The sequence below is a fragment of the Antechinus flavipes genome, chromosome 3 (genome assembly GCF_016432865.1).
Source record: "Antechinus flavipes isolate AdamAnt ecotype Samford, QLD, Australia chromosome 3, AdamAnt_v2, whole genome shotgun sequence".
In the NCBI taxonomy this organism is placed as follows: Eukaryota; Metazoa; Chordata; class Mammalia; order Dasyuromorphia; family Dasyuridae; genus Antechinus; species Antechinus flavipes.
In genome coordinates, this window is record NC_067400.1 from 91,756,593 (window position 1) to 91,828,681 (window position 72,089).

At 33.7% G+C, this 72,089-nt stretch overlaps 1 protein-coding gene across 1 annotated transcript; it reads left to right on the forward strand.

Annotated features, from left to right (window-relative positions):
* The first annotated feature begins 24,870 nt into the window (after positions 1-24,870).
* LOC127557803 (mitochondrial import inner membrane translocase subunit Tim8 A-like) lies at positions 24,871-27,293 on the forward strand. Its single transcript, XM_051991107.1, has one exon. The coding sequence runs from the start codon at positions 25,097-25,099 to the stop codon at positions 25,379-25,381; it is 285 nt and encodes a 94-aa protein (XP_051847067.1). The 5' UTR covers positions 24,871-25,096; the 3' UTR covers positions 25,382-27,293.
* Positions 27,294-72,089: the final 44,796 nt, after the last annotated feature.

Genomic DNA, 72,089 nt, shown 5'->3' on the forward strand with positions numbered 1-72,089 from the left:
AAAAGTGTTTAAGAAAGTGGTCATTAAAATAAGTTCTTGTTATATAGTAGGATCCATGAATTTCCACAGGATTCTGATCGGTGGTCCTTTGTATGAATAGATCTGACTTATGTCCCACATATCCATGAGAATATATTAATGATGACCTTGTTGTCATATGGGGGAGAAAAAAAATATTGACTTCATCAGTGTTTAAGGCATTGTCAACTAAGTAGCTGAAACTTTTTGAAGGAACTAGTTATAGGATCTAGAAATAGAGAAAACACAAATGATACCAATAAGTCAGGTTAAGTGGGGGAATTATGGAGTAAAAGAATACAGTGAGTTAAGATCCAAAAATCCAGAGAATAAAAGAACATATTTGCCATTTTATTTGGCCATTATCCTTACTTCTTTTGTGTGGGTGAACACACAGCTGTATGCACTGCTACTAATTTTAATGTTGAAAAAATATTTTGTAAATGAAAAGAATTTTTTTTGTTCTTTAACCATATATCTTTTTAGATGCATACATAGCATAAATTAATGGTGAGGAATGAGATAAACACTGAAACCAATAATTTTCTCTTTGCCATGTAAGTTAAATTCAATTTAGCACTACTATTTACAAGGTATTCTGTTTAGAACAGTGGTTAAAAAAATGAAAAATGGCACAGACCCCTGCCTTCAAGAACCTTATAATCTACGAGAAATTTACAGTTAACTTTTTTTCTTTCTACAAAATGTAGGACCATAGAAGAGGCACTTTAAGGTATTTTTGCAAGACTCCAAATGACACTCTCAGATATGTTTTCCCCTGTTAGGAGGATACCACAGTTTAAATCATATTTCTATAGAATATGGTTGCAGTTAAAGAGATATGCTAAAAAGTTTTAGAAATTTTCCCATTTAATAAAAGTCAGGCACCACATTCAGGAAATAAAGGGTAAACTTTCAAACTTAAAACATATTCTAGCTTTGAAACTGTAAGTGAGAATGTAATGATTATTTTTTTGGCAAGACAAAAAGTGTTGGCAAAGGAAAAAAACTGGTACTTCTCTGAAGGACTCCTGAAGTTTCAGAGGTGTGTACTTGAGGATGCTTTGCATAAAATAGTTTTAATTTCTATCAATGCATATTGGATGCTGTGTTTTATTTCTGATTTTCCTAGCAATTCTATTTTATGTATTGCCCTGTATAAGGATTATTCAAAATAGATGAAGTACTTTCTTTTTCTGAACCTCCATACTACTTTGTCTTCTTTGTCAGTTTTATTTCATTTTCATAGTGTTTTTCATTCTCTAGCCATTTGTATACATTTCAGTTCTCTCCTACTATACCATAGCAATAATAACAATTGCTCACCATTACTCTATGCAGAGATTGAGTTACAGTGAACAGAGTGGTAAAAATTCTGGACTTGGAGTCAAGAGATTTGTGTTTCAGCTCCACCTAAGACATTTAATTAATTATACATTGAGATAAATCACACAATTTTGTAAAATGCTGTTTTTCTAGTGGGTTCTAGGTTCTTGAAATTAATTACACATGAACTATGTATTATTTTGATAATAGTGTTGAGGAATGAGGATGCTCTAACAACAATGGGGGTCCCCAAACCAGTGTCACAGGTTTTGTGAAAGAATTCAGTTCCAATCTCCAAGGAGAAGTCTTTGGCAGAAATAGGTTTATTATGACTGAGAAGTCTCTCAGTGGGCTAGTTCCTGATTAAGAATTAGCAAAGGCTGGGATACAGAACCTTGATTTTTATTTAGCCTTCTATGGCCCAAATCTAGGGAGTGATCTCCAGATGAATTGAGGGACTAATTTCTAGGTCAATAATGGGTAGTAATTATGCCCCAGGCCAAGATCTCCAAATCAATTGTAAGTGAGGATTATATGGGAGTTTCCCCTGGGAATCAAATAAGAGGGTAGGGATGCTTCCAAAGAAAGGGAGGGGTTGAGATTCGGGGTTTTTCCAACCTAGGTCTACCCCCACCAAAGATCAAGGGTACACAGTTCTATTACATTAATATCTTATAGTATTATTGTAAGGAAAGAGCTTTAAAAAACTTAAGATGTTATAAAAGTGTCAGTCATTATCGTTATTGTAATGTAGAAAGAACCTTGATCTGGAAATGAGGGAATTTGGTTTTAATGTTGATTCAGCAACCTTATATGACCTAAGAAGTAACTTAAACTCATGAAAAGTAGACATTTATCCCAACTCATAACCTGATATAATCTCCCTAATAAGTAGACATCTAATTTTGAAGACCACCAAAAAAAGAGGAAGCTATCACCTCTTGAGATAGCCCATTTCACTTTTGGAAAATTCTCCTTGTAAGAGAGATCTACTTTACATCACTTCTAAATTCCCCACTTTGAAACCGCTAACATTGCTCTTCATTCTGGCATTTGGGGAAAACTGAACAAATTGAAGCCTTCTTGAATGAAATAACTCTTCAAATATTTGAACATGACTATCATATGCTTTCTGAATCTTCTTTTCTGCAAGTTAACTACTCCCAGTTCCTTCAATCAGCTCTCATGTGACTTGGAATGAAGGCCATTTGCTATGAGAGTTGACTTTCTTTGGATACTATACAGTTTATCAACATCCTCAAGGGATCAAAAGCATCCAAATCAACTGACTTTCTTTTACACTATGCTGTGTCTTCATCTGTAAAATGAGTTGGTTGGACAAAATGATTAATAAGCTCTCTCATTTGGTTAAGAATGCTGTCATTCTAAATCAGTTTCCATTAGGCTTTTCTTAAGAGCTAGATGAAAGTTTTTGAAATAAGGAAAATATCACTGTATTGCTTAAAGATTCTCAGGCAACATTAAAGTTAAATTATTATTGTTATTCTTATTCTTTTCTCGTTCCTTTTTATATAATCTCCCTTTGAACTAGATCACCTGGAGCAGAGACAATACACAATCTCTGGAAAGGTTAAGGTCATCTGAAATCTTTGTGGGACTTTAAAAGAAGAGATTTTTTCTTTTCTTTTTTGGAGGACTCTGTAAAATAGTCTTTTCCAGGCCTTTTCAGTGTTTATCAAATTTGCTAATGGTCTACTAGTTACTCTCTCTCAATATATGCATGCATCATTTAGCATTCATTTGTGATAGTAGTCTTTCTAAATCTATTACATTTAAGTGCTTCACTTTTTGGTGGCATTCAGGAAAAGGTGGGATAATAAAAAGAAAAACAAAACACAACAAAATTATTTTTTTAGGGTCTAGATCCCAAGAAGAGAATGAAAAAAAAAAAAAAAAGAAGATGCAAAGTGAAACAGATCATGAATACACAAATGTTAAAGCTGTTAAATTACTACCTTTAAGTAGAAGTACACATAGGAGATGCGGTTAATTTAACAGTAAAATGGCTAAGGATGACTGAGGTAATGAAGTTTATTGAGAGTACTTTTAATTCTCATTATGCTCTCCTGAGAAGACTTCTGAGCAAAGAGGACTACTCAGTTTATAAAAGAAACATTTGTTTAGCAAATGTCTGTGTGTCCTTGTTCACTAATAGATTTTCTTTTAAAAGTTTGACAATGTCTGGGGTTGGGGTTGGGTGGGGAATGTCTGAATGCTTCTCTGATTTGGTTTGACTGTGAAAGGAAGTCAGGAGGGATTGATCAGTGTCAAGAAATAACTAAGGAATTATTTAAGCAACTTTTCATGGATGTGTGGGTTGCATAATTTAAGACTGTCCTGGGGCATCTATAAATTATGCATAGGTTTTGTTTTCTTATTTTACATTTTTAGAGGAGAGAAAGACACTTGATTCTGCAAATTCTATAATTCTGGCACATAAGCATTACTGAAGTATCTACTACAGGCTGAGAATCATTTCTATTAGTGCTTTCAGAGTAGCCCAATCTCAACTCAATCAGCACAAGGTAAATGAGAATTTCAACCAGGGTCTTCAGTTTTCTTGGCATTTGAACATTCAATTGTGAATTGGAAATAATTTAAGTATTTCACTGTGGGTTTTTTGGTTTGTTTCATCTACTTCTGCATCTCCCCCCTAATAGTTTGAAACCATAAGAGATTTTAGTAGAAATAAAGCAATTGATAATGCACACTTTTTGAATTATCTATAGCCACAAGAAAAGAAAACGTATACACATTTAAATGACACTGAAACTTTATCTCAAGTCTTCAAATTGGTAAAGACACAAAAATCCACAGAAGTATGATTAAGAGAAGGAGCACCTTTGTTGTAGATATAATTAAGTGGTATAAAACCATTGTGTTGTGCCCCAGTTCCCTTTTATTGCCCTGCCTCGGTTTCCTAAATCCACCTAGTTGCAACCCCTCCCCCTCCTGACCATTAGGACTGATATACTTTAGGGCTAGCTATTTTAAATTATAAACTGTAAATGTGTAATCTCAAGATAAGGGGGAGTTCAGACATTCTGGCTCCTAAGTCCTCCTAAGTTATCAAGAATTTATGGTCCTCACTCCCCACCCTGTCAGAACCAGATTGATAGTATATCCTTGGAACTTCCTGCCATTTACCAGTGTTTGGACTCCACCTCTTTCTCCCTGATCTATAGAAACATATATAATTCATTGGAACCTCACTTCGATGCTGACTGCCTTGAGACATCAGCCCTGGGACCAAAATGGATCCTTTGGTCCCAGAAAAATCTCTCCCTCTCAGAAATCCAAATAAAATATTAAAAAACTCTCTAATCTCTATCTTTTCTCAGTTTCTCTGGCATTACAGTATAAAGCAATTTTAAATTATGTGAATGAGCTACTAAACTGCTTCTAATCTTTAATCCAGGTCTTTACTATTAAGCATATATCCCAAAGGGGTAAATACAAATTAGGGAAAAGGTCCTATATATACCAAAATTTTTATAGTAGCACTTTTTGTTGTTACAAAAACTTAGAAACAAAATGAATACTGGTTGATTGAAGAATAGCTAAACAAATTGTGACTTATGTGGTTTATGATGTAATTGAATACTATAGTATTGTAAGAAATGAAAAAAATCAGACAGCTATAGTAAGACCAAGATACATGGATAGAGAGCAAAAAAGTCAGAATTAGCAAAACAAAATAAAAGATGACTACAGTAATAAAAATGGGAGTAAAGTATTTATAAAATTGATAAATTTAGAACTAATCTAATGACCAATATTCATCCTGTAGAAGAGATAATGGAATATACTTCCAATTTCTTGTGGTGGTTGTTGTTTTTACTTTTTTTTTAAGGTTAGAAACAATAGCTGTAATAGTTCTTGTGTCTTGTGAGTAGAGAAGAGACATAGGGACAATTACCACCTATTTTATCTTGACTAAGTCAATTTCCTCTCCTTTGGTTTCAGTGTCCTCAACTATAAAATGAGCTAGTTGACATGGAAGCCCTCTAAGATACTGTTTTTGCTCTGAATCAATAATTCTATAGGGTTTTTTTTTTTTGACTATGATGTTAAAAAAATAAAAATTTTCAAAAGTGAATATGAGCATGTATACTTACAAAATACATATCCATCATTTAAAATACTGAGTTCATTAATTTGAAACTTCCCCTAGCAATGTGGATCACAATACAGCTCTATTTATCAATTTTATGATGCAGCCAGGTGGTACAACAAATGGAGTAAGGGAGACCTAAGCTCAAATCCAGCCTCAAACACCAGTTGGGTAAATCATTCAACCTTTGTTTGTCATTGTTTTCTCAAATGTAAAAAGTTGATTATAATAGCACCTCCTTCACAGGGTTATGAGGATTAAATGAGATAACATTTAACAATACCAGTGTCTGGTTGGCTGTAGGTAGTTTGTGAATGTTTATTCTTTTCTTCATTCACTCATTTCTCTCTCTCTGGATCTGTCTCTTTCTTTCTGTCTGTCTGTCTCTTTCTCTTTCTGTGTCTCTATCTCTTTCTGTCTCTCTCTGTTTCTATATCTGTCACTCGATCTCTATCTTTTCCCTGTCTGCCTCTGCCCCTGTCTCCCTGTGTGTCTTTCTTTGTCTTCATATATTTGTCTATCATTTATCTATCTATCTATCTATCTATCTATCTATCTATCTATCTATCATCTCTCTCTCTTTCTCTCTCTCATCTATTTCCTTCTATAAATTAACCAATATGAACAGAGTCTGTTTGGTTGAGGAATAAACTAATTTATCATCTGCATGTTGGTCACATGGTAATGAATTGAAGGATAGGAGGGGCAAATCTATATGTAGCACAAAGAAAAACACATTTATGTGTGTGTATACACACATATACATAAACACAGATATTTTAAAAATTTCTATAATTTTTATCCCAATATGGGACTTGCATATTATATAAACCTCAGCACCCATTTTCCTGAGTGTTTTAAAATGAAATAAAAGAGTTGTCTGTGAATATATATTCTGCCATGACATGAGATATGTGTTTTTCAAGGACTAAGAATCTTCCTTCTCAGTAAACTCACCCTCAACCCTTTACCCAGTAAGAATATATGGCTAAACAACAGATGGTATGAGACTGAGAATCTGGAGGAGAAATTCAATGTAATGATTTTATTTGCTTGGGTCACTTAGCTTTATAAATCAGCACATCGGAGCCCATAATTAGTTAGCAACATAGGGCACTCTGTTTAGCCAGTTACCATTTAAAGGACTGGCATCATGAAAACATTACTTTTAGGTTACTTTTAATTACAACATTTTGGGACATGGATACATGTTTTAATTGTCTCATTTTAAATTGAAGCCAAAGTTTAACAAGTTGATATTTATAAGGGATGGGATTTCAGATCCTATAGACAGCTAATACTTTTTTTTTTTTTTTTTTTTGGAGGGTGGGGGGGATTGGTTATAGTTTTTGTGTCACTAGGTGGCAGCACGGCCCCATAATTTTAAACTATGTTTTGGGAAGCTTAAGCATTGCTTGGATGCTGCTACAGCTGCAGCTGATATAAATGTATAAACAAGCATAAAGAAGCTATAAGTGACATACACCATTATTATTAAGGCATTAAACAGAAAGGAAGCCTGAGCCCAGTTCCTGGCATTGTCTGTTTTGTTGGAGTCAGCGTTCTGCTGGACCAGCCAAGGAAGTAGCCTGAACTAAAACAAAAAACAAAAAACAAAACAAAAAACCCTGTCTCCTGAGCAAAGATAGGTATGGGGATCTCGTACCATTGTCCAGGCACATTCATCATTTTGCAAGATGGGTATTGCAGAACTCAATTATGCTTGGTACACCTGCAAGACATTTCTGTCGTCGATAGGTTGTTTGGGTGCTATTTGCCCAGAAATCTACATTCAAAGGAGCAATAGGACAAAGTAAGTCAGAGTATCTAAAATCTAGAATATTTAGGTATGAAAAAATGTTATTGGGTGGGAAAAAAAGAATGTATACATATATATAGCCATGTACAATTATATATGCTAACATATATGTAAAGTGTGTGCATACATAGATATAGGCTAGAAATTATGGAAATGGGTGAGAAAAAATGAATTTTAGGCACCTTCTTTTTTTGCTTGTTTTTGCTTTTTATTAAACATACTAAGTTCATACTTTCTCTGAACAAGTCACAGTTTAAACTTTCCTCACAGATAAAGTCTTAACAGTGAAATTGAGAGACAGATACTTGAAAAGGGGGAATAGACTGTTCTTTGTGTTTGGGGGAATGAATGCTTCTTGTCTTAGTTTTAAATAAATAAGCTCTCTTCTTTAATGGCAGTATTGGGGTGAGAAGAGGAGATATATGGGGTGGAGAAAAGGAACACAAATGCCAGTAGGTAGGGGAAGCAACAACAGCTGTAGTGTTCTTAGAAGGCAATAAGCCGTAGGTAGTATTCTAAGTTGATCCTGTTACATCTGCCATGGCAGCCGACACCTGTGTAGGGTGAATGGCATGCAATATTCCCCAAATGTCACTGTCCAACAGTGTCCACCAATTAAAACTAATAAACATTCCTTCCCACCCAGAAGGAGCACAGCCCACACAGCAAGCAGCAGCACAGACAATGACAGCATAATAAAGCATTAGTCAGAGCACTGGGCAGCAGGTGCACGGGGCTGTGTGGACGAGGGAGGGCACAGTGTGGCACTGGCATTGGGAGTGCCCCCCCACATACAGACACTTTGCGGGCAGAGCCAACTTATTTGCAAGTTTATAGCATTGAGGATTTGGCTGGGGTGAGAGCAGAGTGCATTGCACTTAACCTAGAGGGAGCAGACTGATCCCCTCAATAGACCTTAGCAATGAGCCCTTTCCTCCTGGCTGCCTCACCAAGTAGCCGAAGGGGCCAGCAAGACACTAGCAGAAAGGATGCTGGTAAGAAGCGTCCCAAAGTAATCCAGGCTGGGGGGCAGAAAAAGCATCCAAGGGGCCGTTTCTCAACTTGCTTTTGTTTCCCTGTTCCTGTAGCTATGCCTGTAGGCACTGGCAGTATCCTGGAAAGACCCAGCCTGTCACAGCTTGTGAGCTGAGCTAAAGGGAAGTTACAGAATAAAAGGGACAATAAAAGACATGAAACTGACAGGAGGTGGGAAAAACAACACCCCTAGAAGGACATGACCCTTAAGAAATGTTTAGCTGTTGAATAAGTAACTGGGTCTAGGCTGCAGTCAGAGATACTAATTAACCCTCAGCTTGCTGCACCTGCTTGCTTTGGGGCAGCTTGGGAGGAAGAAGCTGTAGGAGAATTATTTGCCGCTGATGGGGCTGAATCAGGAGGGAGAGCCCTCAACTTTATGGAACAGGGGAGCCCATGGATGAAGTTGTTTTTGTTGAGCTAATCATGTTGTGGGGAGCTCTGCTCCTCAAAGAGGCACTACAGGTCGGTTTTCCTCCTTTTAAATTGTTTTTCTACTAAATGCAGGATGGATGTGTTCTTTTTTCTGTCTTGTCACCGTGTAGTAACCTCTGCCAGTGTCAGCTTTCACCTCGGCTGGTTTCTACCAGGCTGCGATGTTGATGTCAAGGTTGTCAATTTCAAGGCATCCTTCTCTCCCTGACTCCAGCAGTGGAGCCTGTCACCTGAAGTTGTCATTTTTCCTGCTGTTAATTAACCTTGGAGCCAAAGTCATACAACTGGGGCCCCTTGATTGCATGTGTAAATGATCCCGGCAATCCAGGATCATGATGGTTCCCCAATAGTTGCAACTTGCTTTTCACATGACAACTGCCTGCCCTTGCATCTGTGTGGACATTTAGTGCCAATTCCATCTTGGACATGGATCATTTGGCAGTCAGGGTTCATATGTCACGACTCTGAGTGTCTGAGAGTGACCTTTTGGCCGATGCACACGTATATTTGTTGTGGCAAATTTTTTTCAATAAAAAAAAATCAAAACAAACCATCACCTTTTCTGGCTCTGTCACAGTTGCTCAGTCTAAAACTTGAAACACTGACCATAATTGCCACTTCAGTGAGGAGAGGAGAGGCATGATAGCAGGGACTATTTGGGGATTGTTTTCTCTACATTTCTCATAAGAAATTTATATTGATTAGATTAAGGTTGCTGCCTCAGCTTCCCTCATTTTCAGATTAGACATAATCATTTATCAATTCCCCTTCCTATTTCCATCTACCGCTGAAGAGAAAAATCTCCTTGCAAGGTCATTCAGGTGTAGGATAGAATGTCAGATAAGAAATGTAGGAGTTAAGGGTGAGGAAAAGCAGAGGAATATACATACATACAGACATACATAAATGTAGGTAAGCATCCAATTTGGATAAATATAAAAAGATGTGGAGCTGGTGATATATATATATATATATATATATATATATATATATATATATATATATATATATATATATATATTCGTGTGCGTGTGTATATGTATGAAATGTAAGAGTCAAGGGTGAGGAAAAGGCAGAGGAATATACATACATACATATTTAAACACATGCACATATCTAAATAGATATAAAAAGATGTGGAGCTAGTGATGTACATATATTATATAAGGTAGGGCAGTATCATTAGCTAAGGAGTTCAGAAGAGATATTGGGGAAAGAGCACATGTTTGGAACTTTAAAGCATCTTAGACATTCTAAGAGGTAAAGGTAAGGAGACAATTCATTTTCATAAAGAGGATAACCTGTACAAAGGAATAGAGATAGAACAGGGGATGTTGTTATGTAAGGAACAGTAAATCAACTAGTTGGATTAGAGTTTAAAGTGTATGGATGGAAATAATGAGAATAAACCTAAAAGAGTAGAGTAGAAGCAGTTAGGTGGAGCAGTGGCTCTTTCTGGCCTGGAGGCAAGAAGAGCTGAGTTTAAATATGGCCTAAGACACTAACCACATGAACCTGGACATATTTCCCAGAATTATTGTGAGATAAAATGAGTGCTTTACAAAGTCTAAGTTTATTATTATTATTAATTGCTATTTTATTGTGAAGAACTTTAATACCAAACAGTATAGTTTTTATGTTATCCTAGAGGCAATCTGAACTACTTATTGAAGAGGGGGGGATGCCATGGTTAGATATCACTTTAAGAATACCGTTTTGGAAGCAATGTGAGGGAGGGATAATAGAGAAAAAGACTAGAAGCAGGAGACATATTGATAGTAATAGTCCATAGTAGAGGTGGTAAGGACTTGAATGAGAGCTAGAGTATTATGAGTGGGGGCGAGGGGGAGGAGCATATACAAGTCATGTTGTGGAGAGATAATGTTTGGTACCTGGTTACAGATGGGAGGTAAAAAAGAATTAGAGATTACTGTGAAGATATAAACCTAGGTGGCAGAAAGGTGGTGATGCCCTTGACAGGAATTGGGAAGTTGGGAAAAAGTGATTTTGTCAGAAAGAAGGAGTGAGTTCTGTTTTGGACATATATGTTGAGTTAAGGTTAATTACAGCTTGTTAATTGAAAATGTCTAATGGAAAGTTGGTGATAGGGTCTTGAAGGTTAGAATAGGGACTAGAATTGGACAAATAGATCTGGAATCATTTGAATGGATATGAAAGTTGACCCTACAAGAGATGATGAAATGACCAAGAGAAGGTACAGAAAGATTAATAATCTCAGAATAGAGCTTTAGGGTTCATTCCCATTTAAAGCGATAGGAGTAAATGATAATTCAGCAAGGGAAGGGCTGGGCAGGTAAGAGAAAAATTCTGTGAGAAAAGTGTAAGGAAAACCAACATGAAAGAACTTCCAAGAAGAACATAAATATTTGTTCAGTTCTTACATCACACATTTGTTATGAGGAAATGTGTTTGTAAAATATTGTTCAATATAGAAATTAGATGAAAAAATATGATGTCCAGTGACTATTCCCATAAAACTTAAAAAAGAAGAGAAAGTAGGTGATACAAGGACAGTCAGGAAGAAAGACAGGTTCTTAGAGTTAGCTAAGGGAAATATTTGGAATCATATGGAACAGAGGTAAAAGAAATGAATTTGAAATTAAGGGATTTGGGTTTGAATTGCAGCTCTAACTTTTGTGACTTATATTGTGTTTGATTGCTGCCTACAAGGAATTTATGAGTAGGTGCCTGAACTCAGTTTTATAATCAAATGATTGGAAAGGGGGAAATTAAGACCTTCACTTTGATGTATTTTCACTAGAGTACAATCTATGGAGCATGAATATAACTCAGTTCCCTTGGTCACTTAAAAGGGATCCCTGTGAACAAAGTCGATGATGTTTGGGATGATATAACTAGGATGTGATGCAGAGGAAAGGTTTGTTACCAAGCCAGGAAGGGCAAAACTTTGAAGACTTGAACAGAATGAATTCTGTCTCTAGTAATCTCTATTTTCCTGTATGTAAGGATTCTGGAAGTCTCTGAATTTTCTTTAAGAAATTTTCAATCCAATAGCAATGGTAGCTGCTTGCACATGGCAGTAAACACTCCTGTATACGCAATCTTGAGTCTGGACCTCAGACTCCAGGCTGCCTCTTTTGCATTGTGTTTCTCTGCACAGATGACTAAAAAGTAGTCGTTAGATGGATTTCTAGCCTTGGCACCTGATTCCTGTATTTGAAAGGTTGGAAACTCCTAGATTGCTCTGTGAGCACTGGCTGCCATATGGAAGATAAGCTCTGCAGCCATTACAATGCCATTTCTGAGTAGAGAACAACCAATTTGAGGATGAATCTAACCCATATTTTGAGTGAGTTGATCAGATAGTGTTGAGCCAAGGTGGAGGTGAAATAATAGTCCCATACAATGTTTCATGTTTTAATATTTTAAATATCTATTTCTTAGGCGAGTATAATATGAGTTATGGGTTACAATTTTATTTTCCAAGTCTTTGTCAATGCATACTTATAAGTCTGTTGTATTGAAATGTTTTTTATCTTGAGATTATCTAGCTCTAAATGATATACCTTGTACATTCAGTATCTTTCTTGAAGGAATTCTGTTTCCCTCCCCTCTTTTTTTTCCTCTCCTCCCCTCCTTTCCTTTCCTCTCCCTTCTGTCCTTCTCTCCTCTCATTCCCATTCCACTGTTCCCTCTCCTGTGTCCTCCTTCTAAATGACATGATTTTAAAATTATTATTATGCTCTATTCTCTATCTTCCTTCCAGAGAAATCCTGAGAGGGTATATTTTGTAGGACAAGGGGACCAAGACATACAGGGGAGGGAGAGAAAGACTTTTTCAATAAGGAAAATACATTCACTCTTGAAATCTGACAGATCTGGTTTTCTTTGCCTTTCTTTTCTCCTTTTCTGAGCACAGATCAGAAATCAGAGACCAACAAATGAATCTTGCCAGCTCAAGAGAAAGCATAAGCTGAGGCACCAGTGGAACAGTGATAATTCCTACTGAAGTATATTTCTCCCTTTAGCCACAGTGGTAATATTTATAGCTAATAGGAGCTTTGTAAATCATGTAGTTCAACTTCCTGATTTTATGATAAGAAAACTGAAGTTCAAAGGGTGAAGAAATTTTCCCAAGATCAAGGAGGTATTTAGTCACAGAAAAGAATTTGAACACAGGTCCTGACTTCAGATTCAGCATTCTTTCTACTATGCCATGATCAGTCAAACATGTGTTGCATATGCATCCTGAAATATGTGTCTAGAGTCCTGTGGGAAACCCACTAGGGAAGGAAAAGGGAAAAAAAATATTTTGAGTCTCTTAATATGTTTCCTTCATTTATGCCCTTTATATATTTACATTTCATGTAGGATAAAATATAAGTTATATTTTACCTCATAATTTTATCATTAGTTTGGGTGCTTGCAAGGAAGATGGAAGCTCAAAGTACCCAAATCTAAAAATCCTAGATAGAAATTATCTTAGGATTTCCCAGAGCAAACTGTGAGTGGACACATAACAAAGCAAAGAGCGTAATCCACCTCACTATTGGACCCAGTCAGTTTAAGTTCAGAATATTGAGTTCCAAGCCACTGGTAATATTTTTATATAATGCATGTCTTACACAAAGCCATTATTATTTGACTTGAAAATCGACTACTTCTCTGTATCACAAATGGATCATGTACAAATACCCAAGTTAGTTAATTTCAAGAGCATTGGATTTTAAACAGTACATGGTTTATCCCAAGCATATTCAGAAAAAGTCATAAATCACTATGGTGACGGACTATATTGTGGTCCTCAGGGAAAAACGGAAAACCTTTGCTAATGATTTACAAATCTCCCAAATGAATTGGCATATTGACACAACTTGGTCCACAGCAGGGAATAATTGTGGTTCAACATTTATGAGTCCTAGAACAGAGGGAAAATCTAACACTGAAATCATGCCTGAAAGCAAAAAGCCATACTTACTGTCTATTCTACTATTAGTTTGTTTAATAGTTCTAAAAGAGAAATACCATCAGCATCCCCAGGGATCTTGCTAAACAAGCTTTCTTTTTATAATGAGGCTATACCAGTTAGTAACATTTAAAATAATCATGATAATTTGCACTTTCATAACACTTTTAATCTGATAATCTTCAGGCTTTTACAATCATTGAAAATATCATTAATTAAAAAAAAAACCACAAGCAGACAAAATCAATAGCTCCACATTACAGGTGGGCAAAGCAAGGCATAGAAAAATTACTGCTAACAAATACAGAATCAAAATCCAGAAAAAAAAATTGATAAGCTTTCCCCTACCATCTAGTATCACTGTTCTCTCCAGTGACTAAAATGTGGGTAATCATTATAATATCCATTAATTGGAACTCCGGGTACATAAAAAAGTATTAAATTATCATTTTAAAGATGGAAGATCCAGCTACAAAATCAAATTCTGTGTGTCAAGAGTTCCTGAAAGAGTTGAACATTCACTGTGTGCAGTCTTTTATAAGGGAAAGTAGCAAAATCTTCTGCTATGGAAAAGATTACAATCAAGTGGGTAGCATAGTCTTGATGGCATATATATGTATACATAAACATATATATTGTGAATGTACATATGTGTATGTGTGTGATGTGTATGATCCAAATCAGTGGTGTCTAACTCAAATATAAATTAAGGCTACTAAACTATACATAAAGATCGCTGAAAGCCATATATTGATTTACACTGTACCATATGTTTATATATTTCATTTTTATTCAGACATTAAGACATTCAAATCAGCTGGGAACTACATTTTGTTGTTGTAGTTGTTATATTGGATTTCACTCAGGAGTCTTGCGTCAAATGCTTGACATCTATGGACTATATGAAGGTAGGTTTAGAGAAGAAAGTAGACATGAGAAGTATCAGTTACTATATTATCTTCTTCAAACATTGCTTTTGTAATGCATTGAGATGCATGGATTTAGAATTGGATGGTACAGTAGAGATAAATGAGCCCAACCTCCTGATTTTACAAAGAGAGAAATAGATGTAAAAAAGTTTAATTGACTTGCCCCAAATCACATGGATGGCAAGCAACAGAATTAATATTTGAAACTAATTCATCTAATTCCAAATCTAGTATCTTTTCATTATATTCTGCATTTATTAAATGCCCACTGTGTACAAGTTAGTGTGGTTTATGTAAGCAATTTCAATTTTAGTTGATAAATTGCTATTTTGGCACACTCCCTTAGAGTTATACTCTTTATTTAATAATACAATGTACTCTAGGGACCTGATTTCCCTCTCAAATTATTCATAATCCATGCTTCGTATTAAATAAACAATGTTAATGAGAAAACCACATCTAGTTAGCTGGGGAATAGCTATTGATTCAATTTACATGCTATTTTGAATGAAACAGCATTGCATTAACAAGGTTATAAGATATTGTGTTGCCATTAATATCCTAACCTTAATTTTAGGAAAAATGATTATTCAACTTACATTGTAATATGTAAGGGAAGTAATGAGAAACCAAGATAATGGCATTCAATAAGGATAAGTGAAAGGTATTACATGTGGGGTGGAAGAGCAAACCAATCAAATACAAACTCATAAATTTACTTCCTATGAAAGTAAATTACTATGTTGAAAAGCAGCTGAGAAAAAATTTAAAAAATCATTAGGTACCATAATCTGAATATAACAGAATAAACTGCTGTGGGGGATAAAAAAGCAAACTATCCTACAATACATATATAGAAGTGTAAAATAATTTTTAACAAAGGTCAAATCATCATCCTATTGCTTGTGAATCAAAAAAGATTAGTGTGATATATATATATATATAGAAACAAGGTGTATAATATATTGTGTGGCATTAAAGCAACATGAATTTAATCATCTTCTTGCCATCCATCCTATATCTGGAACCTCTTGATCACCAAAACTCAGAAAAAACATGTCATAGGAATTAATTTCACCCTTTTTTGAAACTCCTACTTTGAGGTACATGTTGTTCTATTGGTAAGTTTGCAAATATAAAGTAAAATGTAATACTATATCTAGATTGTGCCAGCCATGCTGGGCATTTAGTCTGTCTTCTCATTTGTCTTGCCACTATTCATTTCTGCTTATCCCAACCTCATCTCTCTCAAGTCCATGCATATTCTGAGAACCATAATCAGAACAATAGTGCCACTGCAATTAAAGAAAAAGTGTTTTTCAATCAATTGCACTATGGTATAGATGAGAGTAGTTTTTGAGAGTTTTTAGAGGAAAACAGATGAAAAATATTTGTTGTCATGTTACCTTCTGCAAATATTGCTTTTGTAACTAATCAAAGTCTTTCATAGAATAAAGAGTTTAGAACTAAAAGAAAACTTAGACTATTGAGTCCAATATCTTCACTTTACAGAAGGAAAAAAAAATTAAGGCAAAAAGGCTAATTGGCTTATTCAAATAAATATCCTACTGGCCATCCCTCTTATTTACCATTTAAAAAAAAAACTGTCCCTTTCTACCTACTGCAACCCTCTATATATAGTCCCCCCACCTTTTAGGTTATAATGAAGGGCAGCTACATAGCACAGTGGGTATGGTGCTGGCCCTGAAGTTTAACCACCAGTATTTACTAGTTATTTGATCCTGGGCAAGTAACTTAACCCTCTTTGCCTCAGTTTCCTCATCAGTTAAAAGTATCTTTGCCAAGAAAAACCCAAATGGGATCAAGAAGTATCAGATATGACTGAAAATAAATGAACATTAAATTATGTTTCTTGAGGGAAGAAATTGTTTTGCTTTCATATGTGTAAACCCACTGCTTTTTCATAGTTTGGTACATAACAAGCTCTAAATATATTATTCATTCAATTCGTATATATATATATATATATATATATAGTATTTTAGATACACACACACACACACACACACACACACACACACACACACACACACACATATATATATAATGTATAACATTAGGTATATATGTATTCACAATATATATGCCACAATAGCAAGCATCCTAATTAAAAGAATGTCCTCCATTATCATAGATCTGAATCTATCTGTAAATATCTGTAAGATACTGAATAAATCTGAAGCATTTTTCTCTGAGAAGTAATTGCCCATAGTGATAGTAAGTATAAGAGAAGATATTTTAATCCAGTTTTTCCTAAATCCAAGGCTTAGCCTACATGCAATAGGTCATTTATACTCTCTTACTTTTTTGCAACATAAGTAAGCAATATTAAGTGGGCAAAACTTTAATGTTTCAATAAAACTCCTGGTTTTTGCTTTATTTTTAGAGTTTTCATATGAAAAAAATTAATAAAATTACTTCTTGATTTTTACCATGAAATGATTTTATTACAAATTAATAGGTAAGACTGTCTGTAAATAAGTATTAGAAAGATCATAGGGGAAAATGTCCTTCCAACTTCAGTTTTCAAAAGATAGAAGGAAATTAAACCACTCTAGAATATTTCTGACAGTAAATGTCTCAGAATTCAGAAACAGTTCTTTTGTCTGTAATATGTTGTTGGAGACACAAAGGGACATTTATGATTGATGATTATCTACATTCACATGAAATATAATTCCCAAACTCACAACTTTAGAGTAAAATGCACTTTCAATGACACATTTCCTTATCTACAATGTAGTCTTACTTAAAAATGTGTGTGTGTGCATGGAGAGTCATGTAAAATCAAAATATACGATATTGCTAAATTGAAATAAAGCTAAATTGTGATTTTAGGATCTTTCACAAACATATTTTTAATTGGGAGAAGTTTTAAAAATGCTTTCTTGGTTCTTGGACTAAGTTAGTAAGTAGACCTAAAGATAGATGAAGATTAGGAAAGAAAATATATTTGCTCCTGAATTTTAAAGAAATTTCTAGATGATGATAGAAGTATCTATTTCACAAGTTACCCCTTTTTAAAAATAGAGAGTGACTCATAGTAGAATCAAACATGTTTTATTAATGATTTTATATTTAGTGAATTTTGAGAAATTGTGCAGTGTTTTCAATTATCTTAAATGGATTGTCATTGTAAAAAACCTGTCTCTTTAAGACCAATTTCCTTCTGGAGGTTTTCTGTTGCTTTTTGAATGCCGTAATAAAATGATTTGGGGGATAATTCAAATTATCAAGTACCTAAAGGGCTAGATAAAGATGCATGTTGGGTTTTTGCAGTTTGTAGCCTATTGCCAAGGCCACTTACTTATCAGAAGAAATGTAAAACATATTTTGAAGGATATTTATGACCAGAAAAGGAGAAGGCTCATTCATATAGCAAGGATGAAGGACCAAAGATTGATAGCATTGAGTGACACATTTTAAGCCCTCAGATATTAAAAGAAGGGGAGGCCTTCAGCACAAAGATATGCTATAGAGACTTTATGATGAAAAAAATAATATAAGATGAAGATGTGGTAGGATTGTTATTTGCAGTGGTTGAGAGAAGAGGCAAAACTAATAAAATGGGCAATTTCTAGATAATACTAGAAATATTTGATTTCATAAATTACCATTTTAAAATAGAGGTTGATTCATGGTAAAATAAAAATGTTTTGATAAACATTTTTCATGATATTGAACCAAAACATACAATACCCTCAAATTAGGTTCCCTGTAAGGATTTAACATAATCACCACACACTCCAAATCTTCATACAATTGAGATGAATGATAGACCTTCTTTGAGCTCAAACTGTCCAAGAATACTATGTTAACACAAAACTCAGTGGCTTCTCTCAAAGGTCAAATTTAACTTAGGTAGAGTCATAATGTAGTGGAGGAAGTATACATAAAAAAAGAAAAATAAAATCAAAAGGCAAAGAAATAATAAAATAAATAAATAAAATTAGAAAAGCTATTTGGATGTTTTAGTGTGTTCCAGAATTGGGCTTTTTATTTGCATATGTATACTCAAAATTACCTGGTTAATATAATCTGTCTTTTGAGGGATATACTTATAGATCTATATACACACATATACATATGCATATACATACATATATGTGCACAATACTCTATATAGTATTAGTATAAAATAGCACTATATTATAGTATATACACATGTATATTTTCACTTATTCAAAATTTGTTTACTTTCAAGCATGAATTTACAACTAATAAAATCCTAATGATTTAGAAACTGTTGTTGATATTACAATTTTGAAAGAACACTTTAAAAGAAATCAAAGTTTCATTACATAAGAAGGATTAAATCATTAATGACCACTGATAATAGATACTGTTTTTGAATTTTTGAAATGTTTGTATTTTATAAATCATGGGCCATGAACTCAAATATCAGGTCACTTTATTTTTCTTCCACAAACAGATTCTTTCCATTATAACTTACTATCTAAATGATCATTTAAAAAGATCTTTGCTTAAGACAACAAACAATTAACTGCATCAAATAGAATTAGCCACTGAAGAACGATTCAGAGATTTTTTTTTTTTTGGTCATTCTTTCTTTTGTGAATCTTAACTTTTGTCAAAAAATTGCAGCATTGATATTAAAGTATCAAGTCATATTAGAAATTGCTTTACCTCTGGATAGAGTTTGCTTAAGAACTTTGTATCAAATATATTTCAATTTTAAATCATTTGTCTATATTGAATACATTACCTGTGACTCTAACACACACACACACACACACACACACACTCATACACACACACACACACACACACACACACACACACAGAATGTTGCACAAATCAATGCAATTTTAAATTATAAAAGCTTACATTTTTTGTTGTTCAGTCATTTTTCAGTTTTATCCAACTTTTTATGAGCACATTTAGAATTTTCTTGGCAATCATACTAGAGTGGTTTGTCATTTCTTTCTCTAGTTCATTTTACAGATAAGGGAACTGAGACAAACAGGATTAAATGACTTGCCCAGTAAATAACTGAGGTTACTGACTTGAACCCAAGTATTCCTGATTTCAGGCTCAGTGTTCTATCCACTGGGGCATTAAATATACACCTCTACAGAATTCATTCTAATATATAGTCACTAATTTTAATCCTGTTGTCTCTACAATGACTTCCCTTTCCCTTCACTTCAAGGAACCAATATTATTTGACAAATACCCTTTGCCTTTCAATATCTGACATCCAAGATCTCTTCCAACTGAAAAAAAAAATTCTATGTCTGGAAACTCTTTCCTATTGTTTCTTTACAATTACAATGTCAATCTTACATTTTTATTTTCTTATTGTTCTTCACTCACTTGAAACTTTTGTCCTCATAAGGAAAATTATAGTTTTACATTTTGATAATTCACATTTGACATAAGAATTCTCTGGTTGAGTATTCTTTCCAGTACTCCACATCATAACCTATTCTCATTGAGACAACTCTTATTCATGTCCTCCCATCAAAAGTATCTATTCAGGGTGTACATAAATTTGAATAGAGAATGGGGGAAAAAAAAACATTTCACTAATCTCTATCTGGGTTTACATTGTCAATTATGAATTTAGGCAACTAATTGCACTAATTAGGCTTTATAAGCCTGCCAAAGGAGTTCTTGATACACAAAAGGGTTAAGAACTTCTGCTCTAGATTACTTTATAGTGTGTTAATGATATAAAACATATAGGCTGTCTATTGGTTTCTGGTCCTATTATATTTTAATGATAGTAATGTCTGGAAGCCTAATTATTTCTCATATTAGAATATTTTCCCACCGATTGGTCATCTCTTCTTGGAAATTTCATTTTAAGGAAAGTTCCCAAGTACCACGTTTGCTTCTCTATTCTTTGGCACTCCTTTTTGGGCTTTTTTCACCACTCTGCCAACCTACCCCACACCCTGCTTTTCAGCTTCCTTTTTTTGTGCTGTCTTTGCCAGTTTGAATGTAAGCTGCTTAACGAGCTTAAGGACCATGTTTTTACATTATTTTGTATCCTCAGTACTTAGCACAGGGTCTAGTACATAGCAAGCAGTTTAAAATGCTTGAAGACATGACTTTACATTCATCATGTAATGATGAATATAAATTTGCCATCTCCTTTGAACCTATGATGATTTCTCTCTGTTGAAGTATTTATCTTTTGTTCATATTTGCTTTACTGATTAGTCATTATTGTGTTCTGTGTTTTTTTAAAGGATATATTTAATGTCTGCCTTTCTACAATAGTTTATGATTTATTTATATCATAATAAATGACAAATTTTTGTGTATGTACTCTGTGATGTTGAGATAACTTTATTGTATATATATTTATACACACATGTGAATGTTATGTGTATATATGTGTATTTCATATAAATGTATGTTTGCATGTATATACATTGCTTTAATTCAAAATGAAATTGTTTCATTGTCTATATGGAGAATTTAAGTATAATATTGTTCCCTTATTCATGATATACATTTTGACTGTGGGATCTCCTAAAAGTATGATTGAAAAATCTGCTTTTTTAAAAAATATTTGAAACACACTAAATTTATATCCTCAGTTTTGCCCAGTGTTGGGAATTTACATCTCAAATATGAAACATATGCAGTGAATTGTTGGGCTTTTTTCTTCTTATATATTCTGTCATTTTGTTTTATTTTGTCAGTTTAATCCTTTGACGTTATAGGCAAACATGATAAATTTTCTGTTCTCTTATGTTAATTTGTGTTGTTTTGTCTAACTTCGGTCAGTTACATATCACAGAATTTTTCTTTTCCTCACAATGTTTTCTACAAAGGTCTCACTTTTCTACCCAATTACCCTGTCTAAATTTCTAGAATATTCTTTTATGTGGATATAAAGAATCTCTATCTTCATCATCCCCTCTTTTTCTATGAAAAAATATTCCTTTATGACATTTTAAAAATGTATTAATTTAGTTTATCCACTTCTCCAACTAAAGTATAAAAAGAATTAATTCTTCATTTATTAGTTTTTTTATTGTTTTGTCTTCCTTATGAACCTTCTGCAACATGGATGTATTACAATTTCATTGTCTTACTCTCTTTTCCTTCTTGTTCAGTACAGTATGTGACTATCAATCATCAATACAATGGACAATGACAATACAAACTAGTTCTCTAGTAAATTTATTTATTTTTAATTCAAGTTGCTTTATGAATCACTTTGAAACAGAAAAATCAGGGCAAAAGGGAAAACCAGGGGAGAGATGAAAAAAAAAAAAAACACAGAAAAAAGAAGGGAACATAGCATGTGTTAATTTATATTCAATCTTTTAAAAAAAAATTTTGTAATTATTTGTAATATTTAACTTCTTCAGAGATTTGTCCATAAATGTCCTTCTTTATCTCTCAAAAGCCCAGAAACAACTTAAAAGTTTCAAACATTCTACTATTCTTTAGAAAAATATAAGCCATTGTGCTGTGTAGTGGAGCACCTTTCATACCTTCTTAAGTCATTTTGAACATCATGAGTATTACTTAGATCTAGTTTCTCTGTAATGAAGGAAATAAATTGCCCTGTTTGTTTGATTTGGAAATCCATCTTTTATCATTCATGATTCAATTCAAATATGGAGCTATATAGTTTTCAGGTGAAAACTGATCTCCTTTTATTTTTGAGTTAACATATTTCTGTTTCCTGGAAACTGATCTCCTTTTATTTTTGGGTTAACATATTCCTGTTTGTGCTTTTATTTTTCATGAAAAAGAATAATCTGGGACAATACAAACTATTTTCCCTTGGTATGTAAAAGGCTTCCTACTTATTCCTGTAATATTTTTATATGATATTGAAATTCTAAACCTTGGTTATAAAATTGTTGGTAAATTAAATTTGGATTTTTTTTTCTTCTTGTTTTCTATAGTTTCTATCTTGTATTGCTAATAGTTTATTTTCTTGTATGATTTTCTCATTTGAAAGGCTTTTTATTTAAAGTGAATTTTGCTACAACTTGTAACTTCAAATTCTAACATCAACGTTGTTTTAATTAGTAGAATGTTATATATTCTTCCAAACTGCTTGTCTTTTGCTTTTATTTCATCAACTTTTCTTTTAACTCAGCACTTTTGAATTTCAAAAGTGCTGATACCCTCTATGGAGAATTGATATATGTTGAGATTTTTTACCCTATATATGCCACTTTTGTTGAAATCCCTACTTTCTTTGCTTGCCAATTTCTATCATTATTTCTTATTTTAAATATTTTTGCTTGCTTCTAAAACATATTGAAAATTCTTGAAGTTGTTCTATACTCATATCAAAGGATCTTTCTTGTGACTCTTTTGTGAAATTTCCATTTTCATTAAGTATTTTGAGTCAATTTATCAAACTTTGTAGCATTCACTATATTTGAATATTTTATTTTTATACCTCATAACTTTGGAAGTGAGAAGTAATTAAGGTTAAGTAACCTACCCAAAATCATATGGTTAGGAAGAGCTAAGTGTCTGAGGCAGATTTTAACTCAGGTCCTCCTGTCTCCAAGGCTGATATTCTAGCCACTGTACCATTTACCTGCCCCAGTGTCATACTTTTAAAAAAAATCAATTTTTCTTCTTGTGTTTCAGTGATGAATTTTCTGTGATACCTAATTTTTTCTCTTATCTTAGCCATTTATTATTCTTTTCTTTATTCTGTTTTATATATTTCCTGCTACTAAAGGATATTGGAGAGGTTCTGGGCTTAGACACATTTCATTTAGTCAATCTTCACTCACTCCTTTCTTGTCATTTGTAGGAAGGGTAGAAGCAAGCCCAGACTGACTGCTCCCTTTTCTCCTTCCATGATCATAAGCAGACTACTGGACCCCAGTGAATTAATTGTCCTTCACTTGAGGGGTTGGGTCAATCAATCTGATTGAATCTACCAAAGTAAAACTTTCTAAGACGAGAAGAGACCATGCTGCAGGTATGAAATATTGAGGCATATCAATGTATCAGGGGGCAAGTCATTGTTTTTTATATTATACACACATGCACTGACATGCATGTGTACATATATATATATACATACACACATACACACACATACACACATATACTTATTCAAATATACAAATATATACATATCATGCATGTACATACACACATACATATGTGGTGTTTAGGGGAACTGGTAAGAGGCAAACATTCACGTGTATATGCACATACATGTATGTGGTGTGTGCATGTGTGCACATATCCATACATGCACATATAAATAAGCATCACAGATATGGGATGCATATATGCATGCAACATATACATGCATGCACACATATACACCAACTACACATACATGCACATACATACCACACCTGTATACATATATCATAATATACACATATACAGCATACATACATACATATGTTTTAGGATACCTGGGAAGGAGCAGACCAGCATATATGGATAGAAGTGTGTATATATGGGTACACATATACATCTACATATAAACATCATGTGTATGTATGTGTGTATGTATACACAGGGTTTATGTATGTATACATAAGGGTTTTAAGGTTCGCTTTCACCGTTAGATGAGGAAAACTGAATCCTAAAAAAAAAAAAGTGACTTGCCCAAAAATCCAATAAATAGAAGTGGAATTCAAACTCAATCCCTGTGACTTCAGGGGGACTATATCCACTATTCTGGACTGTTTCTCATCCCTTCTCTTTCTAGTTTCATCCATATGGAGAAAGGAACCGAACTATGCACTCTTATAAGACTTAGAAATGATCTCTTAAAAGAGAGACGGGGTGGGGGGGAGGAGAGAGAGAGAGAGAGAGAGAGAGAGAGAGAGAGAGAGAGAATGTGTGTGTGTGTTTGTGTTTAGGGGGTGTGGATAATAGGTATGACATTATGATCCTTTCTACCCCCTTCATTCTGGATTTCTGAGATTTTCTGGTACAATATAGACCCTAATGAAATACCTCCCCAATCAAAGCAGATCATCAACTGTTCTATAAAACTTCGAGTTAAAAAAAAAAAATTCCAGCACACAAAAAATGTAAGTATCTTGCCCATTCAGAGAGAACAGAAGAGAGATTTGAACCCCCTGACTCATAAACTGACTCTCCTATCTCCATAACTGTCCCCTCTCTACCTCCCATCCCCCACCCCAACCCCCTACTCTTTGTGAGGTAATGATACTCACAACCTTCCACCAGCCGGTCAGTAAGATTTTCTAAAAGGGGTAGGAGGAGGTCGCAGGAGGAGTGCTCAAGTTGGCAGCAGTTGTGTGAGGATTCCTATGATTTACTGCTTCCAGATTAGATTGGATAGGTCACTGGAAGGTGGTCTCCATATCCCTGTGTAGGTGCTGTCCACAAGCCAGCGGGTCCTGATTCTCTTTCTGGTCAGAGACCTGGAAAGTTTCGCGGGTTGTTGCTTGGCTTAATTGCCAAGATCCTGGCAGGGCATGAATTTATCCTTTTTGGAGGGGTTGGGCTCAGTGGACCCCCAGCTGCAGCATTTCATCGAAGCGGAAACTCAGAGGCAGCGCTTCCAGCAACTAGTCCACCAGATGACTGAGATGTGTTGGGAAAAGTGTATGGACAAGCCGGGACCAAAGTTGGATAGCAGGACTGAATCCTGTTTCGTCAACTGTGTTGAGCGCTTCCTTGACACTAGTCAGTTTATTTTGAACCGACTAGAGCATCAGCAGAAATCCAAGCCAGGCTTTTCAGAGAACTTGCCTGACTGATCAGTTTCCCTCATCTCTACTGTCACTGAACTTTTGGTAAAGAAAACTCTAATTCAAAAAAACTGTGGATGGAATTTAACGATAACAATATTAATAATAATAACCCTATGCGAAAGTTGGCTAACATGTTTAGTCATAACATATCACATTGGATTGTCCTGTCATTTGAATGAGTCAAGATCAATTTTGTGCTTTTGGGGTTTCTGTGTGTGGCTATGTATGTTGTTTTTAGTGTCAAACTTGTGAACACTATGGGCAGATGAATGAAAACCAAGACATTAATAGTGTCTTGTAACAATCACTGCTCAAGGGACTGTCTTTTTAAAAGCACACTAGTTATCTCTGTATCTTCACAATGCGATCATATAGATTGACTTTTCTCTGCACATGTTTATTTAAAGCTTGTTTGAGGGTGGGCTTTAGGGAGGTAGGGTTACAATTCTATATCTAGGAATAGAAAAGAAATCAACTTAGTACTTTGATTTATGATCTCTTTATCCACTATGATTATTGGAGCTGGACAGATACTATATCATGTTTAGTTTACACACCTGTTTTGACCAAAATTCATCTCAAGCCCCTTTACTGTTATTTATTTTGCATAATTATAAACAATGGCCCACTGTAGATAATGTTGAGATCCTAGATGTCTTTGGATAACGAGACATCAAACTTTACTTATTTCCTCCTTCCTCTTGGCAATCTCTGAAAGAAAATCACTTGCTTTGGATATCATTGTACGAGGTAACTGAATATTGTGTCTAAATTAATTTCAAAGCTCCATTCCCAGATAATATAAAACTCATTTTAGTTGAAGGCATATATTGGTGTATTGACTGAGGCATTGTAGTATAGTGATATACTAAATTTCAAGTCAAAGTATAGGATTCAAAACCTTTCTCAGCTATTTCCCCCAGTATGACCTTTAGCAAACAACTTAACCTTTGTGAGACATAGTTTTCTCAATTATAAAATAGACTTGAACCAGAAAATTTAGAAAATTTCTTACAGTTCTAATTCTATGTCCCTATGATTCATTGTCCCATTACTATATTTTTGGAGAATTCAAATCAAAACCTTTTCCTCTGATAGGGATAAAATCCAGTTTCATGTACAACCATCTTTTTTAATTGTACTATATTATGAAAATGTTTCTTTTATCCTACAAACTAAAAAATAAAGGTTTTTAAAAAAATTCTTTTAAATTCTAAGCAGGTGCTTAAGTTCTTTTGACTTTAGTGTTATGATGGCTGATTTTGATTTATTGAACTTCTTTAAGAATTGCTAATGTTCTTTCATTCTTCCTTTTACAGAGCCCAAAGTTTGTTTGAGTAGATCAGGTTGGAATTGCTTCTCAATGACCTAAATCTATATCTTTGACAGTAGATTTGGGGTAGACTACTACAATTTTTGCAATATCCTTCTAATAGGTCTCCCTGCCTCTAGTTTCTGCTGTCTTCCAATATATTCTCCATATACTTGTCAAAATGATACTCCTATAGCAAAAGTCTGATCATGTCACTCCCTTGATCAAGAAGTTCTAATGATTTCCATTTGTTTACTGCATAAAAAAGAAGCTTTTTAAAAAATTCCTTCAATAATATGGTTTCATTTTACTTTCTCATGCTTATGCCAGGTTTTTCTCCTTCAGGCACTCTATATTCCAGTCAAAATGACCTGCTTGCTATTATTCAATTAAGGTATTCCAATTCTTGTTTCCTTAACTTTTCATAGGCCATTTCCTGTGACTGGTATGTACTTCCAGTCTTACTATTCCCCAGTTTCCTATGAAGCTCAGTACGTGTTACCTATCTTGGGCTCTTTCATCCCTAGTGTCCTATCTCTGAAAAATAATTTTGCATGTATTTTGCATTTTCTTTTATATAATACATTTTCAGCCATAGAATCTAAGTTGTTTCTTTCTTTTTTCTTTTTCTTTTCTTTTCTTTTCTTATTTATTTATTTATTTATTTTTTTGGTGGACAGAATTGTTTCTATATCTCCAGTTTGTAATTCCCCAGTGGCTAATGTAGCCTGAGTATTGTGGAAAATTAATAAAGACTTGTTGAAAAAATGAACATATTTTTTCTGTTCTCCTCCAAGAAGATCTTTATAGTGGAGTTATTATATATTCAAGTACATGTTTAATCAGAAAAATATTATGAAGCTCTTCATGGGATTTTTTTTCTAGTTATCATTCCTGTAGCATATATTGCTAGATCTACTGAAATTATCTCTTCAGTGATCTTTTTTTTTTTTTTGCTTATAACAAGTATTGCAAAATAAGATGATGATATGTCATTAAACCATAGTAAAATGATATGACATAGAGGTGGCCCATTGGCTTGGACTCAGGAAGACATGAGTTCAAATATAGTTCTAAGAGACTTGTTTTCTCTTTAATCTCGGGAAGTTAACCTTTGTCTGTCTCAGTTTCTCCATCTGTAACACAGAGATAATAAAAGCATCTACCTGTCATGGTTGTTGTGAGCATAATATAAAATATAATTGGGAAGCTCTTTGCACCTCTTAAAGTATTGAATGTAAATAATAATCATTTCTGCTTTGACCAGAAACCATGAGGGTCTTCCCCTCCCAGATTCATTTATTTAGATTTTTTTTGGATTAGGTGGAAGAAGAAATTATTTGCCACAATTGCTACCTTGTCTTAATCACTGAATTAATGAAGCCTCAGTACTGACACTTGTTGAAGACCTTAGCTTAAAAAGGCTAAGGTCTCTCACTGTAGCCAGGGCTATTTCCAATCATCTTGATCTATATCTAGCCACAGGACCCAGATGGCTCTGGTAGGGAAACTGAGACAGTTGAACTTGCGGCCTCCCTCACTTAAATTCAATTCACTTGCATGTCATGTCATACCTCCCCGATGTCATGGTCCTTTTCAAAACGAAGGGCAAACAATAACAAATACCTACTGTTGTTGTGTCATTGCTGTGGTTGTCTTTGGACACTGAAAAAAAACAAAAAACAAATACACAAAGTCTTTTATTTGCCTCTAGAAGTAAAACCTCTGCATTATACTTCTATTACGATTTAACTACTTTTTTTGTCTTCTGGTTTCATTTATAGTGAACATTTCTAGAATGATATGATTCAGTCCCTCTGGTAGGCTGTCTACTTATTGAACATTGAAAAAATCAGTTAAAATACTAACAGTGGAGTTAATATTTGTCTCCTTTCTGATATCCTACTAGCTGTGGGTTTTAAGGCAAATCACTTAACTTCTCAGTGCTTCCAGTATAAATTTCTGAGCTGGTGGTAATTTGTTTTGTTGAGGGGATCTCTTTCCAGCAGGGACATCACAAATGAAATAAGCAAAAAAGTTAATTTTTGTAAGACCTCTCTAAAAATAATCAGTGCTTCTTAGATCCTTATGTCCCTTCCTACATTTTTACTGTGCTGTCATCACAATAATACAAGTATGTAGCTGTTGAGAATTATACTTATCATTTCAATTCAGCTTGATTTTGAATTTTATTTACCTTATTTGCAAAATGAAGGATTGGGCTTCATAGAGTATAAAATCACTTCCAACTCAAAACCCATGACACATTGCTTGCAAAAGTTAAAGGAGGATCTCAAGGTACCAGTGACCATTTTGTATTTTTCTCTGTTGTGTTTTCCTATTAAAACAAGCTGCTTCTAGACTTGAAACTAATATTTAACTCACTTGAAATTGAAAAGCTTGCCTAGTCTCTTTACCTTAGTGTATATAAGACTATTCAGCTTTATAAAAAAACACTCAAGCTCATATTATAATGACAAAACCTGGAGATTTATTCCATAGCACAATAAGGACCAAGAATAGAACGGTATGGAAGATGACCTTTCTGGAGGCTATAAAACTAGGAATTTATGGAGTGGAGAATCTAAGAATAGTCTTTTGGGATTGACAATGATGCCAGTAGATCCATAACAGAAGACACTTCTGATACCTCCAAATTTTCTTACTATAGTTCTAAAGATTAGTAGACTGCACAATTAAAACAGAAAAAATATCAGAGATATGAGGGAGAAAATGAATCATTTTTTATTCAGATAATTACTGCTTATCCATAAGTGATACTTGGTGTTATTCTTAGAATATGAATTTTATATGGTCTTTTTATTAAGGTCATTGTCTAGTCTTTAGACTTTGGAAAATTATGTCAAAGAAATTAGAATATGAGTTTGCTATTCTGAAAGAACATCACTTATTTTTGTAGGGAAGAAAACCACTTTGAGGAAAAACCCTCTGTTGTTTTGGGGCACTACTACTTGTCAGCAATACTTAAAGATTAACAGGCTGTCAATGACATTATTACACAAGTGTAACCAAAAAAATCTTCAAGACCACTTGATTGTACCACTTACTAGCTTCCCAGTGCCCTTGCTACTTGACTACACTACTTAAAATGTTCCCAAGGACTCTTGACTTTTCTATTTTTAAGACCTCGTTACAGACTATGGGTCACTTTTCAGAGCAAGTCCAGCATTTCAATTTAAATCATCACCCTGAAGTAGACAGAGTTCATCCTATCAGCCTTCACCAGGTATATGCTTAACTAAACTAGACTAAAAGATCTGTAAGATAGGACCCCTACTACCTTTATTATACACTTTCACATTATGGTCTAAGACAAAGGGCACTACAATTTTACAAAGTTAGTACGCAGGTGACTGGGCTGTAATAACTTCATGAATTGTAGTCATAAATCTCAGTGATGTAAGATACCAGCTGATTAAACAAATCTTTTGAATAACTGGCATCTTCAATCCTTAAGACTTAAAGTTGCAATCAACCTTAAAGTTGGTACCATTCGATCATCTGAGCAAGTGGAAGATCTGATATGCTATAGAGATTACATGGAACATTTAATCAAATTTTAGAAGAAACACTTGGGTGGGTAGTCTTAACATCATGTGATGAGACCAAGTTATCTGTAATGACATAGGAAAACCCAACCAATTCGACAGAATCAATGGGAAATTACAGCCTATCTCTGAGGAGCTGATTGTGAGGGAGAAATTGGTAAGTGCAGAGTTCCATGAAAACTGCTGTATTCATCAAAGTGGAACATTCAACTCAGGAAGGCAAAAGAAATGATGTGGGGTCATGCTGAAACCCTGCTAGAAGAAACAAAATGCCATCTCCACCAAGTAGTTTCTGACCGACTGCCCTCTGGGTGCAGGCTCCAGTGTTAGGTTAGAACTACAAAAGAAAGAAAGGATCAGAGGTTTACTTAGATCAGAAACATTTTTCATTCCATGAATTAAAGGGGCAGAGCCAGGAATAAATATATGTTCTTCACAGAGGATGAATAGTTATCATTAGAAACATTTTTAGGATGAAGATATTAAATTTCCACTTGTATAGTACTTAATTTGAGCACTGCAGATCTGTTTTTTGACTTTTTTAAGCTGAGGAATTCTAATGACCCCATTTCTTTTTTTAATTAAAGCTTTTTATTTTCAAAATATATATATGGATAATTTTCAACATTCACCCTTACAAAATCTTACACTCTAATTTTCCCTCCTATCTCCCATCCCCTTTCCTCAACAGCAAGTGATCCAATATATGTTACACATATGCAATTCTTCTATACACATTTCCACAAATATCTTTCTACACAAGAAAAATCAGATCAAAAAAGGGAAAATGTAGTATTCTGGTTGGTTTTCTGGAGGTCTCTGGACCAGCCTTCGTTTCATCAGAGTAATCATCAGAGAATAGCCAGGTGTTAAAGTCCAAATTCTTTATTATCTCCTTCACAGTCTAGTTTCCTTGCCTGGGGCCTGGACCAACTTTCTTGAGGTCCTTCAGTATGTGTCTTGATTTCTGTGGGGGAAGCAGGAGGACCACAAGACATTCGCTATCTTGAAGTCTGTCTCAGTCCTAGAGCCTGTACTCCAGCTTCTAGCCACTGTCTTCCCTCAGTCTGTTCCAGTCCCTTTCTAGTCTCCTCTGAGCCCTTCCAAGTCTGAAACAGTCTCGCAGGAGAGCTACCAGGAGCCTGACCAAAGGTGGAATGTCTCCCTCTCTGTCCTTGTTGGCTTCTTATATATTCTGTTATAATTATATCATTATAGGTGTGAATCTTGTAGAGTAGGTGTTAATCTTATGAAAACTATATTAAGTATTAAGTTCAGAGAACTATCAAGCACCATGCTAAACTAGATAACAATGGTTATTTGTTTCAAATACAGAGTTCTGGTCCATTATAAAAAAAAAAAGAGAAAACAAAATACAAGCAAACAACAACAAAAGAGTGAAAATACTGTGCTGTGGTCCACATTCAGTTCCCACTGTCCTCTCTCTGGGTACAGACCCTATTACTTACTGCTCATTTTCAGCTTTTAATTAATATGCCAATGACTATTCATTAAGCATCCATAGGGTTCCTGCTACCTAATATCTTGTATTAGTGGAATTATTTAGCAGGAAAATAGAAGAATGTGTTAGTATGAGATTCAGCTAATAACACTTAGTATCTGTTATTTTCAGCCATTTATTTACCTTAATGAGTGTGTTTTGGCTGTTAATATTTTTATTTTCATAGAATTCATATCAAGTGACCATGAAGGGGCGTGGTTTCCATATAAATCTTGGAGAAAATTGGCTAATGTTTAATAGATTTTTGTGAATAATTCAGAAAAAGGACAAAGCACATGCAAATAATAAGAGATACATGTCTTAAAAGAGTATAACTAGGGATTTATTATGAAAATAATCAGGGATAAGGCTTAATAAAATTCTCAGCTGTCAAGTGAGAAAACAATATGCATGTTTGTGTGTGTATAGCAGAGGCAATGTGGAATAGTGGATATGGTATTGAATTTAGAGTCAGGCACACTAGGATTCAAGTCAGACTTCTGACATTTATTAGCTATGTGCTAATGGCAAGACAGAACCTCGGGCAACACTAATACTTATCTGCTAAATTATAAGTGGCTTGCTATCTACTTTCATGGAAGGGATACACACTGCAAGGAAATAACAAATTCTAGTTGTATTGTTCTAGCTAACAAAGTCTGACAAATGTTGAATTGTCCTGTCCATCAAATTGCAACATATAATAATGATATCAAGGTATCATCTTGCATCAGTCAGCATTCTGCTAGTAATTTGTAACACTAATGATTATAATAATTAGCATTTACATACATCTTTAATAAGTTTATAGTTTATAAAGCATTTATAGGTGTTATTTTCACAAAAACTCTACGATAGGTGCCATTATTATGCCCGTTTTTTTTTCAACAAATAAGACAACTGAGGCAGATAGATGTGACTTTCCCAAGATCACATAGCTAGACAGTGACTGAAAGAATTTGAATTCAGGGCTTGCTGTCTTTAGGGCCAGTGCTCCACAGTGACACTTAGGTAGCCTAATGTAGCCCTCAGCATGTAGGGTACCTGAGAATAGCAACAAATGTGTGTTGTTTTTCTTTGTAGGGATTAGTCCTCCATTCTGCTATCATATTCACCAAAGATCTCTAAGTATAGTAGAACTTTTTTATAGGGGGGCCAAATATTTTCATGAATAATGAGGAAACATTTAAAAATAACTTGATATGACCAAGACTACAGTAATCCTCCTAAGGCATGAGCTACAAGGTAATACCATATTTCTCTGCAACATTCAGTGCTGTTAATTATCCTTTGTTCAAACTTTCACCACTCGGCTTTTCAAATATTTCTAATTTCTTCTCTTTTTTTTAAATCTTCCTACATAATATTATGTTCTGCAGGACATTTTATTCATTAAAATATTTCATACAAATGACTGAGAATACTGGATTTGGATTTATAAAGACATAAGTTCATGATCCAACCATTTTGGAGACCAATATGGAATTGTACCCAAAGAGCTATAAAAGTGCATACTCTTTGATCTGGCAGTATCACTACTGAGTATGTACCCCATGGAGATCATATAGGATGGGGAAAGATTCACATGTGCAAAAATATGTGTAAGAGCCATAAGTAACTGGAAATTGAATGGATGTCTACTATTTGGGGAATAACTGAATAAGTTATGGTATATGAATGTAGGAATGAATATTTTATAAGAAATGATGAACAGGCTGATTTCAGAAAAGTCTAGAAAGACTTATATGAACTGATCAGAACTAGAATGTTGTACACAGTAACAAAAATACATAATATTCAACTATGATGGGCTTGCTCTTTTCAACAATGCAGTGATTCAAGGTGATTCCAATAGACTTTTGATGGAAATTGCCACACAAAACCAGAGAAAGAGAACTATGTAGACTGAATATTTTCACCTTTTTGCTATTGTTGTTTGTTTCCTTTTTTCTTTCTTGTGTTTTTCCCTTTTGATTTCATCTTTAGCATAATGAATAAATATGTTTAGAAGAATTACAGCTGTTTAACCTATATTGGATTGTTTGCTACCTAGAGAAGGGAACAGAAGGAGAAAAATTTGGAACATGAATGTTTTATTTCCTTGGCCATGACAACCTGTGAATGAAAGGAAATTAAATAAAATTTTTCCTTGGGCTTGCATGGTTTCATTCTTCATTTACAGTGACTGTAATGTCATCTTGGAAAGCAGGAGTGAAAAACAATAATTAGGTGACTTTTCTCATTAGAGTAGAAAACCAAAGTTTGGTGAACTTCATTTTATTCTATACCTAAACAAGAAACTTCAAAGGATTAAACCAATGTTCAGCTCTTCGTGTAGTTTTTTATAAGTTTAAATAAAAAAGATGCCAATGAAAACAATGTTATTTCACTAACATCTGCAGAGGATGAAGAGGTATAGAAGTAATATAAAGGAACTGACAATATCCAAAATGAAATGATTAAAAGTTGGAAATTTCTTTAGATATAGAATATGGAAATGGTCAAAATCTTGTAGGTTATTCAGAGATCTCAGACCTACATACCAAGAATAATTGCTTCTATAAAAGAATTGGGAAGTGCTGGATATATCGTCATCTATACTCACAGATAAATTTGATATCTTAATAGATAAGAATTTGAAGGACATATTGGAATTAGCTGTAGGAATGAAATCTGGTTATCAAATATTTAAAACAAAGGTCCAAATCAACATTGAATTAAAAGCAAGAATAAAGATGGATGTCATGTATTGCAAATAATTACAATAGTTTCAACACATGACCTATTTAAATGAGTTGTCAATGCCCCCCAAATTAGAAATCCAAAAAGGAAAAGATTTTGCCCTTTATTATCACTGTTTTCTATAAAATGTTAACCACTGGAAAGATGTCACTATGATGAACAGTTCAAAAGCTCTTAGGAAATTACCTCAAGCCAGCAAACATTTGATCTGATTATGAAACTGAGAAACATAGAAGTCAAAGACAACATAAACTTAGAAATCAGTCTAATTAAAAAAACACTACAGAGGATGTTTGGACAAAGAATATAAAAAGTATAATCTCATAAAACATGTAAAAATGTAATAGAAGCAAAAAAAAAAGTCTAGAAAATGGTTGGTATGAAACAGAACTGAGTTTTATCATCATTCCAAGAACATTCATTGATGAAAGTAGCAAGAGGATAAATAAAATAGAAAATGGAAGAAATTTTCCTGCATTACTGTAGCAATTTGTTTTAATCATTATTGTAGTAACTACAGATTTATATTATAACACTTCAAGTCCTAATGTGCTACATGAGAAATCTGAAATAATCACTTAAAGAAAGGCTGGACAAGACCATGCGCCCAGTGAAAGTTTGTGTGTGTGTGTGTGTGCATTAAGAGGATTCTTTCAAGAATTGACATTAGAAAGTATGTTTCTGACAACAAATTATATTTTCTTTTCCAAGTCCCACCTAGTTAAATACAGGAAGGTATATTACTAGGAAGTTGACCATGTGTACTGTTCTTAGATCAATGGTGGTATAAGAATGGAAAAGGGTATAATATTTAAACCTCTATAAACATTAGCCTAACTGTTGAGGCTCTAAATGTGAGAACCTTCTACAGGGCTTAACAATTTGTTAAGTTACTGTTGGAAATAAATCAAAATAATATTGCCCTTCTTACTATAAAAAAGAAAATTGCATCTAAATAGAAGGATGATGAAAGATTATTCTAGGATAGTAAAATATAAAAGGTAGATTTGGTTTTATCCTGTGTAGAAAAGTAGTAAGAAATATCATTTCTTAGAATACCTTTATCATTTTGCAGTTCAATGCTCCTGAAAAAGAAAATTTACAAAAAGATTGCTGTGAAGAAAATTCTAGTTTATGCAGAAAATTTTGTAGAGGATAGGTAGGTAATGAAATTAAATTAATGAAAAAGACTATATAAATTGAAGCAACATGTATTTAACACATAATTATTAGTGTAAAGTTGGGCATTGGGAAGCATGATAATATATGTATTAGAAAATATGTTTTAGGACTTGCAAATGATTAGCCAATAAAAATTTCTCACATATATATAATGAATATTGTCTTCAGGAAAAAGGCCCGTAAAATTTAAGACATGGCAAGCACTGAATTGCATATGGGGAAAAAGAAATTGATTATATCTTGATGGACATGTTACTAGTATGGAGGTTATGTCCCTCCATATCAGATGCCTATGTACATCCTGACCTATTTATTTTTTTGCCACAGTGATCCAAATCAATATCAGATTTAAATTAAGAGGATATTGTATATGAATGAAGCAATTCCAACATGACCTAGTTAATATTTAAAGAAGCTGTTTAATGTTAAATAAGCATAAAAAGTTTATGAATTTACCATTTATCTTGCCTGTTTTTATTAGCATGTTCCTTGTTGAAGAATAGGGGGTAAGGATTTGAGGAGTATGCATTGCATGCCAAGTCCCTACTTTCATGAATTTTTAGTTTTTAAGAGAATGGATATATTCAAATGTGGTAAATGTTTCAGAGCAACATACCCAGTTGAATTCTCCAGTTGTAAGAAAAACATCCTCCATTAAAAACCCTATTTGGGTACCTCATCTTCACCTGAAATAGGTGACCATGGTTTACAATGGACATAGCTACAATAGGTGGGCCTAAAGGGAAAAAGCTCTAAATTATAGCCTGATATATATATATATATATATATATATATATATATATATATAATATATATATATATATATATATATATATATATATATCACTGGGACAAGTCACCATTACCAGAACACTGGTTACCAGGTCAAGTTTTAAGACCCTAGTATATCATAAAATATTGTGTCCTAAAGTAGATTGTACTAAACCATCTACTTTCATGGAGGGAAAAAACCACACAGAGGAACTCACAAAGGTCTTAAAAATGTTCTTTAGCTATTTTCAATTATGTATTATTTTTCAGACATTTGGGATTTTCTTAGCAAAGAAACTAGAGTGGTTTTCCATTTCCTTCTCCAGGTGAGGAAACTGAGACAAACAAGTTTAAATGACTTGCCAAAGGTCACACAACTATTAAGTGTCCAAGGTCAGATTTAAATTTATTTCTTCCTCCCTCCATTACCACCTAGCTGCCCTAGCTACTTCATTAAAAAGATAGTAATAATAATATCATTTACATTTACAATGCACTTTAGAAATATCTCATTTGAATCTCACAACCATAATAACTTTGGGAGGTAGATGCTATTATTGTCTACATTTTATAGATGAGAGAACTAATACTGGAAGAGGATAATTGGCTTCCTCAACATCACATACTAAATACCTGAAGCTACATTTAAATTTGGGTCTTCTTGACTCCAAGTGGATTATTCCACAGTAAACCATCTAGCTTTCTCCAGTTTAAAGCATTATGCCATGCCCAAAGGATTCAAAACCAAAAGTTTGGGCAGTTATTTTTTCCTTTGAGGAGCTAACATTCTAAAAGAGAGAGAGAGAGAGAGAGAGAGAGAGAGAGAGAGAGAGAGAGAGAGAGAGAATCAGAGACACAGAGACACAGAGAGACACAGAGACACACACACACAAAGAGAGGGAAAGAGAGAGACAGAGAGAGATAAAGACAGGGAGACAGAGACAAGAGAAAGAAGGAGAGAAGGAGAGTGAGAATGAGGGAGGAGAAGGAAAGAAGGGAGAGAAGGAAGGGGATATGGAGAGAGAGAAGAGAGACAGAAAAAGAGAGACAGAGAAAGATTCATTATATATAAGCTGATAGTTAGATACTTTCACTCAGCTACAAACTCACCAATCATGGTAGCTTAGCTGTAGGGTGCATTCAAGTGAATATTTGTGTGAAAGAATATCATACTAAATGAAAAGATGGAAAAGGGAGAAAGTTTATTCTCAGACTCAGAGACAAAGGTGACTGCTGCTAGGCAGTGAAAGGATGAAAAAAATCTGTCTATACAGAGACAGATAGAGAGAAAGAGAGAAGGGAGAGAGAGGGAGAAAAGGAGGGAGGTGAAGGAAAGAAGGAAAGAGGGAAGAAAATGTTAAGTGAGAGAGAAAGAGAAACAAAGAGAGAGAGAGAGAGAAAGAGAGAGTTTGGGGGTGGGGGGGGATAATAGGGATGAAGATCATGATCCTTTCCATATCTTAGATGTGTCCTTGGGAAAAAGAGATGAAGAATAAAGTAGCTATCTCGTGGCAAGGCAGATAGGGTAGTATCTGAGAGATGCATGAACTGGGTGAAAAGTGTCATCTAAGATTCATTATATATAAGCTGATAGTTAGATACTTTCACTCAGCTACAAACTCACCAATCATGGTAGCTTAGCTGTAGGGTGCATTCAAGTGAATATTTGTGTGAAAGAATATCACACTAAATGAAAAGATGGAAAAGGGGGAAAGTTTATTCTCAGACTCAGAGACAAAGGTGACTGCTGCTAGGCAGTGAAAGGATGAAAAAAATAAACTATACAAACTAATCCAGAAAAGGCATTAAGAATAGAGATTTTCTGTGGTAAAGAAGGAAAAGGTATATCAGAGTCACTCCATGATAGACTCTTTGGGAGCTTCTTAGGTGGAGCTATGAAGCAGGTGAAATAGACCCTGAAAGCTGAGGAATTTTCCTCCATGATTTGAAAAAATTCATGATAAAAAGAACCTTTTCCATAGTTCCAAAGCATAGAGCCTGGGAAGTCTGGTATAAAAAGAACAGAGACAAAAGCAACATAAGGAGTAAAGGAAACAGCTTCATAGACACTTGGGAATACTCTTGGTAGTGTTTTAGTGACTGAAAACTGAATTTTTGAACGGAGCTTTGAGGACAGCCCATAGAGGTAGAGCTAGGCAAGGGAAAACTAGGAGGTGGAATTAGCTGTGATTGACCAGAAACATCCCTGGTGACAGTTGAAATAATCTAGCACTTCCTGAGGAAGAATCCCAGCTGCAACAATTCAAGGCAAACATGCTTTCAGTATTATCAATGTAATTCCCTCTCTCTTTGCTCCTTAAGCTATGTTATACACTGCAGACAATGTTGGACACAGACTCAGGAATTTAGAGAGGTCACTCATCCTCAGTTTTCTAAAGTATTAAAAGGAGATAATAATATCACCTAAAATGCTTAGCATAGTACGTTTATCAATATTGATTTCTATCTGAAAATAATGTGATTAAACTGTCTATAACCCCTAGAATCCACTTAATTTAAGTAGGAAGCCATCAAATGATCAGCTTTGGTAGGGAGAAAAGAGGAATCTGGAAGCTCATACAGCAACAATCTCATATTTTCCCAAGATCCCCATCTTCTCCTAAAGTCCAATGTCCATTCCCCCTTACCCCTTTCCATGTGCCTTTTCCCAGGTATAATTTATGCTGTCTTCCCCAAATACAATCATTTGTTTATGATTCTCATCCCCTTTATAAAGTGACAATGTTGTTTTTTTTGATTCCCTGGTATGGAAAAATAGTTATTTTTAAAAAATGAATAAAAAAGTATTTATTACCATGTTTCAAGTACTGCGCTAACCTAAGCAGGGGTACCACCTAAAAAAGAAAGTAATTCTTACCATCAAGGAGCTTATATTCTTTTTGTTTTTTTGTTTGTTTGTAGTCTTATTTAATATTTTCCCCCATTTTATGTAAAAATAATTTTAACATTCTTTTTCTCTCTCCAAATTTTGAATTCCAAATTCTCTTTGTTCTTCTCCTCTCCTCAATAAGAAGGCAGGCAATGTGACATAAGTTATATATGCAAAACACATTTCCATGTAAGTCATTCTGTAAAAGAAACACACAAAAAAGCAAAAAAAAAAAAAAAAGAATAAAGAAAGTAAAGAAAACATATCTTTGATCTACATTCAGGCTCTATCAATTCTTTCTGAGTGTGTTTTAATCTTCCTTGTCACCATAGTTACTTTATGATTAGAATTTTTCCTGTTCTTTGCTTACTTTCTAACCTATTTCTTGACTTTTAACTCTATGTTACAGTGGGCTTTTGCTTCCCAAGTGGAAGAGGCATTGTTCCAAACTTCATGCTATCTGTATAACGGCTTTCAGAGGTAGTTTTAGGGACCTGTAAGTTTTGGGCTCTTCTAAAATGGTATAATCTACAGAGAGGTGTGTCCATTTCTCTCCTGTCCTGTGGATTATTTTGTGAATGAATACAAATGCTCTTTTTCATTCTGGAACTGTGATCAGAATCCATCCTCTCCTGGGGCTGATTGCAAGCTCCCCTATGCTACTGCTTCTCCTTGAACTGGAACTGAAGGTCCAGTTCAAGGTCTGTGACCCAGATCCAAATATAAGCAATGCAATAGAGTCCTGCCCCTGGAGCCAGCAAAGGGATCCCTATAAATTTCCTTGTGATCTGATGTCTTTACCATCTGTGGGCTGATAGATCTGCAAACTGCCATAGAGTTATACTGATTCAATTCCCCCGTACCTGCTGCTGATTTTCTGGGGCTCAGTCTCTCCCCCTGGTGCAACAGACATTTCCTGCTGACCTTCTAAGTTGTCTTGGGCTGGAAAATTGTTTCACTCTGTATGATCACTTTTGTGGGTTCTGCTGCTCTAGAATTCATGTAGATCATTATTTAAAGGTATTCGGAGAGGTTTGGGAGAGGGCTCTGGCAAATCCCTGCCTTTACTCTGCCATCTTGGTTCCACCCCCCTAGGCAGATGGTTTTAAAATGAGGGAACAATGAAATTGGCAGCAACAATAACATAAATAGTACTGTTTTCAGACCCATTTAAGTGAACCTGAAAAATTGAGAAGGTATAGATTTAAAGTCCGTATTGTAACTAAATTTGCAATGAAAAGAATCCCTATTCATTACATGATCTGTGATTTGTTTTTGTATTTTCAGAAATGACAAAGCCCAAACTCACTAAAAATAGATAGTTACAATTAAAATGCCTGTGAGATGTCAAACTATTGGCACTTATTTTTTATAACTTTTGTACCCTTTCTGTCTAGCTACAGTATTACAAAGCCATGTGGACATTTTAGAACATTGAACTTAAACACAGAAAAGAATAAAGGAATCAGATAATTGAGTTAAATAAAGAGACTTTAAAGCATCAAAAGCTTCTCTCATAGATGAATCACTGTTGTCCAAGCCTTAATATTCCTTTGAAATGTCATTTTTTCTTTATACACACACACACACACACACACACACACACACACACACACACACATCCACTCAACAAAAACAGGGAAATACAGAAAGACAGAAACAAAGATAGAAAGGATGAAAGATAATCTGAAAGGGAAAGACATTGACAGCTGGGGAACCAGGAAAGTTTCAATTAAAATTGGAGGATGTTAGGGGGAAGAAGCTGTCATATGGTCATTTAGTTCCTAATCGGCTGAACCTGGCCCATATACTTGGTTGGGTGCTTCCATATGCTATCAATGAAGTGGAAGCATAGAGGTTACTTATCACTGACGCTTCAAAGCTTTATTCACATGATCTGGTCTCAAACTATAGAGATGCATCTTGCTTATTTTCACTAATAGATACTTCCCTCAGTATCATGAAATACTGAAGACTCTGGAAAATAACACCTGTTCACTGAGTGTCTAAATGGATGCAGAATACTGAAGTGAGAATTATTATGAGAGCAAGGAAAGCAGAAAATATTTTACTGTTAAAAACTTGCTTTGCCAAAGAATTATACATCTTGACTAACCCAAAGTATGTGTGCATGGAGTGATTTATAGATAATTGATTGCAAAATGAGAAAACTAATCATAATAAATACTGAAGTCCTAAGTAGCACAAGTTAAAATGAGTGATTAGAGCATAAAAGTATAATCTAGGAACATTTTTCGAAAAAAAGATGATGACTAAATATGGTCCTGGGAAATGAAAGTCTTAAATTAGCAGACAGGGTAGAAATAAGTATTCTGTTCTATGGAAGGACACAATACTGAATTCATAGACTCCCAAGTTTTTTGACTAAATGCCCCAAATTTGTCCTAACTCACCAAAAATGGGAAAATACAGGAGACAACCCGATTTCATGGTTCCAAAACTGGCAGGATATTGTATCCATTGAAGAAGATGGAGAGAGTGAAGATGAGGTAAACACAATAAGGGATAGACTGAATTAATATTCAGAAAGCATATTCATGTCTTTGCTTCCTATTAGGAAAGTTTGATATTTGTGGATGGGGGGATTTGTTTTATTTTTCAGTTTTAGGTTGTTTTTTTATTATCCTCACTTTGCATTATTATTTCTCAAAGACATTTGCCACCAGGATAGTGAAGGCTGGACCAGAAAACACTAAATCATTATCACTCTTTTTGATGAAGTAGTTTCAGACCAGTGAAAATGAATAGTTGTCAAAAGCTTTACTTCCCAGGAAGACTGTGATAATCGAGACACTTTTATAAGACTTTTAATAAGCTAAATTCTCCAAAGCTCAGTTCTGAATATTGGGCCTTTCCCCTGTAGGTTTCAAGTACTTTAAAATTTTTTGTTGTTGATATTAATAAGGTTAATCTACTATAAACTTCTGTGTCTGCCACCTTGATCTCTAATCATGCTGGTAAATCCAGGCAACCATGATTTAATAATGCTGGCTTATGGGCTTAAGAGCTTGCTTTTTGGGGGGGTTGATGATGATTCATAAAGCAAAATCTGGTATTATTATATTTTATATCATGCACTTTGACATGATCAAAGGGCTTTCCAATCTGGTTTGCTCTTAACTCATTCTAAGTAAGAGAAATCAATTATTTTGTCTCATTTTGTAAATTATTAGGGAACATAGAGAAACTCAAGGAATCTGCTATACAAACCATCTGATTTTCATTTTTAAAAATTCAAAGTTTATGAATGTATAAAGTTGCAGGACAATATCTTTTTATTTTTGCTTAAGGTTCTTAAGCTTTTGTAAAATTTATTGTTCCATATCCAACATATAAAGGACTGCTTGCCATCTATGGGAGAGGGGGGAGGGAGGGAGGGGGAAAAAAATCGGAAAAGAAACGAGTGCAAGGAATAATGTTGTCAATATAAAGTAATCATTAAATAAAAAATAAAAATTAAAAAAAATTATTGTTCCTTTCAGAATGGAAGGCATTAAAGAATTTTCAAATTAGAGTTGTCATAGATCTATCTTCCAGTTTATTGAGGATTAACTGTTTTGAGATATGTTTTCTTTTCCATATGAAGGAAATCAGAGTCAGGGAATATATAAGTATTTATTTAATGCTTAATACATGCCATTTTAATCTTCATTAAAATAAATCATTTTAAGCACCATTTTAAGTTCATAGCCAAATAGAAAACAACTTCTCCCTTTGAGGAACTTTCATTGTAATGGAAAAACATGTAAATAGGTAATAAAATATGTGGTACATGACACACACACACACATATATATATATATATGCATATGTACACACACATACATACACACACACACACACACACACACACACAAAAGCAGAGACAGAGGGAGACAGAGAGAGAGAGAGAGAGAAAGAGAGAGAGAGAGAGAGAGAGGGAGAGAGAGAGAGAGACAATAACACAGACATAGACAAAGACAGAGATGGAGATAGAAACAAGAACACAGAGAGAAAAACAAAGAGACATAAACAGAGACAGAGAATGAAATGTAATCTGAAAGAGAAAAATAATAATAGCTGGGGATTCAGGAAAGTCCCCCAGAAGAAAATTGGACTTGATCTGAGTATTGAAAAAAGTCAGAAAAAAACTAGGTAATGTAGTTAAGGGCATAAGTCATAGGCTGAAATTTAGTTTTTTTCCTTGACTTCGAATTCTGGGAAAATTCTAAAACATTACATTAAAAAGATAGATAGTGAATATCTAGAAAAAGAAGTCTATGACTATGGATGAAAGCATAATATTTTCACAATTTGTTTTCTTATGTTTTTTCCCTTTTGTTCTCATTTTTCTTGAACAAAATGACATATACGGAAATATGCTTAAAAGGATTGCAAATATTTAACCTGTATCAATTTGCTTGCTATCTTGGAGAAGGGGAGATTTAAGAGAGGAAGGGAAAATTTTTAGAACACAAAATTTTACAAAAATGTATGTTGAAAACTATTTTATGTGTATTTGGAAAAATAGAATACTGTTGTAAAAATTTACTTCTTTGTGATTTTTACTGATCTTGTTATTTACATTCACTGAAGTTCTTGGCAACATTACCATATTCATTTTTCTATTTAAACTAGTATTAGAAGCCCAGCAAAAATGGAAAGGAACACATGAAATTAAGAAATTTCACTCTTTCTTTCTTTCCAGAAATGATGTGATTAAAACAAACAAACAAAAAGTTAGAAGCAGAACCTGGAGAGATTCAGAGAGGAGATTCACTTTAGATTGGTGCTTTGGTTTAGTATGATATTATATTTACCTCGAGGAATAGAGAGTAGGAAAATTGAAATTGCTAATATGGTGAGGAAGGCAGAACAATATTTAATACATCTGAATATAAATCTTTATGTTCTCTCTCTATCTCTCTGTGTTTTTCTCTGTTTCCCTGTCTTTTTCTGTCTGTCTCCATCTCTGGCTCTGTGTCTTTTTCTGTCTGTCTGTATCAATGTCTCTGTCTTTCTGTCTCTCTTTCTGTTCGCCTCTTTTCCCCTTTTCTCTTTCTGCCCGTTGTTTTTATAAATATAACTTTTAAATTGGGAATGCTGCTAAAAGACCAAATAAGACGATAAAACCCACTAGTTGAGCAGGATATTATTGTTCAAAACATTGGTTTCCTCACCTCAAAGTCTGATGTTTCTTGGCAGAATACCTTGGGTAATAGGTCATGGTGTGTGTATATGTGTTTGTGTGTGTGTGTTTGTGTATGTATGTGTATGTAAGTAAACAGAGTCTACATGAAATGGTCTAAATAATATTCATAAACAACTCTGGTCTTTGTAAAGAGATATCCACTAAGGAAGAAATAAGGTGAATAGAATGAGCATTTGAATAATTTATAGAGGGATACTGCCACCGAAGTTTTGTATTATTATAGATAAAAGACTATTCTTATCATTAGGATGATTATTAACCTGATAGAAGAAGTCAGATCCTTTTTCTGCCAATTGTGCTTGAGAGGCAAAAATTCTCTTAAGTCTCAGATTTCCTATCCTTTTCTTATGCAAAGAATCCGTGTTTAATTTTTATACAAAATATAATGTAGTTTCAGACCTAGGGGAAAGTATGTGTATATATATGTATGTATGCATATATATATAATTTAAGATTCTACCCCTTTATTAATGACTTACCAAAAATCTAATATTTTTGATGTTATCAAGTCACATAATGATAGTAATGTTTTAATTACGACATACAATGAGACATTTAATTTAAATTCAAGGGTGTATTGTGGCTTTTATCTTTGTATCAAATTAAAGCAATATTTCATAATGAATGACAAAGAACTTATCCAAAACTAATGCCACCTAAAATATTTTGTTTAATATCCATTATGCATAAAACTTAGCATCATATAATCTAGAATTTTATCGCTGGACGGGATTTTGATGGTCACATAGTTCATACTCTTTATTTTAAAAATAAATAAATTGAAGCCGAAAGAGGTTATATAACCTTTCTGACATAAATCACACAATTAGTTGGTGACAAAGTTAGACTAGACTCAAGCCCCCTGACTCTCATTTTGGTGTGTTTTCTACTATGGCCTACTAATCTAATTTGCAGATAAGAGTAGATAATCTTCCCAAGCTAATTAGGACTTGGAATGAGCAAATTTTCAGAACAAGTGAGGATGAAAAAATGTCAATTTTTCTCCTGTATGCAAATCCATTAGACTTCAATTTAGCTTACCACTTTTATCCAGACTTCATCCACTTAATGAGTCTCTCCCTAGTTTTCCCCCACATCTTCCTTTTCTGCAGTTATTTTTTAGTAAAACAGCAAAACTTAACCTATTTGTAAGAAATTGAGGTGGGGTAAGTTAGCATCTGTAGTGTTTGTAATAATAGCAACAATTTTGCATAGTCATAAGATGGAAATGAAAGGTCCCTCTATGTTTTTTAGGAACACTGGAGAAGGTAGAGAACATGAACAAGAGTTGTTCAGTGAACAGCACAAGCTATAAGAGAATAAAAATGGACAATGATCTGTACTGATGGAGTTATCTCCTGGAGACCACAAAGAAAAAGTAGTGTCTAAGAGGTTAAAGAAAGCCTAATTAATTATAGCTAATTATAGACTATATGTATAAGGACCAGACAGATTTTGATGAAAACAAAATGGTATTAAGGATTTGGCTTTCTGGCCTTGCAAATATTTTTTATATGAGAATCAAGTGAGATGGAAAGCTCTTTATAAATCTTTTACTTATTGGTTGGTTTATATTTTAATATGTATTTATTTAAAACTAAATAAAAATAAGAAAAAATGAAATAGAAAAAGAAAGGTAGACATGGAAAACAAAAACAAAATAAAACAAAATGCTGTCAAGTGCACAGCAGAACATCAGAGAGGATTCAAAATCTGTAACAATAAATTTCCATTTCAAAAAAGCATATATAATAAAAAAAGAAATTATATACATGACTGACTTTGCTTCCTTGTAGGTTATTCTTTTGTTCTCTGCTGTGCTCTTTTTATTTTATTCTTTTTCCCCCCTTTAATCCTCTCTACCTCCTCCACGCAGTCTACAGTTAAGAAAGGTTATAGTTATACAAACACACACACACACCCTTACATGCACATAGGCGCACATACACATACACATATATACATATTTATACATATGTAGACATGCATTTAAAACAATATTAGTATGTCTAACAAAAATGTAGGTTTCTATTTTTATTGATTCTTTAAGTTTAAGCTCCTTTAAAATTTGAAAGCATTATATATACATTATCATCATCATTCTTACTGTTATTATTATTATTATTATTTCTGCTTATGTTCTCTATATGTACTTCTGGTATCTCCTACCAGGATTGTGGAGTAGAGAGAAAATGTCTGGGCCCAACTTACAGGCTCACTTCTGGTAAGAATAACTGTGGGGGTCAAATAATCATATTCTTCAAACAAAGGAATTCTGTCCTGTTTCAACTACTAAACACTATTTCCTTGCTAAGATAAGAGAGCATACACATGGCTTTAGTAAAGCTATCAGGCAGGGTTCTGACATGTTCCCAAAATTGATATAATGCATTATTAAGATTATGCATCAGGGACTAAATAATTAAAGTGTTTTGTGACATAAACTTTAAATGTGGAAAATGTTCAATTCTCTGAACTGTGATTTTTATTTGTATTGCTTTGAAAAGGGTGCACAAGGTTTGCGCAAAAGCTGAAAGAGCTCATCTTAATTCTTGAGCATGGTCTGTCTTCCTGTCAGAAAGGTTCCAAGATGCAGGACAGTTTCAGTATGCTGAATGTGAGCTCACTTTTCTGAGCAAGAAAGCATTAGAACTGAGAAATTATCAATGCAGTCAGCTTATCAGTGAAAATAGAGACCACAAAGAGATGAGAAGCAAAACAAAAGAATCTCAAACAAAATTTAATCAAATAAATTCAGCTTGCATTTATGAATCTGTATGCATATCCATATTGCTCCCCTATCCCCATCTAACTATTTTCAAGGAAACTATTAAAATGAAATATATAGTAACTTTATAAGAGGCCATTACAGCTAGATCCTGCTATTTTTTTAAGCCAGGATTTTCAATGTTCAATTTCAATTGGTCTTCTGAGGGTCATTATTAAGTGAAGTGTAAATTTTGAATTGTAGGGATTTTTAAAAATTAAATTCCTCAATTGAATGGAGTGCATATGTATTCAACAACCATATTATCTCCACTAACTGTAACCTATATTTATTGTATGCCAGCCATGAACAATTTCTTTTCATCTTCACAGCAAGGAACTGCTTTTTTAAAGTGTATTATAAATGCCTATATATGATTATACCATTGAATCACTCCTTTTCAAAGTCCTTTATAGTATGCAAATTAACTTGGGATGTAATCTATTCAAATATGATGAAAATACCTTTTCTATTTATTTTATTCCATTGCTCTGAAAACATGTCATCACTGAACTGCACAGCCACATTCATCGACAATTACTCAAACACTTGGCCCAATTCTTCTCCTCTGAAGGGTTATAGGACAATAATTACTGCTAAATGACAAGGCAAAGATTTAGGAAGCATGAGCTTATGAAGATGAACCATGCTCCCACTCACAAGTTGCTCTGAAATCTTTATTGATATCATGAATGTCTAATTATATTGCTGCATAGAAATGGAGATCATTTTGTCTCAGAAGCCATCACTCTTTTACCTCAGCTTAATGTCATTACTCAGTAGTCTAATTTGTCCTTTTGTCATTATTCACCTAGACCCTCCCATGAAGAAACAGTCATAACCCTAGAATCCTGAGGCAAGGAATGGAGGTAGCCATTCACTTCTTCATGAGCACAAAGACTGTCACTTTCTATTTTATTATTTTAGTTTCACTGAAAAGTCTCTTTCTTGTGTTAGAAACATATTATTCCTTGTAAAGAATATAGTCACAATAAACTTCTTTTGCCAAGAGAATCATCATTTGGATGTTTAATCACCCGAAAAAGCCATTTACAATTCTGTATACACCTTGACTCTGAGAATAATCCTTTAATTATTAATTGGCTTCATAATTCTGGACTTGAATGCAGCTTTATGAAGTTTTGCTCAGCATGTTATGGCATATCTATGTTTTCAATCTCAAACTAAAGCACCTGAACTTTTTGATGTTTTTGTGTGGTTTTGTTTGCCCAAAGAACACTTATATTCTGTTCAAGTTTTGCTTCCTTAACAGGCCACTTTTATATTTGAGTAAGAAATTCATTCTTGTGGATGGCCAAGACTTTCTTTTATATGATTTTATTTACCATTTCATTTTTTAAATTCACATATTTCTGTGGGGTTGATATAGACCCTTGCATTTATGTATGTTCAAGTTTTAGAATATTTAAAAATGGTAAACCAATAGTAGAATGTTCAGATGAAATAGAATGGAAAGTCAAGACTAGGGGCAGAGGCAAGATGGCAGAGAGGACACACGCTTCTATCTGATCTTCTCCCTGGACCCTCAACTAATTACCAAATCCAGCCTCCTAATTAGTTCTAGACTGGCAGAATTCATTAATATTGGGAGTGCAGCAAATTACCAGCAGAAGATAATTTTGAAGATCACCAGAAAAGGTCTGTTTTGGTTGAGCACTGAGGGAGACCAGGTGCAGGACACAGGGCACACTGTGCAGATCCAGGGTGGGATGCAGTCTCCTCAGGGCAGTGCAGACTCCCTGCTGTGAAGAATGTACAGGGATGACTCTACCACAATGTTAGCCACTTTGCCCCTGGTGGCAAGCCAGTAGATCAGCACAGAAAAGGTAAAGAGTGAACCCCAAAGTGCCAGAGTCTCACAGGACCTGGCCATGCCCATCCAGCACCAGGAGTGACTCAGCACAATCCCAGAAAAGTTTCTGCCCCTTCCTGATGTGTGTAGGGGAAATTTGGAAAACTTACCTTGCCCTAAAATCAGATCCCAACTTTCTTAAAAAAAAAAAAAAAAAAAAAGTAAAAAGGCAAAGAGAACTCTAAATATAAATAGTTTCTATGGTGAAAGAGAAGAACAGATTTCAAATCATGAGGGGGCTAAAAGCAGATTGTCTCCAGATGAAGTCTCAAAAGGGGATATAACCTGTTCCCCATCACACAAACCTCTGCTAGAAGAAATCAAAAGGGATCTTAAAAGAGAATTAGAAGAAGAATGCAAGAGAGTTTAGAAAAGGCATATAATTCATTAAAAGATAGATTTGATAAAGTAAAAAAAAAGAAGCTCCCTGAAAAACAGAATGTGTAAAATTGAAAAGGAAAATAACTTCTTAAAAAACAGAATTTGTGCAATGGAAACAAAAAATTCCACAGAACAAAACAACTCATTTAAAAACTCAATTGGACAAATACAAAAAGAAATTAAAAAGTAAATGAAAAAAATAATTCACTAAAAAATCAGAATTAAATGGAAATGAATGACTTAATGAGACATCAAGAATCAGTCAAATAAAACCCCAAAAATGAAAAAAATAGAAAAAATGTAAAATACCTAATTGGGAAAACAACAGATCTGGAAAATAGATCTAAGAGAGACAATCAAAAGATTATTGGACTCCATGAAAATCATTATGAAAAAAAGAGCCTAGACACTATTTTTCAGGAAATCATCAAAGAGAACTGCCCTGTTGTCATAGAATTAAAAGATAAAATAGCCATTGAAAGAATTCACCGAACAGCTCCTGAAAGAGACCCCAAAATTAAAACCCCAAGGAATATTGTGGCTAAATTTCAGAACTATCACACCAAGGAAAAAAATATTACAAGCAGACAGAAAAAACTATTCAAATATTGAGGAGTCACAATAAGAATCACCCAGGATCTAGCAGTTTCCACATTAAAGGATCAAAGGGCTTGGAATCTGATATTCCAAAAGGCAAAAGAACTTGTCATGCTGCCAAACCATAAATATATAAACATATCATTTTTTTTCCCCAGGGAAGAAGATGGGCATTGAATGAAACAGGTGAATTCAATGTATTTCTGATAAAAAGACCAGAGCGAAACAAAAAATTTGACCTCTAAATATAGGACTCAAGATAAGTATAAAAAGGTAAAAATAACTCTTGAGAACTGTATTTCTGTTATGGATATACATAGAGAATGCGTGTATAATTGAATTTTATTGTCATAATATAAAAAAGGAACTAGAGGTAGAAAGAGGATTATACCAGAAAAAGGGAAAAGTGGATGTAAAATGGGGGGATTACACCTCACGAAAAGGCAAAGGAAACCTATTACAGTTGAGGAAAAGAAGGGAGGAAAAGAGAAAAGTGTAATCTGGGAATAATAACATAGCAGTAAATTCAGAATTATTAATTTTAACCATAAATGTGAATGGGGTGAAATCTCCTTAAAGAGAAAACAGGTTGCAGATTGGATTAAAAGCCAGAATTCTACAATATGGTGTTTACAAGAAACATATTTAAAGCACAGTGATATACACAGAGTAAAGGGAAAAGACTGGAGCAGAATCTATTATTCTTCAGGTGAAGTAAAAAAAGAAGGAGTAGCTATCCTGATCTCAGAACAAGCAAAAGCAAAAATTGATCTAATTAAAAATGATAAGGAAACTATATCTTACTAATGGGTACCATAGATAATGAAACAATATCAATCCTGAATATATGCACTAAGTGGTATAGCATGGTAATTCTTAAGGGAGAAGTTAAGAGAACTTCAAGAAGAAATAGACAGCAAAACTATAATAGCAGGAGATCTCAACCTTGCTCTCTCAGAACTAGACAAATGAAATCACAAAATAAGTAAGAAAGAAGTTAAAGAGGTAAATAGAATACTAGAAAAATTAGATATGCTAGATCTTTGGGGAAAATTGAATAGAGATAGAAAGGAGTACACATTCTTCTTGGCAGTTCATGGAACCTATACAAAAATTGACCATATATTAAGACATAAAGACCCCAAAATCAAATGCAGAAAGGTAGATAAAGTGAATGCTTTTTTTTTTTTTTCAGATCACAATGCAATAAAAATTACATTCAATAAAAAGCCAGGGGGGAAAGACCAAAAAGTAATTGGAAACTAAACAATCTCATCCTAAAGAATGAATGGGTGAAACAGCAAATCATAGACACAATTAATAATTTCATCCATGAGAATGACAATAATGAGACAACATACCAAAATTTGTGGGATGCAGCCAAAGCGGTACTTAGGGAGAATCTTAATTTTTTTATTTTATTGTTTTAATTTTTTAAATTTTATTTTTTATTATTGCTTTTTATTAGATTAAGAAAGCATATGAATGGGTAATTTTTCAACACTGACCTTTTCAAAAAACTTCTGTTCCAACTTTTCCCCTCCTTCCCTCCACCACCTCCCCTACATGGCAGGTAGTCCCATACATGTTAAGTATATTAAAATGTATGTTAAATACAATATATGTATACATATTTAGACAGTTATCTTTCTGCACAAGAAAAATCAGATTTAGAAAGAAGGTAGAAATAACCTGAGAAGGAAAACAAAAATGCAAGCAAACAATAACAAAGAGAAGAAATGCTATGTTGTAGTCCACACTCATTTCCCAGTGTTCTTTTGCTAGGTGTAGCTGGTTCTGTTAATTACTGATCAATTTGAACTGATTTGGATCCTCTCATTGTTGAAGATAGCCACTTCCATCAGTATTGATCCTTATATAGTATTATTGTTGAAGTGTATAATGATCTCCTGATTCTGCTCATTTCACTTAGTATCAGTTCATATAAGTCCCTCCAAACTTCTATGTATTCATGCTGCTGGTCATTCCTTACAAAACAATAATATTTCATAATAATCATATACCACAATTTACTTAGACATTCTCCAATTGATGGGCATCCATTCAATTTCCAGTTTTTAGCCACTACGAAAAAGGCTGCCACAAACAATTTTGCACTACAGGTCCCTTTTCCTTCTTTAATATCTCTTTAGGGTATACCCAGTAATAACACTACTGAATCAAAGGATATGCACAGTTAGATAACTTTTTGAGCATAATTCCAAATTGCTTTCCAGAATGATTGGATCCATATACAACTCCACCAACAATGCATCAGTGTCCCAGTTTTCCCACGTCCCCTCCAACATCTGTTGTTATCTTTTCCTATCATCTTAGCCCATCTGAGAGGAGTGTAGTGGTATCTCAGAGTTGTCTTAATTTGCATTTCTCTGATCAATAATGATTTGGAACACTTTTTCATATGAGTAGAAATAGTTTCAATTTCTTCATCCAAAAATTATCTGTTCATATCCTTTGACCATTTGACAGTTGGAGAATGGCTTAATTTCTTAGGGGAAATTTTATATCTCTAGATGCTTACTTGCATAAAATAGAGAAAGAGAAGATCAATGAATTGGGCTTGCAACAGAAAAAGCTAGAAAAAGAGCAAATTAAAAACCCCCAATCAAATATTAAACTTGAAATTTTAAAATTAAAAGGAGAGATTAATAAAATTGAAACAAAAAACCTATCAAATTAACATATAAAACTATGAGTTGGTTTTATGAAAAACAATAAAAAAGACAAACGTTTATTTAATTTGATTAGAAAAAGGAAAGAGGAAAATCAAATTGTTAGTCTTAAAAATGAAAAGGGAGAACTTTCCACCACTGAAGTGGAAATTAGAACAGTAATTAAGTGTTATTTTGCCCAATTTTTATGCCAATAAATTTGATAACCTAAGAGAAATGGAAGATTACCTACAAAAATATAAATTGCCCAGATTAACAGAGGAAATAAATTGCTTAAATAGTCCTATTTCAGAAAAAGAAATAGAACAAGTTATTAATCAACTACCTAAGAAAAAATCCCCAGGACCAGATGGATTTACATGTGAATTCTACCAAACAGTTAAAGAACAATTAACTCTAATACTATATAAATTATTTGAACAAATAGGGTATGAAGGACTCCTACCAAATTCTTGTATGACACAGACATGGTACAGATACCTAAACCAGATATGATGAAAACAGAGAAAGAAAGTTATAGAACAATCTCCCTAATGAATATTGATGCAAAAATCTATAAAAATATATTAACAAAAAGATTACAGAAAATCATCCCCAGATAATACACCATTGCCAATTAGGATTTATACCAGGAATGCAGGGCTGGTTCAATAGTAAGAAAACTATTAGCATAATTGACTATATCAATTCCAAAATTAACAAAAAATAAATATGATTATCTCAATAGAAGCAGAAAAAGCTTTTGATAAAATCCAACACCCATTCCTATTAAAAACAATAGATAGTATAGGAATAAATGGACTTTTCCTCAAAATAGTCAGTAGCATCTATTTAAAACCATCAATGACATCATATGTAATGGGTATAAGCTGGAACCATCCCCAGTAAGATGGGGAGTGAAACAAGTTTGTCCACTATCATCATATGTATTCAATATTTTATTAGAAATGCTAACTTTGGCAATAAGAGAAGGAAAAGATATCAAAGGAATTAGAGTAGGTAATGAGAAAACCAAATTATCACTCTTTGCAGACGATATGATGATATACTTAGAGACATCCCAGACAATCAACTAAAACTCTATTAGAAATAATCCACAACTTTAGCAAAGTTGCAGGATACAGAATAAATCCACATAAATCATCAGCATTTTTATACATCACTAACAAAATCCAACAGCAAGAGATACAAAGAGAAATTCCATTTAAAATAACCATTGATAGTATAAAATATTTGGGAATCTATCTGCCAAGGGAAAGTCAGGAACTATGTGAGCAAAACTAAAAAACACTTTCCACACAAATAAAGTCAGATCTAAACAATTGGAAAGATATCAAATGCTCTTGGATAGGGCAAGTGAATATAATAAAGATGACAATACTACCTAAACTAATCTATTTATTTAGTGCTATACCAATCACACTCCCAAGAAACTATTTTACTGATCTAGAAAAAATAATAAAAAAATTCATCTGGAAGAACAAAAGGTCAAGAATTTCAAAGGAACCAATGAAAAAAATCAAATGAAGGTGGCCTAGCTGTACCAGATATAAAACTATACTATAAAGCAGCAGTCATCAAAACCATTTGGTACGGGCTAAGAAATAGACTAGTTTATCAGCAGAATAGATTAGGTTCACAGAACAAAATAGTCAATAACTATAGCAATCTAGTGTTTGACAAATCCAAAAACTCTAGCTTTTGTGATAAAAATTCACTATTTGACAAAAACTGCTGGGAAAATTGGAAACTAATATGGCAGAAACTAAGTATTGACCCATACTTAATGCTGTACACCAAGATAAGATTAAAATGGGTTCATGCTATAGGCTTAAAGAATGATATTATAAATAAATTTGAAGAATATAGGATAGTTTATCTCTAAGACCTGTGAAGGAGGAAGGAATTTGTGAGCAAAGAAGAACTAGAGATCATTATTGGGCTAGAATAGATAATTTTGATTATATTAAGTTAAAAAATTGTATAGACAAAACTGATGCAGACAAGATTCGAAGGAAAGCAATAAACTGGGGAAACATTTTTACATTCAAAGGTTCTGATAAAGACCTCATTTCCAAAATATATATAGAGAATAACTCAAATTTATAAGAAATCAAGTCATTCTCCAATTAATAAATGGTCAAAGGATATGGACAATTTTCAGACAAAGAAATTGAAACTATTTCTAGTCATATGAAAAGGTATTCCAAATAACTATTGATCATAGAAATGCAAATTAAGACAACTCTGAGATACCACTACATACCTCTCAGATTGGCTAAGATGACAGGAAAAAATAATGACAAATATTGGAGGGGGTGTGGGAAAACTGGGACATTGATGCATTGTTGGTGGAGTTGTGAATGAATCCAACCATTCTGTAGAGCAATCTGGAATTATGCCCAAAAAGTTATCAAACTTGTGAATATCCTTTGATCCAGCAGTGCTACTACTGGGCTTTTATATCCCAAAGTGATCTTAAAGGAAGGAAAGGTACCCACATATGCAAAAGTGTTTGTGGCAGCCCTTTTTGTAGTGGCAAGAAACTGGAAACTAAATGGATGCCCATCAATTGGAGAATGGCTGAATAAATTATAGTATATGAATGTTATGGTATACTATTGTTCTATAAGAAACGACCAACAGGATGGTTTCAGAGAGGCCTGGAGAGACTTACATGAACTGATAATAAGTGCAATGATCATTATACACAGCAACAACAATACTATATGAAGATCAATTCTGATGGAAGTGACTCTCTCATTTAAAATGTGAAAAAACTGAAGTTCAGTAAGGGTTGAATTATTTGCCTATGGTCATTTAGATATTAAACAACAGACCAAGATTCACAAAAAAATCTCCTGTCTCCAGAGTTAATGTTCTTTTCATCATAACACTCTGTTTTCCACATATAAATTGATTATAAAATAATACAAACATTTATTGCAAATCTGTTATACATTGCCTTGTGTTCTGTACTAATTCTGCTTTTAATAAATAGGTCTAAACCTATCTAACTTATATGCTCACTAGATTTGTTTATAAGGAACTATTTGCAGTTCTTATAAGAAAAGCTTCTCGCAGTTGATATATTAAATAAGGTAAAAGATCTTTTAGGTTTTAAAGTCTACAAAGTGATTACCACATAATATTGCCTTTGATTCTTACAACAGCCCTGTGAAATAGATCTCTTATAATTCCTCTTTTACAAAAGAGAAAACTAAATCCAAGAGTTTGAGTGTCTTTACCAAGATCAAGCAGAATATGCTTCTGAATTCAAATCCAGATATAGATAAGAATAAATGAGATCAGTAAGGGTCGCAAGAATCATTTGCTGACTTTGATTCTTTCACTATTAAGAAAAGCAAATATTTTTCAAGTATTATATGTGATATGCTTTTCATCGCACTTTCACAGGAATTTATCTTATACTCTTGTACTACTGTTTACAGCACTTTATATTTTTAAGAGTGTTTTCCTTCAAACTATTTCATTGTATCCTCTCATAAAGTCTTCTAGTCATCAATGTTCACAACTTGATAATGATTCCTTTTGTGGGAGGAAAAAAAAGCATCAATGAAATTCTACCTCCTTTTACATTTCCTTAGGCTTTTGGTGCACTAAATGCCATAATGGGGAGAATAACTTCTCAGTATTAGTGCCTGGAAAATGTTCTTACTATTTTCTTTCTTATTAGTAGTCTTAAATGGACATCTTCATTAATCTTATATAGATTAACTCAAAGGAAAAAATCAAATTATGATTGTCCCCAATTTTTCCCTTCACTACCACTTTACTCTGTCTCTTGTCTCTCATTCTCTGTGCATATATATGTATGTATAGGTTTTTAAGTATATCTGTATATATAAAACATAAGGAATACAAATGTGTATTTATGTATGCATACATATTTGTGTTATATATGTACACACAATTATACATAAATCTAGATAGTGAAGATTAGTAGATTAAAAAGGCAATTATAATACACACATTTCATATATGTTATATATACACATGTGTGAACATAAGCATATGTAGAAATATGTATGAATTATATTCAATTTAATAGTTTCTATTCCATATAAAAGTTCCATATAAAGAAAGATAACATAATAGCTAATTCAAGGCTTACATCTATTAAAAACCTATTAGAGTTATTCGTTTCTTATCCATGCATGGGCGCACAGTAACAGTCATCAGAGAATAAGTGTCTTGGCCCACAAATCTCCTACATTTTTTCCCTAAAGCCCATAAAGTGCTTTTGATTTTAAAAATGATTTTAACTTTTTTTTTATTGCAATTCATAAATGTGGCCTTTGGGCCTACTGTTTATGGCAGTTGGAATAGCTCTGTTTGGACCGGCCAGCAAAGGCATAGTCTTTCTGTAGGTATTGCCACAGCAGCCATAAGCGTCCATCTGGATATTATGCTTGTTTCCACATTCTCCTACAGCAGTGGGCTTTGAGATTGATATCTAAAAATGTACATTTTAGTGTAGTGGTACCACAGAAATAAATACTAATTTATTCATTAGCACTTCCAGCTACAACACATTTTAAAGCCACATTTTACGTTTATGGTTTTAAGACTTTCCATAAATTCTTTAATGCCTATCTCATATACATTTGAAGCAATTTGTTTTATGTCTTCTGCTTTAGAGACTACCTTATGGTGATTGTGACATTCAACATTAATTTAAATACACTTTTATTTAAAATAAATTATGGATAAAACACATCAAATATCAATCTTTTTAATAGTTATCTTGTTTATGTTTCTATCCTAAATCTAAGAATATATTTACACACGCAAAATAAAATATACAACTAAAGTAATTATGAAGATAGTATCAAAAAGCATATCAAACAAAGTTGTTATTTTGCTTTCATTAGATGCACTTAAAGAATAGTAGTTCTATGACCAAGGTAAGACTGTGACTAGTGAAAGGCCATGTCAGGAAGTTAGCCAGAAATTATCATTCCAGGAGGCAGAATGTTAGGGAATAGCCAATTACAATTCCCTTTTAAAAATCAGTGGAGCTGGGTACAAGAGGGTATACAGATTTCAGTCTGAACCTTAATATTCAAAATATGGGTGAAGAGAAATAATGACGGCAAACTAATTAGGGAATAAAGATCAATGGATGGGTTAGGAATATCTGAAATATTTTATAAGATTGCTGTGAGGATCAAATAATATAATGTATTGTGCTTTTCCAAACATAATGCACCATGTAAATACATTTTGTAAGCTGACTTGAGAACTATCCAGGCAGGCTGAAAATCAGTTTGGCTGCCTTTAAGTACTCCCAAATAATCATTCACCAAAATTACCACAACCTAGAATGAGGAAGAAAGAGGGGTGATAGAGTTATGATAGTATGTGGCATCTATAGTTAAGAAAAAATGCCTTTTTGGAGAATGGAATGTGATGGCAGAACTATGTTGCGAAGGTCCAGAATGAAGCAAACATTTTTCATCCTTCTTTCTCACTTATTTCATAGTCATATTAAATTAGTTTCCAACTCTCATGAATTCTTTCTCCATAAATCTCCTTATACCCTTCCCTTCTCTTTATTCTCTTAGTTATGACCCAAGCCAGTTCATCAATTCTCAGTGAAACTGATACAATATGTTCCCAGTTGGTTTTCCAGTTTCTAGTTTTTTTTCCTAATCCATTATTTGCTCAACCACCAGAATACTTTTCCTAAATCAAAAATCTAACTATATCTCTGCTCTGGTCCCTAGTCTCAGTGATAATTTTCTGCCAGTAGTAGAAAAAAAAAAGTGTGGCATTGAAGGACTGTAACCAACTGCTTCTTCCTACCTAAAATTCAAATTTTATTTTATATGACTCCCTTTCTCATATCTTTGTTCCAGTTGACCTAAATTGCTATACTACAGAGTAAATGCTATATACAGGTTAAACATGTACACATTAAATACATTTACATATTAGTCATTCTGTAAAAGAAGAATCAGAACAAAAAGGGAAAACCACAAGAAAGAAAGTAAAAAAAAAAAAAAAAGTGAAAATAGTATGCTTCAATTTGCATTTAGATGCCACAATCTAGTCTAGGATATAGTCATCAGTTTTCATCATGAGTCCCTTGGAACTGTCTTGTTACATTGCATTGCTGAGAAGATCTAAGTGTATCATAGTTGATCAATATATAATGTTCCTGTTCCTATGTACTATGAACTGACTCTGCTCACTTCATTCAGCATCAATGAATATAAGTTCAGGTTTTTCTGAATTCTACCTGCTCCTCATTTCTTATAGAATAATAGTATTTCATTACAATTACCTACCACAGCTTGTTCAGTCATTCCCTAATCGATGGGCATCCAAATATTTCCAGTTTTTTGCCACCACAAAAAGATCTGCTAAAATTATTTTGTACATATGTGTTCTTTTTCTTATTTGATGATCTCTTTGGGATATTGACTTAATAGTGATATTGCTGGATCAAAGAGTATGCAAATTTTATAGCTCTTTGGGTATAGTTCTATATTTATGTCATAAAAGAAATTTGGTAGTATTCCAATTTTTCTAAGTAGTTTATATAGTATTTGAATTGATTGTTCTTTAATTGTTTGGGAGAATTCATTTGTAAATCCATCTGATCCTCGATATTTTTTTTAAGTTGGTTCATTGATTGCTTCTTCATTTTCTTTCCTAAAACAGAGTTATTTAAGTATTTTATGACTTCTTGTGTTAGTCCCTGGATGTTTTATATTTTTTTTAATAAAAAATTCACTTGGATTGTCAGATTTATTGGCAAACATTTGAGCAAAAATAGCTTCAAATTATGGTTTAATTTCCTTTTCATTATTGGTGAGTTCACCTTTTTCAGTTTTGATACTGGGAATTTGGCATTCTTTTTAAAAATCAAATTAACCAAAGGTTTATCTATTTTGTTTTTTATAAAAACCAACTTTTAGTTTTATTAGTTAAATAATTTTCTTACTTTTGAGTTTATTAATCTGTTGACTTTCAGAATTTATTACTTGGTATTTAATTGAAGATTTTCAATTTATTCCTTTGCTAGCTTTTTCAGTTGCATGAACAATTTTTTCATATCATTTATTTCACTCATATAAACGTATAGAGTTGGAAAAATTTCTCTAATAACTGCTTCAACTTCACCCCATAAGTTTTGGTATGTTGTCTCATTATTATAGTTCTCTTTGATAAAAGAGTAAGGTTCAATCAGTGCTCACCCCCTCTCTTGCCCTCTAATATAATAGGTCTTTTGTCCCTCTTGTGTTATAATTTATCTTATTCTGTCTTCCCTATTCTTCTTTTTCTAATGCAATTCTTTTTCTCAATCTTTACCTTTTTATATTATTACATGAAATTCAATATAGACAGTTACCAAACGTTATAAATATCTTAAACTGTTGCTGAGCAAAACAAGCAGAAGAAGGAATACATTGTACACAATAACAGCAAGAATATGTGATGATCAATTTTGAAAAACAAGTTCTTTCTTTTTCTAATTTTTTCTCAATGATTAAGTGATCCAAAGCAATCCCAATAGACTATAAATAGAAAATTCCATCTGTATCCAGAAAAAGAGACTGAAAGTAAATGAACATATGCTACATTCACTTCTTTTTCTGTTTTTTTTTCTCCTTTGTTTTTTCCCTTTTGCTCTGATTTTTCTCTCCCAACATGATTCATAAAGCAATGTGTTTTTTAAAATAAATTAATTTATTAAAAGGGGGAAAAGTCATAAGTATCATTTTCTGGTATAGGGATATAAAATTTACTTTTATTGAATAATATTTTTTTCTTTCCTGTTTACCTTTTTATCCTCTTGAACCATATTTGAAGATGAAATTTTCTGTTCAGTTCTGTACAAATTATTTTTATTCACAATTTTCCACTCAAATTAATCTACTTGATATTCCCTGCATTCCTTCTTTCACCTTTGTACCTTTGCATAGTAGACACTCTACATCTGGCTTCCTAATCACAAATGTAAATTCCTGAACAAATGTGCCTTTTATATTTACCTATCTGTATTCATGTTTTTGTTCCCTGAAATATCCTTAAATCTCCTTAAGAGTTTCATTTTTTGCTTTTGTATAATTTACAGTACATTGTATAAGCTACAAAGGGAAAGGTATAGGGAAGCTAGATTTTGAGGGGCTTTTAATAACAAATATGTTTGTATTTGATTCTAGAAGTGATAGTCACTGGAGTGGGTATGTGTGAGACATGGTCACATTTATATTTTAGGAAAATCACTTTGGTGGCTTAATGGAAAATGCAGTAGAACAGGGAGAGACTTGTGGTAGCTATTGTATAATAATAATACCAAATAATAACTTATTGTAATACTCCAAGCCTGGAGAGATGCGGTCTTGTGTCAGGGTGATAGTCATGTCAGCAGAAAGAAAAAGGTACAGTTGAGAGATATTGCAAAAATGAAAATGACAGGCTTTGGCATCAGGTTGAATTTGGAGGTTAGAGAGAAACAAGTTGGGTATGACCTCTTTATGTTTGAGGCAAATGTCAGTTTACTGAAAACATTGTGTAAGAAAACAACAGATTATATTAAAGAATTGGTGCACAGATGGGCTCCTTAAAGAAATGATGGAGAAAACAGCAGACTTTTATTATATACTTTACCCAGTCTAGATCTCCTACTCTGAGATATTTATAGAACTACTGAACTTTCCTAACATTCTTCCCTACAGACTCCCCCTCTCCCAGAACCCCCAGTAGCTTTTTCCCCCCTTGTAGGCATGCTAGAAAGCTATGCATTCCAATTTCTGAAATAGCTCTCCTTTTTCAACTTGCTTAATAATTTATCAGTGATACCAGGAGGTGTGATCAAATTTTTCCAGCTATTGGAAAAAGTTTATTATTTGGAATCATTTCAATTTATATAATGGCCCCTATTTATTCTAAGTTTTTATATTTATTAACTTAATAAAAACCTATTTTGAATCAATCAAGGTGTCAGAACTAAAACAGGGGTGGAGGTAGTTTCAACCATACTCATAAATAGGTAAGTTCCCATCAACCACAGTGATTTGGAGAGAGTTTCACTTCTCCTGCATCATTTGAAAGCAAGATACTTTCAAACAACAACACACCCCCTTCCCCAGACTTTTATGGAAAGATGTTTTTGGAAACAAACCAGATGAAAGAATATCTGCCAAATATATGGTGGGTGGAGCATTTAAGCCTGTTCTAAACTACCTTTCCTTTATATGTATAGTTTCTTTGAGAGAGCAGAATATTTAAGAATTAGGCAACTCTATACCAGGGATGGAATAAGTAAGGTCCAAAGAGGATCAAACTGAACTATGTCCAAATGCAGCTTTTTTAGGTCAGTTTTCCAAATGACTGGATCCCAGAAACAGGTGGAACAGAGAGTATTTCCCTTCCACTATTGACTTTAATTAATCCCAAGCATTATTTCTGGAACATCTCACAACCAATCCCATTAGTCAAGGGCATGATATTGAAGCTGATAGCAGGGGTAAATATCTTGCCTTGAGATAAAAGAAAAGGACAGTTTGCTAGCACCAAGGGTGTTACAGCCCTTGTATACTTGGCTTGCATGATGGATAAGGTTCTGGACTTAGAATCAGGAAGACCTGAGTTTTATTCAAAAACTGTGATCCTGTACAATTTAGCTTATTTAAACCTGTCATCTCTCTGCAGAGCTGGTGTAAGAATCAAATGAAAAAATAAATGTAAAGCGCTTCCCAAACTTTAAAATTCTACCGAAATAATGGGTATTTTTTCATTATTATTTGTAGTAATAGTGATAGAAGGAAGAAAAAAGAGTAGTAGCAGCAATAGCTGCAGCAGTAGCAGTAGCACTCCAATGTTTATAAAATGTCCCTCAAACAACTATGTATTGTGATTCATTGATTCCCTCATTGATCTTAACTCCAGAGGCTACAGACTTAAATTGTTTAGGACTATTGTCTCCATACTTCTAATGATTCAGTCAGTCTTATGACCATAAAGAAGCAATGTTGAAGATCATATGCTACTGGTCCTTCAAGGTTTTCTTAAGCACCAATCATATCAGTTAAAGCTGAAATCACTGAGAGCACATTCTTCAGGCTTTTACAGGGTTGATGGCAAAGTCCAATTCTGCATACCTCTTTTGTAAAGAAGAGTTTTATCAATGAATTATAGGGGTGGCCCATAGCTGAAATCTGTTGCTTCATCTAAAAAGTAAGAACTAGTGCCCATAGGTTGTGGCAGACCTTGGGAGTCTTGTCATAAATCTAGCATCCCAAACACATGTATTCTAGTAATTTTATCCCCTCCTAACTGCAATAGGCACTCATCTTTCTGAAACCAAGGATGATTATTATCCCCATTTTAGGTATCCATACTAAAGAAACAAGTCTCTTCAAAATATTTAATTAATTCATAGATAGTCTATTTTTTTTAGTCCATTTTAATTCATGAAAATTTATTTGGTCTAAAATTAGTTTCAAATATCCCTACTTATTCTATGGTTTCTTTTAATTATATTTCTGACTCCTAGATATTTTTGAGCATGCTAACTTTCATGTCATTCATCTATTATTAAAACACAAATGGATGAGATGTAATCATGAAGGATGAAACTTTGAACACAGCTAATTCTTTTATATCTGAGCTCTTCCTTTATTGGTCCTATGTATCTACTCTTTACTCATATCAACTCTCAAGGAAGATCAAAACATATCAGCATTTGAAGGAAAAGGAAAGTATAACAGAAATCCAAACCCTCAATTTATTGCCTCAGTTTCCTTATGTGGGGAAAAAACTAGACAATCTAGCTAATGGAATACTAGATACTACAAAACTAAAAGATTCAGAATATTCACAAAAGGATAGAAATATTCACCATATTCACAAAATTATAGAAATAATTCACTCATTCTCATCCTGCTTTTTGATAAACAGGGCCACAGGCTATTTTAGATAATTATTCTTCTATCAGCTGGACTCTATATTTTCCTTATTCTCTTCTCAGCCCGTCATGTTGAAACACATTGTAGTTCACACTATGGTCACACACCTTCATCTGCAGCCAAATAAACCTTCCCACGCTGTAAGAGGATCTTGAGAGGGACTTCTCTAATTCATACCTTTCATTTCTACCACTGCCACCCTATCAATAGGAAAGTGACTGCTTTCCTTACTAATCTTACCCTGCTGCTAACACACAGGAGAGGGACTGGAGTTAATTTGCTTTTTTTCACTTCCCAACACTTCATAGCAACTGACTTAAAACAAAGATTTTCTTTTTTTCTTCTTTTCTTTCCCTCCCAGAGTGTAAAAAAGAAATTGTATTTGTGAAAATAAAACACAAGAGGTTATAAGCATTTCCTCCATTCCAAACATTTTCTAAGATTGAAATTTTATAGCTAAGATCTGCCTCACTGATCTGGTACATTAGAGAACCCCCAGAAATGCAGTATCGTAAAGGCATTAATAAATTCCATGTAGACCAAAAACTACCCTAATTATGTAGAAAATGGTATCATATGTTTGATCTACAAGTAAACAACTTCTATCTGAAAAGACTGGGACTTAACCTTGGCAGATAATGGCTTCCTTAAGATTCAACTTTATTTCCGATGTAATTTCCCCCTATATACACTTCTTTCACTATTATCTCTTGAATCAAAAAGTTCCCTTTGAAAGTAATTGGGAGTTTGGTATATGATTTTACCTTCTGAAGTTGATTTGTGATAATTAATATAATCATTTTAGAATGTTTTGTTTTATTTTTATTTTCTTTTAAAAAACATGAATTAAATGGGGCGGGGTGAGGGGAGACTGAAAGGCAATTTAGAGCTCGGTAAAGGGGGAGTGGTAACAAGAAAGGTTAAAAATTTCTCAAACAAAATTTGATTTCAGGTCATTTGTCAGCTCCTGGGCTTCATGGTAATTTGTTCATCCTCCTTTCATTAAATTGCAATTACTTCTGCTATCTCTGGCTTCATCCCTTTGGCTGGATCCAGTATTAATTAGGCCTTAGGATCATTGTAGAAATGAAGAATTCTCTACTGGACAATGTTCTGCCAGAGTCAAAAGGTAAGAAAAAGGATGTTAATGGTAAAGTTAAGAAATATCATTTAATTTTGTTTTAATGTTGGAATTATAGAAGTCATCACCTTCTGTTTTTATTATTTTAATCTCTTACATACAAATACACACATTTTTTCTGTTCAAATTTGGACACAAAAAGTGATAATATGCAACTTCTGCCAAAGCATTTTTAAATTAAAGCTTTTTATTTTTTTAAAGATATGCATGGATAATCTTCAACATTCACCCTTAAAAGACCTGTGTTCCAAATATTTCCCTTCCTTCCTCCCACTCCTCCCCTAAACAGCAAGTAATCCCTTATATTACACATGTGCAATTCTATACATGTTTCTACAAATATCATGATGCACAAGAAAAATTAGATCAAAAGAAAAAAATGAGAGAAAAAAGCAACCAAACAACAAAAAGAGTGAAAATACTATATGTTATGATCCACACTCAGTTTTCCCATCCTCTCTCTGGGTGTAGATGTCTCTCTCTCCATCACAAGACTATTGGTACTGGATTGAATCATCTCATTGTTGAAGACACCCATGTCCATCAGAATTGATCAGCACATAATCTTGATGTTGCAGTGTATAATGATCTCTGGGTTCTGCTCATTTCACTTAGCATGTAAGTGCTCATGTAAGTCTCTCCAGTCTTTTCTGAAATTATCCTTCTGGTCGTTTCTTATAGAACAATAATATTCCATAACATTAATATACCACAACTTATTCACCCATTCTCCAACTGATGGGCATCCACTCAGTTTCCAGTTTCTAGATACTACAAAAAGGGCTGACACAAACATTTTTGCACATGTGGGTCCCTTTCCCTCCTTTAAGATCTCTTCGGGATATAAATCCAGTAGAAACACTGCTGCATCAAATGTTATGCAGAGTTTGATATCCCTTTAGGGATAGTCCCAGTTTGCTCTCCAGAATGGTTGAATCACTTTACAACTCCACTAACAATGTATTAGTGTCCCAGTTTTCCCACATCCCCTCCAACATTTATTATTATCCTTTTCTGTCATCTTAGCCAATCTGAGAGATATATAGTGGCATCTCTAAATTATACTTTTCTCTTTCCTTTTCTCTTTTTCCCTCCTTCCCAGTATTTTACTTATGAGCACTACTTGCCTCAAGAAGTCCTCCCCCTTTAGAGACACTCTCCCTTTCTTATACCTCCCCCTCCTAGTATTTCTGTTTTCCTTTCTGTTGGCCTATCTCTTCCCTTTTCTTTTTCCCCTCCCACTTTTCAATAAGGTGAGAGAAGTTTCTCTGTGGAACCAAATATGTTTAATATTCTTTCTTTGAGCCAAATCTGTTAAGAGTAAGATTCACCCTCTCCTTTCCTTCCCTCAATTATAATAGGTTTTCTTTGCCTCTTTATGAGATGTAATTTCCCTCATTTTACCTCCACTTTCCCCTTTTTCCAGTCAGTACAATACCCTTTCCATCTCATTTCATTTTTTTGTATTATAAACAGTAAAATCAAATGATACATACACTCTCAATATGTACTCAAAACAGAGATGCAGTTTTCAAGAGTTCTTTTTACTTTTTTATGCTTCTCTTGAGTTCTATATTTGTAGATCATTTTTTTTGTTTATCTCTGATCTTTTCATCAGAAATAAATGAAATTTACCTATTTTGTTGAATGTCCATCTTCTTCCTTGAAAGGAAATGTTCAGTTTATTGTGATAGTTTATTCTTGACTGTATTCCAAGTTTCTTTGCTTTTTGAAATATCAGATTCTAGGCCTTTCAGTCCTTTAAGGTGCTGCTGCTAGGTCCAGAGTAATCCTTATTATGCCTTCTCATTATTTGAATTGTTTTTTTCTGGCTGCTTGCCATATTTTTTCTTAGTTCTGAAATTTAGCCACAATATTCCTTGGAGTTTTAATTTCGGGGTCTCTTTCAGGAGATGTTTGTGAATTCTTTCCATCATTATCTAACCTTCTGATTCTAGCACATCAGGGCCATTCTCTTTGATCATTTCCTGATAAATAATGAGTGTCTAAGCTCTTTTTTTCATTGTGGTTTTCAGGAAATTCAATAATCCTTAGATTGTTCCCCCTAAATCTATTATCCAGGTCTGTTTTCCTGAGTAGGTATTTTACAGTTTTTCTATTTTTTTTTTCATTTTTGGGTTTTGCTTGACTTATTCTTGATGTCTCATTGAGTTATTCATTTTCATTTGTTCAGTTCTGATTTTTAATGAATTATTTTCTTTATTTACTTTTTAAGTTTTTTTTTTTTTTTAATTTGTCCAATTGAATTTTTCAGTGAGTTGTTTTGTTCTATGGATTTTTTTTTCCATTTCACAAATTCTGTTTTTCAGGGATTTGTTTTCTTTTTCCATTTTGTCAAATCTATTTTAAGGAGTTATACACTTTTTTTCCATTTCACTAAATCTATTGTGTAGTGAATTTTCTTCAGATAAATTTTTTGTTTAATTTTCCAAAACCTCTTGCAAAATTTTCCTTTCCTTTCCCCATTTTTCTTCTATCTCTCTTTTAAAATTCTTTTTAGGTTCTTCTAAGAGAGCCTTATGTGATAGGGACCAGGTCATATCGTCTTTTGGGACTTCATCTAGAGACAATCTGCCTTTAGTCTCCTCAGGATTTGAAATCTGTTCTTCTCTTTTACCATAAAAGCTGTCTATGGTCAGAGTTCTCTTTACTTTTTACTCATTTTTTAAAAATGTTAAGGTCTGCTTTTAGGGAAGGGGAGGTTTTTCAAGCATCTGCAGCTTCGCTGAGTCAGTGCTGATTCACTCCTGTTGCTGGATGGGCGAGGTCCCATGAAATTCTGGCATTTCAGGATTCACTAGTTATCTTTTGTGTTTTTGTTGGATGTTTTATAACTTCTCTGCTGATCTACTGGCTCACAACCAGTGCAGAGTGGCTAACACTGCTGTAGATTCCTCCCGGTAGATTGCTTCATGGAGCTCTAACTGCCTCAGGTCTGTGCTGCCTGATCTGGTGTCTGTGCTTGGCCTGCCTACACTTGGCTTGCCTTCTTCCATGCCCGATTAAAACAGACCTTTTCTTACCAGAGAAATTATCTAAATTATTTTCTGCTGGTAATTTTTACACTCCCAATATTGGTGGGTTCAGCCAGTCCAGAGCTAATTCAGAGACTGGTTTTGTTAATTAGTGTGAGGGTTGTGGGAAGAGGTTAGAAAGAGATGTGTGTCCTCTCTGCCATCTTGGCTCCTTTCCCACCTCTACTATTATCTCATGTAGTACTTTGTTCTGATCAAACCAGAGCTAAAAACATCAGTATCAACAAAGAAGAGAGATTTAGAAACAACTTTATCTAGAAGTTAAAAGAGAAGAATCTTCTATTTACCAAGAGTAATCCATATATTATATATATTGCTAGAGAAGCAACAGTCTAATAATTAATAAATGTTGTAATGTCTGTGATAAATGTAATAAAGGTACAGAGTAGGGATATATACCAATAGGCTTCCTTCCCTTTCAATCCCAGTTTTTTTTTTTTTTTTTAATTTTTAGGACATAGAGCTGCAACATCAAGATATTCAGATTTGTAAGAAACAAATATCACTCTCATTTAGGTCTCCTCTCAAATTAATTTTTAAGCTATCTCAGGAATAAAATGTAGGGGTTATAAAATCCCTAGGGAGTGGAGAGCAAAAAATAACCATGTTCTGCTACTCAAAATTTTCAAGGCTATGTCAACCCTTTTGCTTCTTCAACCAATAATAGTTTTAATTAATAATGTTTTCTTCTCTAAATTTCAATGGTAATGAAATTCACGTATGAGAAAATAAGGAGAATGAGTTAACAAAGTCTTAAGTTTTATCAAGTTTGCCTTTACTCTTGACTATGTATTCTTTTACAATTCCCATTTTTTTATATTGCTTATGAGTGTACCTACATCTAACATTTATCTATGGAATTTCTCCACATAGAATTATTTCCTCACTCAATTATTTCTTCTTCCCTGGACTCTCAATCGTTGTTCTGATTTATTCTTCCTGCTTTCAACACTACAGCAGTAGCAGCAATTGCATCCAATCTGTATAACTCTAAATCGCTTATTATTTCTATATAAATTTATCTTCACAACATCTGGTATAGTGTTATAATTTCCAATTGGGAGATTGTTATTTTGTGAAAGCCAAGCAAGAATTTTCTATCAAAGCTAAAAAGAAATTATTTCCAATTATTCTGCTTGAGTAGACTTCTTTGAGAGATAGCAATAAGAGATCTCTTCTTCCTGACAATAACCAATAGGTAAAGATCTTGGATATTAGGGAGCTATCATTAATGAATATTATAACCCAGATAGTATTAAATGTGCAACTATTCTTCATGCTTCTTTTCTGGTTTTCTCCTATTATGACTGATACTAAAACTATTTCTGGGAGCTTCCCAAAAAAGAATTACCATTTTTTCTCAACACTAATCACAAGTAAAGCACAATGAAAAGAAGGTTGAATTTGGCACTGGAAAAAATATATTCTAATTCTGTCTATGCAATTGTCAACCAGACCAGGACCAGCCTTTAATCTGTGGGTAGATGGAGCCAAACAAAAGAGCTTAGAGACAGAAGAATGAGGAATCAAACAGAAGTTTAATTTCAGAGTAAGGAAAAGGCTTGCAAGTAAAGTTCTTCTTCTGAGGAGGATTTATATTATGGATCAGAGTTTTTAAGCACAAAAAGTACAAAAGGCAGGATCCATTACACCTTCATTCTTAGGTCTTAAGTAAATAATTCCCATGGTAAACCTATACATGCAGGGATTTTTGAGACAATACAAATATTCTTGGATCTTGGGAGAATAGTTTCCAAGTTACTAGAATTGTTGAGCCTTGTGATTGTTCAGTAGGATACAGAACCAGAATTATTGTGGCCGGTATAAAAAGCAGCACCTGGTTCAGTTTATTTAGTGGTTACAAGCATAAGAATTATTCAGAATGTCAAAAGTTGTGACTATTCTCTTTCTGCTGCAGTTATGTTGGCTGCAATGATATATAATGCATATGTGTACCATATACATGTTCAATAATAATTTATGAAGCGCCTACTGTCTATGTACTAGGCATTATGAGCTAAATACAAACCCATTAATACCTCATACTTTTTAGGTGATATACTTAATGAAATGCTGGATCTCTGTTACTTTTTTTTTCTCCCCTAAAGGGGACACAGGGATCTCTGATGATGATGATATTAATTGCTATAGCTGGTACAAAGTTTTAAGGTTTGCAAAATGCTTTATAAGTATTATCTTATTTTATCTTTATAGTATTCTTAGAATGTAAGTCTTAATGTCATCCTCATTTTAAAGATAATTTGTCCAGGCACACACAACTAATAAATATCTGAGCCTGGATTTGAATATAGATCTTCCTGACTCTAGATTCAGCACTCCATCAGCTGAAGATGTCATCCACAAACTTCATGCTCCATTGACTTCTGTTAACCCAGGGTCTTTTTTCATATTCCTTGTTGTGGGGAGCTCTTCTGAGGAGGCTTTGAGTCCCCTTGACCCATTGCCTCACAGATTAATTATTTAACTTTCTTTTTAAATTTCAGACTATAAACAGCTATACTCAATCAGCTTTCTAGAATAGCCTTTGCTTTAGATTTGATTTTCAAAATTAAGCTTCTCTTTAATGCTAAATTTTGATTCAATTTAAACACTGAGCTATGATTGGGAAATTGTTTTTAATTCTTGGCATAATGCTTATTTTAAATCCATATGTGTCACAGATATAACTTGAAGTCAGGTCCTCCTAATAACAAAGCTAGTCTTCTGTCTAATACCTAAGGCTGCTGCAAATCGGAACTAAAAAGCAAGAAAAAGATCACCTACCACCTCTAACAATTTATCAATCTAACTCTGAATTCTTAAATAGACTAGTGGAAGAAGAAGTAAGGAGTTTTTACAAATGATCTTTCAAGCATTGCCCTCCATAGTCTTTAATAAATTTTCTTACCAGTGCTTAGGTCTCTGCAAATCAATATGAGAGTTCCACTTAAAACTATGAAGGGAAGTTTATAAAGTTGTGGTCAAATCAACTGGGAAGTGAAACTAGAAAGCAATTGGGTAGAATGTCAATTTGCCTGAAATCCTTCCATTAATAACAATTCACCTTTGTCTTACTTTATTCAGCAACGAAGATATCTTAGTATATCACCCTTCACTAAGATAGTAGTGGGAAAGTACAGAGTACATTTGAAAGTCCTATAGTACCTTTGCTATAAGAAAAATTACATTGAAAAGATCATTTACTTTCTTAAAAATCAATAGAGAAGAAGTCTACAAAGGCCTCCAAGATAGTTGGTTTTATCTTGTTTTTAAAAGCTTGTTAATGATATTAGCTCCCCAGAAGGAAATTCAACAGAACATTATTTTCATTACTACCACTAATAATACTGCTATCAAAATTATTTTCTATTAGGCTGAGATCCATACAAGTAATGGCTGCCCTTATAATCTTGCATGAAAGTAGTAATAATCTATTCCAATATCATTTTTCTACATTTAGAATATGAGAATTTGGAAGTTTATTTAAGTTGCTTCATTACCCTGACTATTTCAAACAGTTGCTATTAACTATCCTAATCATTTCTTTATACTATGGTTGAAAGAAAAGAGCTATAATTCTTTTCTCAATTATTAATCAATTTCAGTATTCACTTACTAATAGGGAGTGCTTAATAAACTACTGTTCCTCTCTCATTGACATTTTCCCCTTTCAAAGAGTTGATGGATGAATGAGAATCAAGTGACAGACCACTGATGAGCAAAGAACTTCTAATCATGTCATTTTAAAATGAGGGTAATTTATGCAATAGGATAATAATTTCTTTATAGTTGGGCACATTCTGAACAATGATTAGAGGATATGATTCCAGGAATTTAAAAAAAATCCTTAAAATGAGAAAGCAAACTTATTAGAAAAATTATTCATGTTACATCCTTTGCCTCTATGTCTGATCATAAGGATAATGAGACTTTCATTTTGGTAACACAAAGGCTTGGTATGTTATCTGGGCTAGGATTTTTGATATCAGGTTCAGTAAAAACTGAATTGTCAGACAATGGATTAACTGTAGTTTAGGTTTTAAAGACTTAGAATAGATAAGAGGTTAAAGTCACTTTACTCACT

Excerpts from the sequence above, each read along its gene's own strand:
- LOC127557803 (XM_051991107.1), top strand. The coding sequence starts at position 25,097 with ATGAATTTATCCTTTTTGGAGGGGTTGGGCTCAGTGGACCCCCAGCTG.